At 38.4% G+C, this 69608-nt stretch overlaps 1 pseudogene; it reads right to left on the bottom strand.

The window, feature by feature from the left end:
- Positions 1 to 10051: 10051 nt before the first annotated feature.
- LOC125164363 (dual specificity protein phosphatase 5-like) lies at positions 10052 to 32002 on the bottom strand (annotated as a pseudogene).
- Positions 32003 to 69608: the final 37606 nt, after the last annotated feature.

Here is a 69608-nt window from a genome sequence, read left to right as displayed (position 1 = left end):
ACTACTCATTCAATTATGTGAGCTTTTGCTGTGTCAGACTAGAATCTGAGTCCTGAAACCAGTGAGAAAACTTAAAACCTATAGTAGTTTTCCTAGTTACTTAGGAGGTTTGGAATAATGGGTTGCCATAAAGAACCCTTTAGTTTATTGGTAACTGAGACAGTACAGGACTAACCAACAGATTATGACGTGTTCAGGGCACCAGCAATGCAAGGGCACCTTCTCTTCTAAAAATAACCAAGTTAATTTCGACATTTTTGGCCAGAACTTCACATTCAAAAATGTAGAAAAGAATTCTTAATTTTTTAAATTTATTTTTTATCTTTAAAAAAATTTTTATTGAAGTATAGTTGACACACACTGTTACATTAGTTTCAGGTATACAACACAGTGATTTGACAAGTTTATACATTATGCTGTGCTCACCAGAAAAGAATTTGTAATTTTGGCAGCATGGAAGTTTTGTGCCATAATGAAATTTTGAATTACCAGTGGAGTGGGATGGGAGGACTCCATAATCTTTTCAATGTTTAGAATCTCCAAAGGACACTGGCTGTAAGAAGTCACACACTGGGGGCGCCTGGGTGGCGCAGTCGGTTAAGCGTCCGACTTCAGCCAGGTCACGATCTCGCGGTCCGTGAGTTCGAGCCCCGCGTCAGGCTCTGGGCTGATGGCTCAGAGCCTGGAGCCTGTTTCCGATTCTGTGTCTCCTTCTCTCTCTGCCCCTCCCCCGTTCATGCTCTGTCTCTCTCTGTCCCAAAAATAAATAAACGTTGAAAAAAAAAAAAATTTAAAAAGAAGTCACACACTGTATGTACAAAGTCAAATAAAAATTCTCTAACACCTCATATGTAAATCAGATAATCTAATTTTTGCAGGTGAAATTGAGATAATGTTTTAGCAGCTGGGCATATGGCAGCTTTACCTACCAAAGAAATATCTATTGGAATGAAGTCTAAATGTGCCTCCAAGTTTGCTATCTTGCTTCATATACCCAAGTAAGTCACTCAAGTCCTCTAAAAAAACCCCCCGAAGCACTGAACAATCATTTCTAGCTTCATTTAAGCAGTGCATTCTATCTAGATGGGTTCATGAGGATAAATTACAGTCCTCTTTTCTTCCTTATAGTCTTCATGTTTATTCTGGACACAGAAAATTCTCTTTGCCGTTCATCCCACTTCAATAAAAACATTTTATTTATACATAATAAATACATTTATACATAATAAATAAATTTATACAAAATAAAAACATTTTATTTACACATTTAAATATTTTTCTTCACAATTTTATAGATACCTGATATCATAGTGACAATTGAGAAAAATAAAGTTTGCTACTTTTTTGTCATTATTTTTTAGAGAAGAATACTTTTCTCATACATACTTGTAAATTTAGTTGATGATTACTATTTGGAACAAAATTTTAGGAATAAAAATAAATGAAGCTTGTAGTATTTCACTTCTTAAATTATTAAACCATATAAGACTACAAAATTGGTGGCAATAGTAGAGTTAGATACTGTGTAATATGTGCTAATATTTTGTTACTTTTGCTTCAAAAATTTCTTTTTGAAGTAATAAAACTTAACAAATAGGGGCACCTGGGTGGCTCAGTCAGTCAAGCATCTCTTGATTTTGGTTCAGGCCATTATCTCACAGTTTGTGAGTTCGAATGCCAGTTGGGCTCTGCACTGACAGCACAGGAGTCTGCTTGGGATTCTCTCTCTCTCTCCCTCTCTCTCCCTGTCCCTCCCCCGCTTGCGAGCATGCACACACACTCTCTCTGTCTCAAAATAAATAAGTGTTGAAAAACCCTAACAGATAAAGATAAAGGCCTGCTTTTCTTATTCCCTTCCCTGAACCCAAAAGGTAATCACCATCCTGCAGTTGGTCTATTTTTTTATGCTCTTAATACATGTGTTTGTATCCATAAACAAAATATAATATTGTTTCATGGTTTGTAAAAATTTCTGTACATGTGTCTTGAAATGTTTTGAGATTTGGGTTTTTTTTTTGAGATTTAAATATGTTGATGCATGTGGAAATATTCATAGGTTTTAAGACTCTATAGCATTCTGCTGTATAAATATACTTCAATTTTTTAATCTATTGATCTTTCAGTGAATATTTTCTTGAGATAAAGGATGCTAGCTGAAATATCCTCATATAGATTTCCAGTGAAGTCTTGAAAGAGGGACTCCAGATCAATTCTTAGAAGTAGAATTGCTAGTTTGTATAATATGTGCATTTTCAATTTCACTAGATATTTACTAAAATTTAGTAGCAAATTTTATAGAGTGCATTGAGGGTGCTTGCGTCCCCTCATGCTCCTTATTTACATTATTAGACTTTTAATGTTCTGCTAATCTTTTGTATATAAAATATTTTTCTGTTTGCTGATTGAGAAAGATAATTTTTTTTTTACATATTTATTGATCATTCTTGTGTGAATTCTATTCCTATCCGTTGCCCATTTGAAAAAACTGGATAGCCCTTTTTAAGTTGATTTGTATGATTCTAAGAAATTTACTCTAGGGATATTGGATTTTAAATACATTGTATGTATCTTCTCTTAGTGTGTGATTTGTCATTTAATTTTGGTGTGTGATATCCTTGTTGCCTAAACACCTAATTTTAATTTTTTTGAAGTTTTTTTTTTTATTTTTAAAAATTTTTTTTTTTCAACGTTTATTTATTTTTGGGACAGAGAGAGACAGAGCATGAACGGGGGAGGGGCAGAGAGAGAGGGAGACACAGAATCGGAAACAGGCTCCAGGCTCTGAGCCATCAGCCCAGAGCCCGACGCGGGGCTCGAACTCACGGACCGCGAGATCATGACCTGGCTGAAGTCGGACGCTTAACCGACTGCGCCACCCAGGCGCCCCTTTTGAAGTTTTAAAAGTCTTATTTTTCATACTTATGCCTCTAATCAGCATAGATTTAAATATGTGGTTTTGTGAGGTGAGGCCTAATTTATTGTTCCTAATTTATTGAGGCCTAATTTACTGTTCCATATGGAGAGCTAATTAGAATACTACACTATTTCCTCCACAGATTTGTAATCTTTCTCTGTCTACATAAAGTTCTCATAGACACGACTTGTTGATCTGCTCCATTAATGTATTTATCTGCCATAGTGGTTTATATTATCACAGAGGATCATCTTGCTCTTTTCGCTTCTTCAAAATCTTAGATATTCTTTTTTTTTTTTAATGCTTATTTATTTTTGAGAAAGAGAGAGACAGAGTGAGAGTGGGGTAGGGGCAGAGAGACAGAGAGAGAGGGAGACACAGAATCCAAAGCAGGCTCCAGGCTCTTAGCTGTCAGCACAGAGCTGGATGCGGGGCTCCAACTCAGAAACCACGAGATCATGACCTGAGCTGAAGTTGGATGCCCAACCGACTGAGCCACCCAGGTGACCCCCAAATTTTAGATATTCTTGTTTTTATTCTTGCTTTTCCTCTTCTATATGTGTTTTAGGATCCTCTACGAGTTCGATGATTTTTCAATGGGGATTTTGATTGGAGTTTGCACTGAATTTGTAGATTAATTTTGGGGGAGGATTGACCTATTTTATTGGGTCTTTATATCCATGAGATGATGTATCCTTTCATTTACTTAGTTTGACTCACTCTCCTCATAATCAAAATGAAGATTAATAATACTTACCTCAGAGGTTTTTTTTTGGGGGGGTTGAGAGTGTTAATTCACAAAGTGTAACTTAGAATAGTGTGCAGCACATAGTAAGCACTCACAATTATTATGAAGTGCTGGGGTTTTAGGAGATAATTAAATAATTCTTTTTCCCTCCCAAATTGCTCTATTGCAGATATAAATGGTGATCAAAATATTACCTTTACTATAGGTGAAATGGGTCAGGGAATGTTGCTTTAGATTAGTGAAGGCTTTTTTTTTTTTTTTAATGTTTATTTATTTTTGAGAGACAGAGTGCAAGTGAGGGAGGGGCGGAGAGAGAGGGAGACACAGAATCCAAAGCAGGGTCCAGGCTCTGAGCTGTCATAAGGATTGAACTCATGGACCATGAAATCATGACCTGAGCTGAAGTCAGATGCTTAACTGACTGAGCCACTCAGGATACCCTGGTGAAGGTATTTTTTACAATGCTATTAGGTGATGTTGAGGCTGCTCTCCTGGTCCAGCAAACCACACTTAAGTAGGACTCTACTCGCTTTCTACTCATTAAAACAAATCATATCTTTGACAGATGTTACCTTTGCTAAGTAATTTAATAGTGATCTGATTCAGCAAAGATTTAGCAACACTGTTGTGGACATTGTACTGAAGAGGAAAAATAAAGACAAGACAGTCACAGCTCTCAGAGTGAAATAACAACTTTGAGAGGCAGTATTACAGAACAGTGGTAATTGCATTTGATTGCTAAAAGAAGCACCAAAGAACAACACTAATCAGCTCAAATACAAAAATTATATATAATGTAATTATATATAGTTAATATTATTACATATGTAATTATAGCAAAGAAAGTCCAGAATTCAACTTCTATAAAATCATCTTTTATTTGAAAGAATATAAAGCAATGAAAAACAGACACAATTATATAGTATTTAGATGAGGCCCATTACATTACATTAAGTACATCATTAGATTTGTTAAACAGTCATTGTTTTATTAGAGGCTTTTGTATTTTAAGCTACATACAGTAGTAACTGGGGTGAAAATAGCACACATTTATTACAGTGTGTGTTTGGGTCAGAGTGCCTTGCAGTTTTTCCAGCTTCAAATACAGGAAGGAATATTTCAAGATTTGGATAACATCCTGGTGCTGGTTTCTGTCACTCAAAATGAAGAAAAGGAAACATGAAATGTCATGTTTTGGGGATATCAGTCTTGCAGTGTGGGTAAATTGTGTTGTAATGAATCATATTGCTAATGGAAGTGTAACCACATATGCTTGATTAAGACTGGAATGAGACCTGGATATCTGGATTCCACTTCATGGAAGGCAAGTCCACCATTCATTCATTCATCCATCTTTTTTTTTTTTTCCTGTAGGTATCCAGGCTAAGGTTGTAATGAAATAGATTTCCTGTTGACTCCAGAGCATGAGAGCAGATTCTCTTTTTGTTTTGTTTTAAATTTTTTAAATGTTTATTTACTTATTTGAGTGAGAGAGAGAGAGGAGAGAAAGTATACATATGTGGGGGAGGGGCAGAGAGCGAGAGCGAGAGCGAGAGAGAGAGAGAGAGAAATAGAGAGAGAGAAATAGAATCCCAAGCAGGCTCCACACTGGCAGTAGAGAGCCTGACATGGGGCTCAAACCCACGAACTGTGAGATCATGACCTGAACCTAAATCAAGAATCTTAACTGACTGAGCCAACCAGGTACCTCTGGTTTTTTTTTTCTTTTTTTATGAGATAAAATATGAATAAGGTTCCCAAGAGACATTATTTCTATAAACAATATTCCTATCTTTCTACTTTCACCTTTTTGGTTTCTCTAGGATCAAAAGATTGGAAGGCCCATAGGTAGGACAGTATTCCTACCTGAAAGAGCTCGGATAACATCAAGTTATTTTTCTATGTGTTTGCTTAGCAATGGAACAATATCCCATTAAGAAGAAAGTCTGGGTAGGGGCGCTTGGGTGGCTCAGGGGGTTGGGCATTGGACTTCAGCTCAGGTCATGATCTCATGGTCCATGAGTTTGAGCCCCGCGTTGGGCTTTGCGCTCATAGCTCAGAACCTGGAGCCTGCTTCAGATTCTGTGTCTCCCTCTCTTTCTGCCCCTTCCCTGCTCATGCTCTGTCTCTCTCTGTATCAAAAATAAATAAAAACATTAAAAAAAGAAGAAGACAGTCTGGGTCAATCCATCCATATGCCCATTTTTAAAATCTGTTTTCTCCTTCATCTAGCCATTTATTCAACAGATGCTTTCCAGATACCAGGCACTGTGATTCAAATATAAAAGTACTCAGTCCTCGAGCTCAAGGAGTTTTCATTCTTGTGGGAGAGACAAATATTCAAAACAACAGTTATAACATGGTAAGATACATGCCATTATGAAGGTGTTATGGAAACTAATGCATAGAAGCCCGTATTTCTTACTGGTATAGTATAATAATAATGTGCCAGGCATTCAGAGTTTCAGATTAGCTAAAGTCTAACTCTGTTGCCTGGATTTAAGTCCCATCCCTTCTCCTTTGTAATTGTGTGGCCACAGACAAGTTAGGTAACTAGTGTGTGACTTGATTTCATCATTTGTGAAGTGCAGATAATAATTATTGCTTCTTGCATAAGGCTGATACCAAGATAAAACAAGTTAATAAATGTAAAGCACTAGAATTAGTAATATTTAGCAGTATTTACGTATATTCTAAAAATTAATTATAATTGTCACTCCTTATTTTGAAAATAGATTTACATTCCATTAGAGCAATAGTCTCTAAAGGTAATCTATTGGTAGGAGGAAGAAAATGCTAGAAATTCTTTTCTATTTATCTTTCTTAACCATTTTCAATTTCTATTTTTGTGTGTCTTATAATATGTATACTGTATTAGTAGAGAAGTACACATATATAGTTTATTAATGAATAAAATATATATATAGATATTGGGGTAAATGTTAATTTCTTTTAACTGATATTCATTCAAAAGCTTAGATATGATCACATTACCGAAATATATGACACTTTTGTGTACAGAAGGGACTTATAATTTGTAATTTACCAAGCACCTTTACATACATCATCTCAAGTGTCAAGAATATACTGAGTATATTAGTAACTATGTATTTTTTCTTTTTTTTTTTTAACTTTAAGTTTCTTAATGTTTATTTATTTTTGAGGGAGAGAAACAGTGTGTGTGGGGGAGGGGCAGAGAGATGGAGACACAGAATCCAAAGCAGGCTCCAGGCTCTGAGCTGTCAGCACAGAGCCCAATGTGGGACTCCCACACACGAACTGAGATCATGACCTGAGCCTTAGTTGGATGCTTAATTGACTGAACCACCCTGGCACCCCAGTAACTATGTGCTTTTCATCAGCTTCTGATTCTTGCCACATCCAAGGGGACAAAAGTGAATGGTAAGGACAGGCATACCAGAGTAAAACACTTGAAAAGTCAATTCTTACACCCTTGATGAGGCATGTGCTAGGCTTTGCAGGGCCTCAGAGAAGCTCTCTTGTATTTGCTAGTCTATTTGCTTATCGCACACACTCAGCTACTGCATGTCAATCTATATGAAACATAAAAATCAATTGGAGTATAAGTTGAACATATCATTGGTTAACATTTTCTCCTGTGTGATGGTTAATGAATGATCTTTTCTGGTATTTACTTTCCTGAGACTTTAAAAATTCTAAGAGGCAAGCATACCAAAACATTTACCATGTAAAGCAATCTGGTCTTCCTGTCCACATGACTCATTTTCAGATTTTTTTTGTGTGTAAAAGAAACTGAAGATGCCACCAAAACAACAGCTGCTTAGCTATAAATTACAAAAACAAGCCTCTCCTACAAAATTATTATTGAAGGTCTTTATTTAAAGCAATTTACAAATTCATGAAGGATTTCACTTACTATATTCACACTTGATATAGCTTTTGAAGGCATTTAGAGAAGGTGTAGGGATTACACTGGATTAACCCCTTTTTCTTTCACTGATAATTTGAATATTAATTTATGTAAACAAAAAGAAAAACTATATTTGATAGAAATTTCATAAGCTCACTGCATATTTAACTACGGTTCCATAAGAGCCTGTTCATTAAAAGGTAAAGTTTCTCTGGTCAAAAGAGAGAGTTATCATCAACTTCTCACTAGAAAGATAAAACAGAGGAGATGGTGGTAATTAGCGGGAAACTTTGGGACATACAAATTATTAGGTTTGGAAATTCTGTTCTTAGTTAAAAAAAACCCATTCCCTTTACTAAAACTCATTTTTCTAAACTGAATTATTTTCTCCTTTGGTTTTGTTTTGTTTTCTTGGTTTTTAAGAGACAAAAATCCAAAGCAATTGTCTCAACATAGAGTCTACTCTGCATTTGATGCTGACTCATGCTTGCCTTGGGCCAGTCATTACCTCCTCCTTCCTCAGTTTCTCCATCTGCAAAACAAGGATAATAACACCTACCTCACAAGCTTGTTGTGTGAGTTCATTAGCTAACGTTGGTGAAGCATTCTAAAGATGGAATGTGCTTATTATTGTTACTTGTGTTATATTTATTTATATAATTTTGCATATACAGTCTGAATTTTTTTTTTTTTTTGATGAGAGTAAACAAACGCCAAGTTTCTCTTCTTTTGATTGTATAGGTGTGCCAGTGTGATTTGGTCTTTTAAGAAAAACAAATTTTATGAACTGCTGGTTAATTTGCTAATGAAGTATGACTTACCATGAATGTTTAATTGACAGACTTTTCTTAGGATATTCATAAAAGTGTTGGGATGCATAAAAAGGACTGTACTGTCTTCTTTTTTAATATCTATTTTTGAGAGAGAGGGGGGGAGGGGCAGAGAGAGAGGAGAGAGAGAGAGAGAGAGAGAGAGAGAATTCGAAGCAGGTTCCAGGCTCTGAGCTGTCAGTGCAGAGCCCGATGCGGGGCTCCAACTCACAGACCTCGAGAGCATGACCTGAGCCAAAGTCAGATGCTTAACAGACAGAGCCACCCAGGTGCCCACACCTGTGCAGAAAGATAGTTGAAGGCTGTGAGGAAGGCAGCCCAGCTTCATATCGCAAGCCTCATGTGGAGTAGTGGCCATAGGAAGCAGTGGCCCTTGGTTTGTTCTTGTGCTTTTGGCTCTCTTTTTTTTTCTTTTTACTTTTTTTGATTTTACACTATAAACAATAACAACAACAATAACCAGTAACCTATTGCTCTTCTTCATATTCATATGGATTTTAGGGAACTACTGTTTTTTTCTCTTGAAGAAATCTATAAAATTCCAGAAGTCAACAGCTTGAAGACAACCTCCAGGCGCAGGGAAGAAAACACATGTTGTAAAAGACGAGACAAGCACATACAAGGACAACTAGCTGGGGCCAATGGCTGTTTCAATGCCACCTGACCTAAACAGTAGGTATTCTTTTTCTCCTCCCATCTCCTGCCACCACCTCAAAGGCCTGATTTGGTCTAAGTTCTGCAGAACTCTTTTCAAATGACACAAGAGACAGTTTGTGGAGAGATGCAATAAGAAAAATTGAAGTATGAATAAGAATCATGCAAAGTCAAAAGTCAGGGAAGAATCCACAGGGGACAGGACACTCAGAAAGGTTGATGTCTCACTACTTCAACTAATTGCCTCCATTGGACTCATGACAGAATCTCAAAAAAAAAAAAAAAATTGAGGTTTCAAATCAGCATATAGACTATGTCCTTACAAACCCTGTTGGGTTATTTTTCTGACTGGATGATGATAAGCTTATGTCCTGAAGGAATGGAGAGAGATTCTGAGATTGCCAATGTTAAAATAAGGTGGAAATTGTGCTTCCTTCAAAATGAATTGGCTTCTTAACTGCTTTTTCTCTTGATCTAGCACCTACTTTCTTCCATTTTGCTATAGGTTATCTATTGCCTTAAGCTTGAAAGGAAAAGGCGAATTAGGAGGTGTACAGACTGTGCAGTCCTGAGAGGTCACCAGATCTGGAAGTACAGTAGTCAGATGCTGTTTTCTTAACGGCTTGAATTTCCTTTAGTTCCAAAAACCTATCCCTAAGGTTGGTCTGAAGTTCATTTGCAATCCCGGTGGCCATTTACTATCACCTACAGTGGGAAAGAGTGAGGTTTTTAGTATTGCACAGGTATGAAATATCTGAGTTTAAAAAATAAAATCACAGAGGCGCCTGAGTGGCTCAGTCGGTTGGGCATCCAACTTCAGCTCAGGTCATGATCTCACAGTCCGTGAGTTCAAGCCCCACGTTGGACTCTGTGCTGACAGCTCTGAGCCTGGAGCATACTTTGGATTCTGTGTCTCCCTCTCCCTGTGCCCCTTCCCTGCTCACACTGTGTCTCTGTCTCTGTCTCTGTCTCTCTCTCAAAAATAAAGATTAAAAAAATAAAAAAAATTAAAATCATAGTTTTTTGGGGTTGGGCTGATTCTCCCAGCCATATTTGTAGGCTGTAGATATGGCCGTGGGGCTTCCACTGAGGTCTGAGACTGTTGAATGGGTGGGCACTGGAGCCAGCAGTGAGGTAGGAAATGTGCGGTAGGAACCCTACGTATCAGGTCTCAGTGCCTGCAAATGGGCTATGAATGAAGAGCTGGTTGCCTCTCATTGGAAGGAGGGAGTCTGGGTGTGTGGAAGGCAGGATCTCAGACTCCTATTGCAGGAGCTGCTAGCCCATGAAGCCAAAGCTGGGGGTGACCACCACACTCCTCCTCTGCCTGATGTAATTGAAGGCATCCTTCCTTCATGCAGAATTGCTTGCTTTTCATGAGGTAAACCATGCAGATGGTGGGTGAATGACAGATCCCAGCCTCACAGTAGACCAGGACCTTGCCTCCCCTTTCCCTGACATAGTCATTGAAGCCCATTTGCTTCTTGAAGTGAGAGCTAAGGTCAGCCACGTGGCTGTCTTACACGGGATCCATTTGTACTGCAGGTGGGTCATGCAGGACTCCAAGGTCCACTGTGAGGCATTTAGCAGAGCTGTGATGTGCAGATTGGCCAAGAACTCCCACTTGGAGGCACTTCCAAGGTGGAGCAGCTGAAGGATTTCAACTGGGATGCTCTGGTCCTGGTCATAAGCTGGCACTGATTTCCCACACTGGCTCTTGAGGGCTTTTTTGGTTTCAAACATCTGTAGTGAAATGAATTTTACACCTATGCAACACTCAGGATATTCCCATTAGAAAGCCTCCCATCCTGGGGCACCTGGGTGGCTCAGTCGGTTAAGCGTCTGACTTTGGCTCAGGTCACCATCTCACAGTTCCTGAGTTCGAGCCCCATGTCGGCCTGTGGGCTGACAGCTTAAAGCCTGGGGCATGTTTTGGATTCAGTGTCTTCCTCTCTTTCTCTACCCCTCTCCCACTCATGCTCCGTCTCTCAAAAATAAATAAAAAATTAAAAAAAAAAAAAAAAAAAAAGAAAGAAAGCCTCCCAAAGGAGGAGGTACACTGGCGGGCCGACGGGAAGCCAGGTGACAAGTGAGGAGAGCAGCACGCCCACATCGTCGCTCTCCTCAAGCAGGTCCTGGTCTAGCACAAGGTTGGGCGCTGCAGCAGCCGCGCATGCGTAAGCCGCCTTCTCAGGCAGCACGCAGTGTCGCGTCTGCGCTGAAGTGTCTGAAGCAGCACCACGCAATGGAGGTTGACCGTGAGCTACTGGCTCTGGGTTTTTGGTTATGCATTTTTGCTGGGTAGAGCCGTTGGATGATCCCAGCTGGAGTCTGCCTTCACACGTGAATGAGATCTTTTCTGTCAGGTGACATGGCTTTACTCTCAGGTGCACAAGTAAGTAGCTGGTGCTCTGGTTCCTGTCAGGGAAGGAATGTTCCAGAAGCTTTCTGGTAGCATTTCGTGGGGATGGGGGTGGGAAATCGTGGAAACAAGCACCTAAGTCTGGGCTGTGGCTATCAGTGTCCGCCCTCCTGTTCTGTGTTCCTTCAAGGGCTGCTTCTACCTGCTCCTGGCTCCTCCAGGCCTGTCATCCCTTAACTCAGACTTTTCTCCTTGATGGTCCAGGATGATAAACTCGAGATGTGTGTGTACCACGTGAACACATCCCTGATAGAAAAGTGTGGCTGCTTTGGAAATACTCTGGAGGCTCCTGCTGGCCCCGCAGCCACTCAAGTCTCAGGACTCCAGTGAGAGATCGGCATTAGTTCTGACCGTGACAAGAGAGCGTTGGAGGGAGGGTGAAATTTGGTTTCTGTTTCTCAAAGCAGTCAGAAGGATGGGTTTATGGGAGTGATGCTTGTCTCACACGATGGCGGCCCCTCTACCGCTATTCTCATCATTCTCCTCACGGAGGGGAGCTGGGCCTTGTTCTGTCTGAATGTCTCAATACTGCTGTGCCCTAGATTGTGTGTTGGCCAGGTAGTGCCACCTTCGAGGTCACTTAGGTGAGGAAGGGGGAGCTGGAATGGGCGTATGTTTGCCCTTGGGCAAACTTGTATTGTTGAACAGGTCTCTGGTTGGGATACAACCTATTCCCCTGTTGTTGACCTTCTTTGTATCATCTGCCTTAGGGCTGCTCCAAAGCTGACCTGGACGTTGGGATGTCAGTTCGTCACCCTTAGCATTCCCAGCCTCTTTGGAATATTCTGTCACCGGCTAGCTTGGGTATAGGACACTAAGGCCTTAGCTACTGGTCAGTGTCAGGTGAGAGCCTGGGAATCCCCAGGTTTGGAGGACATTGCTAGAGAATGACCACTGGTTGAGGGGTGGACCTTTGGTCTCACAGAAAGGTTAAGTTTCTCATTATTTAAGGAGCTTTCTGACTAATGACTGCTTAACTTCTATTATTAGCTATTTAATTATTTAATATTATTTATATTAGCTATTTTAATTTTATTTGTTGAATGAAACTGATGAGGTATGGAAAACATGTCAGCATCATTTACTAAGATTTTTAATTATCATTAATAACATTCTTTAACCATAGTACCAAGGTTGTAGTCCCTTATGTTGGATATGTATCTCCTAGGCAAAACTAGCATAAATAATATATTATTCCACTTATATGAGATACCTAGAATAGTCAGTTTCATAGACATGGAAAATATAATTGTCATTGATAGGGCCTGGGCAAGGAAGGGAGTGGGGAGAGACTGTTTAATTGGAATTAGAGTTTCAGTTTGGGATGATGAAGAGTTCTGGAGATGGAAGCTGGTAGTATTAGCACAATAATGTGAACATACTTCTGTGCCACAGAACTGTACACTTAAAAATGGTTAAGATGGTAAATTTACTTTGTCTATTTAGCAAAAATAAAAATATATATCTTCAAAAAAGCAAAACTGATACTGTTAGGATAGTAGTTACTGTGAGCTGGCAGGTTGGTCAATAGTGACCACAGTGGAGCATGAAGGGAGCTCCTTTAGGTGTGCGGAATGTTCTTAATTTGGGTGGTGGTCCTATTGGTATGTTCAGTTCATGAAAATTCATCAAGCTGTATACTGACATGCACTTGTGTCTGTATACTACAGTGCAAAGTTACCGTGGAAGAAAAAGAAAGCAACGTCAAGTTATGAAGTGCTTTAATTTGTGCTAGAGTAAGCTACTGAGAGCCATGTGTAAGGCAACTCCCACTCACTTAGCTCTATTACAACACTCTGAGGGAGGTGCTGCTTTATGAAAGGATATTGAGGAACAGCAGTTTCCAAGGAAAAAGTAATCATTTACAAGTTTGTAGTAGGAGATCTCAAATATCTCAAATCTTCTGGGTGTACATCTCTAAGGGTACATTTTCTTGCCTACTCAGTTTAAAGTGTTTCAGTCTTTAAAATAGAACTTGTAATTCTTAAATAAGACTCGGTGTTAAATTACATGTGTCTCAACCAGAAGGAAAAAAAAATCTCCAATTTAAACTAAACATAAACTTTCTCACTCATGTAAATTTCAGGGTGAGTTGGGATCATAGGATTATCTGCTAGCTCTGGATAGTTCAAAAGCAATCATGGTAGTCTTTATTATTATTTTTTTTTAATCTAAGTGATTTTAGAAAATTATAATCCTCTTAAAATTTTTTAGAGGGTGAGGATCAAACCAGGAACCCATTTGGAAAGGAAAATCATCCTCAGAGCATATTTCAGAGATATTTGGGAAGATGTACATTTAAAAAAGTACACAGTATACTATTTTGTATTAAAATATCCTATTCTTTTTCATCCCTATTTATTTTAATAGAGGGAGAAACATTCTGATATGTCTTTCCTTCTAGATTCTGGTTTCCTTTGTCTGTCTTTGGTCCTCACCCTTCTATTTCCATATTTCTCTGAGGCATGTTTGTCCTTCCCTGAGTTGTTTTACTGAGCTTTGCAACAGTAGCACATCTACCTTTAGTCTCAGCCACATCCAATTATCTCTGGCTGGCTGGTTAGAACTCACAGCAGCCGTGGGTGGGATCCTTCTGCAGTACAGAGAGGCATGTGCCCTGGCTGGCTGCTCTGGGCCTTGTTCTCTGTCATACCCCATCAGATTTTTGAGACTGCATCTTGCCCTAGGGATTGGATCTGGTTAAAATAAACTGTTCAAAACACTTGCTCATAGAGTCGTTATCTGGGGAGGTTGAGAAAGAAGGCAAGGAAGGAGAATTATTTTGAAAACGATAAAGAAAAGCAGTACAGGAAATGGGTAAGAGACAGGGACAGAGGTTAGTTCTTATCACAGCCAAACTGGTGCATCTTGCTCTGTATCTTCTAAAATATCTTCTCTGACCAGCACTTTGTAGGATGTCTGCTGGTAACTGCTACTTATTTCACAATCCTGAATTCAAGGGTGCCCATCAGAAAAGAATACAGTCTCTATTGAAAAGACTCCCACATGAAGCCCATTGTGCTATCCCCTAATTTTAGTTTGAATTCAGGCATGCTAACATGTTTTAAATGGGGAATCTGTGTGCAACCTCACTCACTGCAGACAGGCTATTCTCCTGCTATGTGGAAACATCCCATTTCTCTTCCCTACTGTGTCTTTGGTCAACAGTTATAAACTTTCTGAGACAGCTGGTTGTATATTAAAGTCTATTTATAACAGTCAACGGACAACTGCTTATTTATGGGGAATCATGGCAATTTTTGCTTAGGAAGGACAATTGGGGCATTTCTTCTGTTGTGGAGCGGGTTCAGCCGCTGGACTCCACAAACATTGCCTCACTTGTCTTCTTACATTCTGTGGACTGAGGTTACCCTGGGTGCTAATGATGAATTCAAACCCAGCACAGAATGCTGGTTCTTCAGTCAAGGTTCTTGGGGACTGGACAATGGAAAACATGAAACAATTATACTTTGTGAGGAATAAGGAAGTACAAAAGTACCCATAGTTGTGAGGAACAGCATACTATACTCAAAATCTGAGTACAGTTCATGAAAATGTAGATACCCCCCCCCCCCAAACCCTTGACACTTTCATGGCTCTACTTAAAATAAGACCATATAATAACTTGTTAGCATTGGAAACAAAAGAAAATAAGATAAAAACTGTGTATTCTGGTGGGTCTTGGGGTGCTTTTTTCAGATTTTTTTTTTTAATAGAATATAATACAAAACTAAAATCTGGTCATGAATGAGTGGTGAAATAAATATGTGAACAGGAAAAAAATCTGTTTGAATTCCTAGAGAATATCTTGCATAATGCTTTTTAAAACCAGCTCTAACTTTAATGTGATGACTTTGTCTCCTCCAATTAAAAAAAATTTTTTTTAAATGTTTATTGTTGAGAGAGAGAGAAAGAGAGAGAGGATGAGCAGGGGAGGGGCAGTGAGCAAGGGAGACACAGAATCCAAAGCAGGCTCCAGGCTCTGAGCTGTCAGCACAGAGCCTGATGTAGGGCTCAAACCCATGAACTGTGAGATCATGACCTGAGCTGAAGTCAGATGCTTAACTGACTGAGCCACCCAGGAGCCCCCCAATTTTTAAAAATAGAAATTTAAAAAATTTTTAAAAATAGACTGAAGAACCAGCATTAAATAGAATAGAATAGATATTTAATTTTAGAATAGCATATATTCAGTTTTTAATATAAGAAAACAGAAAAAAAATTAGAATGGGCTATATCCTCACTGCCCAGGTGACACTTGTTTTATTAAAAATAAACTGTCGTCGGGTGCCTGGGTCGCTCAGTAGGTTGAGAGTCTGACTTGGGCTCAGGCCATGATCTCACAGTCTGTGGGTTCAGACCCCGTGTCGGGCTGTGTGCTGACAGCTCAGAGCCTGGAGCCTGCTTTGGATTCTGTGTCTCCCTCTCTCTCTGCCTCTCCCCTGCTCACACACTCTCTCTCTGTCTCTCTCTCTCTCTCAAAAATAAACATTAAAAAAAAATTTTACAAAGAAACTGTCACTAGTATATGGTTAGAAACTCAATTGGACAGCTTTAAACTGAACGTGAAATTAAAACTAAGCATAATTGTTCATGATTATCAATCAGTCCAGGAAAAAGTTGTGCATGTGTATCTTACACACATGCAGATATATCTGTACCCATGGAGAAGTTTTAAACAAGTGTATTAAAATACTGAAACAGACCTTGTCCACCTTTTTATTGTCTGATTCTGATTTCACTTTATTCCACCTCATCTGTAAAACTGAGTACATCTCACTCATTTTATTGTATCTTTTCCAGAAGGTGATAATAATTATAATAAGCATCATTTTGATGACTTTTTATAGTTAATAATTTATATAACTTATAAATTAGGATTTCAGAATTCTCAGTCAGTAAGTTATCCCTAAATGACTACTTATCCCAGTTTAGATGCTTTTGTTTAATTTAGTAACTTTGTGAACTGTTTAACTCATTTTTATGTGTATATTTATTGATTTTTTTTGAAGACCACTTTGGATAAGAAGCAGCCTTGTGTTGCTGAAACAATTTGTTCTTAATTCTGTACTCTTCTGGGATTCCTTTTGAGAAACAGTAGGGTAAACCATGTCCATTTCATTCAGTAAGGCCTCTTTTTTTAGATTTGGTTCTTGTGCATTTTTCTTTCCATCTCTGCAGCAAAAGGTAAATTAATAATGAGGTGCTCATGAATCAAGCCAAAGTCCTTTCAAGAGGAGACTGTACAGCAATATCATGGTTTCAGTTCTTACATTCTGCTTAAAGTCTCAGATTCTTTTTGGGTGTAAAACTGCAAAAGTAGACGTTGGAATTGGTTTCAGGTAGTTCAGACAAGATCATTAGTCTCATTCTTGATTCTCACGAGAAACAGAGGTGAAGGTTGAGCTACTTAAAGCTTTTTATTGTGGCCACATAATTGTTCAACTCAAATATGGGGAGAGAGAACAGTCATTTCATCTCAAAAGTCCTTTTCTGTGGATTTATCAGTGAAAAGTAGTGCAAGTTTTACATTGACTCATGTCTCTGTGAACTATTTGCAGTGGAGATAAACAACTAACATGGAAAGATAAAGATTTAAATAGTTTAAAAGAAGTATTTTCAGAATTGTATTCCATATGTGAGTATACAACAAGAATAAGGGAGTAGTCAGTAGAAAGAACAGTGGTATATCATTTTAAGCAAAAACCCTAGATATGATATGTCTGTTTGGGGCCATATGTTAATATGTTTTTGCTGGTGAACAAAATCAGTGTGGTTTTCCTTTTAGCAGTTAGAAGGTCTGAGATTTTTAAGAACTGAGCACTCTTTGAACAGTAAGATCCATGTAATAAAAGTCTTCCACAGACTATGTAATGTAACTTTTAGAAAACAGAAGCTGCAACTTTTTGTGGTCATTTGGTCCCCAAGATACAGATGACCCTGTATTCAGAAGAACACACTCAGCAAAATTCCTTTCAGGCAGTTTTGGGGCAGGAGGGGTCTGACAAGTCTTCCTTACTTTATTCTTTTTTTTTTTTTTTTTTTTTTTTTATTTTTGAGAGAGAGGAAATGTGAGTTGGGGATGGGCAGCAAGAGAGGGAAAGAGAGAGAATCCCAAGCAGGCTCCACACTGCTAGTGTGTGGAGCCTGATGTGGGGCTCAGACCCACAGACTATGAGATCATGACCTAAGCTGAAGTCAGTCGCTTAACCAACTGAGCCACCAAGGTGCCCCTCATTTCTTAATTCTTAAAAATCAAAGGATTGGTTCCCAGGAACAATGAATGGTAATTTGTGAGCATCCTTTTTCTTGTTGTTTTTGTTTTTTGTTTGTTGTTGTTGTTGTTTATCCCCCCCCTCCTTTTTTTGTTGAAACCACAGAAAGAGTGGTTTCCCAAACTCACTGAAAGGAATAGATCATGCTTTCACCAAAGCTTTCTAGGAAACTTTGAAAGGGTGAGGGCGGGGGAGGTGGATCATCCAGGAGTGACTTAAGGTCTTTCGTGGCAGAGCAGAGAATGAATGAGAGAGGGAGAAGAGCAAACCTAGGAAAAGAGCTGTAGGTGCTGCTGGATGGAGTAGAAATTCTGGGGAACTGAGAGGATGGAGAAACCACTTGAGAGTCCTTGCAGAAGCAGTGGGTGCTCCCAGCACCATTTAGTGCAATGCTTCTCCATGCTGGTTGAATTGGACTGAGTTGGGCTTGAAGCTGCTCAGATGCAGTACATTAGAATCTCTGTAGGGAGGTTTGCTGTATTTAAAAGCCTGTCCTGGTAATTTTAATGTGCAAACATGAAATCAGCTTCTGATCATGGAAATAACACGTAGGGTTTGAGGGAGTGACTATTCCAGAAAAGATTTTGTAAATTCCAGCATGGAAAGACTCTTAGGTGTTAACCTTGGGTAACACTTGAGGTAATGCCTACTTTGTGGAATTATTGGGAAGATTATCCTTGTGGTTAAGCTCAGAAGTTTGTAATTAAATACACTGGATTCAAGTCTAATTACCAGGTGTGTATTCTTAGGCAAATTGTTTAATTTCCTTAAGCCTCAGTTTCCCTATTTGTAAAATGGGGACAAAAAATACTTGTTGGTAACATTTAGTTCTGTAACCACCCTGAGCATGCTACTTGACATATGGAAAGCGTGCAAAAATTGTAGCTATTCTTTTCCTTCCCTCCACCTCTTATTGTTACTCTTATTATATCTAATGCCTAACAAAATGTATAAAAACCTAAATGTTAAACTTTATTTCCATTTCTAAACTCTATTAGTTAATGCTAAGTATGGGATAGTAAAAGACTATGGAACATTATTTTATTATGATATCCATATATGTGATATGCATATAAGGTATAATGTCTGCTGCCTATTGATTTTTTTTTTCTTTTTCTTGATGTGGACAGAATAGTGTAAGGACTAAATGCTGTTTGTCTGGGTGTGGTTTAAGCCAGATGAAGTGTGACAGCCCTTTCTGGGAAGAAAGAATAATGACATCATCACCACTTAGATAATAACTGACTATGCTAAGCACCTCACATGGACTGCCCAATTCAATCTTTACAGCATCCCTTTGAGGTCATTAATAGAATTGCCTCTGTCTTTTTTCGATAAGGAAATGAAGGTTTACAGAAGTCAAGTCATTTGCCCAAGGTCAGAGAGCCCGCGTGAGATGGAGGAGGAGGAATTTTAACTAACTCAGACATAACTCTGCCTGTAACCTCTTTGCTAAATAGGCCTCACTTGCTATGGGTCACTGTCAGGTTCAAGGTCCTCCAAGGCAACTCTAAGGGAAGGGGGAGTACCAAGAAGCCCTTTTCTCCAAGTTGCTAAATATAAATTTTCCTCATACATTAATTATTGGTACACTTTTTACACTGTTATTTTTGGGCATGGTATGTTATGTTCCTGTGGCTACATTATTTATGTATATATTCACATTTCTGCAAACCTGTATGAAAGAAGAAGGATAAAAAGGCAGTGAGAAGTCCTGAGAAAAATAATATCAATTTTATGTTTTGAGATTTGTTTTCTTAGTATAAAACCGGCACAAAAATCAGAGTATAAGATACCATGTATAATATCATTGCCTATTTTAAAATGGACATTAATACATGGAAATGTACAGAGGAAAACAAATCCTAAATGTTAACACCAAAATGTTGACAGTGGTTATCTTCTATAAAGTGGGCTTGGGTTGACTATCACTTTATTTTGATGATTTTTTGTATTGTTTACAAAATAGGCATTAGTTACTCTCATAATCATGTCCAACATAGAAAACTTGGAAAAGCCAGAGAAGCATAAAGAAGAAAGTAACAATCATCCAATAGTTACCACTCAGCTAAAAATGCTAACATTTTGGCCAGTCATCTTTCTATATGTCTATTAAGTGAATATATATATATATATATATATACATATATATATATATATATATATATATATATATATATATACACACACACTATTTATAATTTGGGGCGCTCAGTTTCTTTCCTTTTTTTTGGATAAATATATTTTAAGCATTTTGTGATACTAAAAACCCTTCTTAGGCATTATTTAAATGGCTACATAATAAATTGTATATATAGTTTACTTGACCATTATATTATACTTTTTCTACTCTTTTATAGCAAGCATCAATGGCAAATTGAGAGAGAGAGAGAGAGAGAGAGAGAGAGAGAGGGAGAGAGAGAGAATCCCAAGTGGGCTCTGTGCTGTCAGTGCTGTTGTCAGCACAGAGCACAGTGCAGGGCCCAAATTCACAAATCGTGAGATCATGACTGAGCCGAAGTTGTATGTTTAACCGCTTAACCTACTGAGCCACCCAGGCTCTCTAGTTTGATACAGTTTTAAGCAAACTTGTGAAATGGTTGAATACTTTGAATACTTACAAAATTCCACAGAAAGAAATTTCTGTCAGAAAGAAATCTTAGTAATGCCCTTTCAGGAAGGATGAGGGAGAGAAACAGGCCTATCAAGATTGGCTCTCCTCAGCAGGCCTCAATATACAGGACAGTGAGGGCACAGCTGGGATGGAGTACTAACTAGTATGAGATTGTCTTGAATGACTTGTCATGCCTCAGGCAAACATGGAACTTTCTCATTATCTGAAGTTTGTTTCAGGCTGTTCCTGGCCAGTGTAGACCTCCAGGTCCAAACCACAACCTGAGCAGATTTGCCAGGAGAGAGGGTGGGGTAATGCTGGCAGGGCAGTGTCCTGGGGCAGCCCTAGAGGGACAAGGGCAAACTGTCACTGGGAAGAGATTTGAGATAGAGAGGGCTGTGAGGGGAGGGAGGAGGGAGGTATAGGGCAGGGTGACAGAGACAGAGATACTTTACTCTGGCCTGAAGATACAATTTATCTACAGTGCTTAGTAGTGCTGGGTATATGTCCACTATGACTGTCTTTCTGGAAATGGTGGTCATTTTGCTTGGTGTGAACCCTCCACAGAAGGATCAGAAATCTAGCATTCTGCATTGGTGGAAATGCACCCACAAGATGTTCGGAGGCTCTGAAATACTTCAGGAACAGGAGAAATGAGGACTCCTTCATCTGCCTCAAATGTTCCTCTTCCCTGCTCATATCCCTCTAGAGCTCCCCCGTTCCCTTCACCCCTGCCCTTCACCGAAGCAATCCTACCGTCCTTAGCTGTCTCAAACCTTCATGAAGACAGGGGACAATAGTGATTAGGAGCTTCTGGAGCTCACTGCTCAGATTCAAAGTCTGCCTCTACCACTTAATAGCTATGAGTTTTGGTAACTTGGGTAGTTTCTCTGCACCTTGGCTCCCTCATCTATAAGAAGGCTATTTAAGGATAGTCTCATCAATTTAGTTATAGTGAGGACTGAACGAGGTAATTCATGTAGCTTCTTAGAACTATGTGTGGCACACAATAAATACCATGCCTTAGTTACTTTAACTTTGTATCAATTTTTCAAACTTAATTTTTTTTTTAAATTTTAAATAGACTTTATTGTTTTAGAGCAGTTTTAGGTTTCCAACAGAATTGAGCAGAAGGTACAGAGATTTCCAGGTATGTATGGCCTCCCTCACTACCACCCTCCCTCTCTGGAGTGGCACATTTGTTATAATTGATGAATCTACAATTGATATATCATTATCACCCAGAGTTCATAATTTACATTAGGGTTCATGCTTGGTATTGCACATTCTGAGGGTTTTAACAAATGTCTAGTATAGTATCATGCAGCCTAGTTTTGCTGCCTTAAAACCCTTGGTGCTCCATCACTTTTAATAACAACTTGCCTAAAATTGTAGATAACGGACATTTCTTAGGTATGTTTTGTTTCTTCTTGTAAACCAAAGCTGAGTTAGTTTATATGATGTGTATAATTGCTTCACAGAGCCAGGTACAGCACAGTGCAAAAGTATACTGAATAATTGATAGGACACTTGGGCAGATGAACAAGATCTGTGGATGGGTATAAAAAACTCAAACTGACATGAGATTTTAATTAAAAAAATTTTTTTTAATGTTTATTTCTGAGAGAGCATGAGCATGAGCATGAGCAGGGGAGGGGCAGAGAGAGAGGGAGACATAGAATCCCAAGCAGACTCCAGGCTTCAAGCTGTCAGCATAGAGCCTGACGTGGGACTTGAACTAACAAGGCATGAGATCATGACCTGAACCAAAGTTGGATGCTTAACCGATTGAGCCACCCAGGAGCCCTGAGATTTTAATTTTTTAAATACTTAATATTTCCCACATTTTCTCCTGTGAACATATTAATTTTATTTTTATTTATTTTTCAAAGTTTATTTATTTTGAGAGAGAAAAAGACTGTGTGAGTGCACACACACAATCGGGGGAGGGGCAGAGAGCAAGACGGAGAGAGAGAATCCCAAGCAGGCTCCACACTGTCAGCGCAGAGCCCTACATGGGGCTTGAACTCATGAACCATGAGGTCATGACCTGAGCTGAGGTCAAGAGTCGGACATTTAACCGACTAAGCCATCCAGGCGCCCCAAACATATTATTTTTATAGTCAGGAAATACATTTTTTTAAAGTTTATTTTATTTTTGAGAGAAAGAAAGAGCGTGAGCAGAGGAGGGGCAGAGAGAGAGGGAGACAGAATCTGGAACAGGCTCTAGGCTCTGAGCTGTCAGCACAGAGCCTAATGCAGGGCTTGAACTCATGACCCATGAGATCATGACCTGAGCTGAAGTCCGATGCTCAACCAACTGAGCCACCCAGACGCCCCTATAGTTAGTAAATAACACAAAAGGTAACGTGTGTGTGTGTGTGTGTGTGTGTGTGTGTGTTTTAAAGGCCTTAAATTTGTTCTTTGTTCATCAGCCCCTCACTAATTCTTAGCCCTGACTCATCTTTGGCAGTGAGCACCAACCATGTTATCTGTGGCGGGAAGTACTGAGTTTTTATTTAGTATTCACTTGTATAATTGTTAAGGGCACAGACTCCAGACCCAAATGCTTGGGTCTGTATCTCAGTTCCTCACATCGTAGCTTGTGAATTTGTACAAGTTATTTACTTCTCTGGACCTGCTTTGCCTCATCTGTAAAATGGGTGAAATGATGGTAACATACTCACTGGGATTTGTGAGGATTATCTGAGTTAGAGCATGTTAAGCACTTAGACAGTGACCAGCTCGTAATATCTGCTTGTAAGTGATAACTCTACAGCTTGTTAGGGTACCCAGGATTATCCCAGAGAAGTTTCTCTTCCAGTTAAGCACTGTCAAGGATACCTTTGTGCCCTGTCCTACACACTGCCACAGCATACAGTGGCCTCAGGAAGTACATTTCTGACAAACGAAGCTGCATTTTCCATTTGAATACAAATTTAACTGTAGGCTTCTGTTACCTTTTGAACTAAATCTCTTAAAATATAATAAAGACGTTAAGTGTAATTATTTTATTAGAGTTACAGATTGCTCCTTCGATCCCCCCTTTGCCCTTTAATGGCAACAGCAAGATGTAATAAAACCAGAATGTGAGTTGAGCCATTGCTGAAATTGTCTAGTCAGAGAAGGTCCAGGCAGGTCTTATCAACCTATATCCCAGCTTATCTTGGCATGGTGTATGAGAATTTCTATAATTGGAGGTTATCACTCTCATAGCCAAAATGTCAGTCACTAGATCCTTCATTGTTAGAGAAATGTCCAATGTTGTGACTTATTCCAATTGCAGTCAAACCTGAAGTTAAGTCCTCTTTGGTTATTATAATGCTTCTCTTAGCCTGGGGTTTCCTCTAAGTTCCTACACTGAGCAATGCTTAATTTGGTCAGGATAAAGCTCAAACCAAAATGGTCCTATTTGCAAATAATGACCGATGTGTTCCTTTACAAAAATGACTTCATTCAACAAACAGTTTTGAGTAGTTGCTGTCTCTAGGCACTAGGATAGGTCCAAGGGTACAGTGTTGAACAGGCCAATGAAGATTTCTCTCTTCATGGAGCTTGCAGTCTGGCCAAGAGTCAAAGACTGACCCTGAATCAATAATGTTCAGTGCCTCAACAGTAAGAGATAAAATAAAAGCCCCATACCCTAAATATTTTTTGTAAAGCCCCTGGGTTATTTCCTGTGATTCTAAGTCATATCTCAACTAAGAAGGTCTAATCAACTCTCTTTTCCTTCCCCTTCTCTTCACCAGTCCCTATTTCTGTATCCTTCTTTGCCACATCCTTCTTTTGACATCCTGTTCAAAATCTGGGGATAGTGCCTTTGATTGGTGGATGTTTTAGTCTGGATTCTCCAGAGAAACAGAATTAGTAGGATATATAGGATTTATTGTAAGAATTACATAATAAGCAATAAGATTTATTATGAGGAATGTGTCATATAGTTGTAGAAGTTGAGAAGTCTCAAGATCTGCAGTTGGCAAGCCTGGAGACCGAAGAATGCTGATGGTATAGTTTCATTCCAAGTCAAAGTCCTAAGAACCAGGAAAGCCAATGGCATAAGTTCCAGTCTGAGTCTAAAGGTGGGAGAAGACAGATATCTCAGCTTGAGGAAGGTTAGGCACAAAGAACATATTTTTTCTACTCTGCCTTTTTTTTTTTTTTTTTTAAGTCTTTCCTTGGATTGGACAAGAGCCACCACATTGGAAAGGGCAATCTGTTTTACTCAGTTCATAGATTGAAATGTTAATCACATCTAGAAACATCCTCACAGGCACACTATCACACACATACCCAGAATATTGTTTAACCAAATATCTGGCAGCCTGTGACTCGGTAAGTTAACACATCAAATAAGCCATTACAGTGAGCCATCAAGTACCCAAATTCTAGCTGCAAGGGAGCCTGGAATAATAAATATCTGGCCTTTTGAGCTGATACAATGAAGGATGGGCTCTGTGTCTTAAAATGAGAGATTCCTCTAACCTGTAAAGGAAGGGTTAGATGCTGGGTCACTAAAAAGAATGGCATCTGTTTCCTAAAATCTAGAATCCAGTTTTCCTGATTCCAAGTCCAGTGCTTTCTTCACTACATCTTGGTTGTTTCTTTTTTTCCCTTATTTATTTTCAGAAAACAGGCTGACACAGTGAGAGAGCATGGAGAATTCCATTCTTGAGTGTGTGTTTAATTATCTCTACACTGGAGCAAATGCCATCAACTGATTTTTTTTTTTTTTCATGGGAATTCAAACCCCACTCTCTTTGGCAGAAAGTCCTAACTATTTTTGGAAGTTGGAAAAAAATTCAGAGAATCTGGTTCACTTTTGGTCATGTACAGTAATGTTATTTTTATGTATCTAGGACAGTGACATGGTCAGTGCTTATTTTTAATTGGCTTTCTGGGGACACAAGGGTGGGGTATGAGGTCAGGAACAAGGCAGGGAAGTCACTCACAATTGGCTGGAATCCTATCCCTTTGGTCTGTACTCTATCACAAATCCTCTTGTCCCTGAGTGCCTGAGATTGCTTCCCCTCAGAGCCTACCAGGCCTCTCTCTGGTCTTCCTACTTCCTTTTGATTCCAACTAGAATGTTCTCCAAGGGTTGGCAGAAAGTGCTTTAGTCCAATAATCAGGACATCCGCATTTGAGTTGTAGCTCTTTCACTTAATCACTGTAAGTGTTGAACAAGTTACTTACTTGGAATCTCAGTTTCTTTATCTGTGAAACAAAGTTACTGGATTAGAAAATGCTTCAACACAGTACTTTTGGCTGAAAATCATAATATCCAAGTAAAAATGACCTTAAAAATAAGCGGCGCATTATGTCAAAATAAAAATTTAGGACTTAAGATTATTTCATGAATTGGTTCAACAGCTCCATGTTATTATCAAGGACACAAGCTCTTTTGTCTTACTCTGCTGTCGTCTTTAGTTTGGTGTGTCTCCTAATGGTTGCATATGGGTGCCATGGTTTGAGGCCTCAAGAGCATTACTTCCTTGTGAGGTTGGTTTTTTTTGTTTTTTTTTAAATCAGGTAGGAAGCCTTTCATAGAAGACTTCAGCAGACTTCTCTTTAGGTTCCATGCCATAGTCCCAAAGGAAGGTAGGAAAGTGACTGTCAGACATTTGAAGCCTCCATAGAATGATGTCAGGCTCTATCAATGAGGGTAAAGACCTGAAAAATCCTTTCAATTTCCAACATTTCTTGATGTTATTCTTCAGTGAATACAAGGATCAGACTCTGACACTGCTACTTGAGTGTTGGATCTTGCATGACTTTGGAAGGACAGTGGCCTCTTCCTCCTATGAAAGGTACATGGAGTGGATCTTGGCAGTACTCTTCAGAAAATTTTTCATGGAGGACATAATGAATTGCCTGTTTGGGGGGCTAATTTCCCTTTGTAAAAATATAGAAACATACAGATACACTCAGTATATGCTTCCCATGAAGTTCATATTTTTTCCTTATTTCCTTCTGTAATGCATCCTCATCATGTGGCAAAGTTGGAAATATCCAATTTACCCGATCATAGATTGGTTCTCTGGAAGCAGACACTGAGACAGGTACTAAAACCTGTAGTTTTCCATAGTATATAATTCTTTTACTGAGACTTGCAATCAATTCCAAATGGCATGTTTTCTTATTACTGATAGTTTAAAAACCATAGTGTCTGCAGATCATATGGCCTTAGTGGCAGGGCTATTTTTACCATAACTTGGACCTGCTTTACAGTCTTTTCTATTCTAGGCCACCCAGAAATCTAGCAACCTTTTTTTTTTAATTTTAGTTTTAATTTTTTTCAATATATGAAATTCATTGTCAAATTGGTTTCCATACAACACCCAGTGCTCATCCCAAAAGTGCCCTCCTCACTACCCATCACCCACTCTCCCCTCCTTCCCACCCCCCATCAACCCTCAGTTTGTTCTCAGTTTTTAAGAGTCTCTTATGCTTTGGCTCTCTCCCACTCTAACCTCTTTTCTTTTTTTTTTTTTTTCTTCCCCTCCCCCATGGGTTTCTGTTAAGTTTCTCAGGATCCACATAAGAGTGAAAACATATGGTATCTGTCTTTCTCTGTATGGCTTATTTCACTTAGCATAACACTCTCCAAGTCCATCTACGTTGCTACAAAAGGCCATATTTCATTCTTTCTCATTGCTATGTAGTACTCCATTGTGTATATAAACCACAATTTCTTTATCCATTCATCAGTTGATGGACATTAAGGCTCTTTCCATAATTTGGCTATTGTTCAGAGTGCTGCTATAAACATTGGGGTACAAGTGCTCTTATGCATCAGTGCTCCTGTATCTCTTGGGTAAATTCCTAGCAGTGCTATTGTTGGGTCATAGGGTAGATCTATTCTTAATTTTTTGAGGAACCTCCACACTGTTTTCCAGAGTGGCTCTAGCAGCCTTTTGTATCACCCAGTATGTGGGCTGGCAAAGTATCCTTGCATGTGGATATGTTGTCTCTAGAACCTCAAGAGGCTCACCAGGTTTGTGCTTCCTTATTAATGGTGTAGTATAGTCCTTTCTCCTAGGAATTTGTCTACATCTTCAAGCAATGGGTTTGGAGCCGAAAACGGGCTCAGGTCCAGAAATTGGGCAAGAACTATGACAATTTATTGGGAGGAGTGCTCTCAACCTGCCAGGTATCTGTCCTTAACTTTCTACTAGTACAAGTTGAATAGTATTTTTGTCTACCATTTATTATTTTGGCAGCATCCTTTGGATGCTGTGCTTTGAGTTAGGCAGTCTAGACTGCCACATCAGTTCTGCTGATCCCTGTAATGACTGTAAACTGCTGGGTTTTGGACTGTGTGTTCTGGAGCCCTATTATTTCCTTTGCTGTCAGTCAGTCCAGTTCTGTAATGGTATCTCTTACCCTGGTCTGCCCTGGCCTACAAAGGGGAGCCAACACTGTGTTTGTTTGTTTATTTATTTATTTACTCTTCTCACTGGTGTATACCTTATGGCTTTACAAATGGTGCATCCTTTGGGTTTCCTATGGAGCATTATCTTCTGATGGTCTTCTGGCCATAAATAGTATATCTATTCCAGTATGGCCACTTCCCTGAGCTCTTAATCCCTTTGTCCACTATCCACCATGATAATTCTGTCATTTCAACTTCACTCAGCATGTCCATCCCTTTTTCCAAACTTCTGGGAGTTATTGGAGTAGTGAGTTTACCATTTCCTAGGATCTTCTCCAAGGTGTTAAATCCTAGATCTGAGAAAAACAACCCCAAGTGCACACACTATTTACTACCCATTTTTATGTTTCAGGCCCTTGATCAAGTACCCTCAGAATCCAGTCCTACATATCTTCTCCCAGACCTGCTGGTACATATAGCTAGTTTTTGGCAGTCTTTTGTGGTATGGTTCCTATAGTCCCTTTCCTCCTTTGTTAGTTTGTCACCAAGGAATATTTGGATGGCACAACTACTTGTTTCCCATAATCCCTAGCCTGTTGTTTGTTATCCTAAATATCAAACACAGTGATATCCCTGGGGGGAGGAAAATTTGCTGATATATACTAAGAGTCCTGGAGCTTCCACTCAGGGGTCATGTCAGTGAAGATAGATTGAGTCATGCCTAGGTAACATAACCCTCCAAATCTCCTTGCTTAATGGAACACAGATTTATTTGTTGCTCATATCAGAGTCTGACTCAGGTCAGGTAGTTTTTTTTTAGCAGCTCATCTTAAAGCTATGACTTAAGGATGCAGTTGGACTTTCCTCATATAACTATGTTATCTGGATACATGATTTCCCAGGTCACCACGAAGTGGGAAGAGAATGCTAGACTATTGAGAGAGATGTTTTTGATGACCATTATAACAAGTGGTTTCAGTACATTCATCTATATTCCACTAATTCCCAACCTATGTGCAGAGAAAGCTGGGCCATATATTCTGTGTGCTCACAAAAAATGGTGTAGTGAGCATATAATACTGTCTTTGTAACAGAAATCAAACCCCAAATTCCCTGTCCCCCTCTCCCAAAAGCGACTTCTTCAAGTCCACATTTGCATATGCTTGTTTTTGATTCAAGCTCCAGACATGACCCTTTGAATGCCCTTAATAATGACTGAGAGATTTGGGGGACCAGGTTCAAACTGTGAGTGTATATGTGGGTGACCATCTCTGAGGGATCCCAAAACTAAGTATAGATTAAAAGAATTATTTGTGTGTTCTCTAAACACCACTGTGGTAGCCAGTTGAGACTGTTTCCTCCATTCTACTTAGGGTAAGACTCTGTGTCTACAAGGTCTAGTGCTAACTCTTCATGTTCCATAAACCCTCACTTAGGTGCCTCCTGAGGACTGTAGCTGAAAAAATTGTTTGTGAGAACATGCGAGACTGCACCTCCTTTGTGGTTTCCCCAAAATAACTGGAGAGGGATGTGTATTTCACAAAGGCAACCAACTACTCCATGGGAACAGATGAAGCAAAAGCAGGATTTGTGTATTATTCTTGACTTTTCTGTGACTTTTTTTTGTATCAGTGGTTTGGTTAAGTGTAGTAACATTTGAACTATATTAAATTTTTTTTTGGTGTCTTGTTTTATCATTTTAAGTCTTTGTACTTTATAGTATTGTAGTTAACTGTTAAGATTTTGGAATCAAAGAGGCATGAGTTGAATCATAGCTCAGGCACTTAATGTCTTTCGGTAAATGATTTACCCTTCCTGAGCCTAGTTTCTTTGTTAGCAAAATGGGGATAATAATACCTACCTAAATGGTTAGGGAGAAAATAAGGTAATATATATACAGTACTTAGAACATTATCTTCAACATAACCGTTTAATAATGACATACACATTATTATTATCTTCCCACCTCTATTTTAGGCTATAATAAGGTAGGGACAAGGCCTTTTTTTAATCACTCACCATGGCTAGCATAATGTCATGAACATTATAGACACTGAATCTTTGTTAAGATAATTTAAAGTAACTTCAGTAATACTTCAGTTTCCATTAGTCAAAATGCCTTGTACAAATTCAGTATGTAATAAGAATTACGTACGTACTAATTTAAATCATGCTTTTTATTCCCTATCAGTAGAATAAGCATTTTGAACGTTATTTGGCAGCATTGTTGGTTTTTTATTGACTCAACTCTTGACTGCTTGCTAAGTCTCCTTTGTGAACTTGGTAGAAAGCATGATGCAAGATAGTGAGCTGAGGTTGGGGCGAATGGAGTGAAACCAATGACAGCCACAGACACGCAGCTGCAATTTGGCCTCATTAGCACAGTGCCCTAATTAAGTGCCAAGTAGTTATTATCAATAATTCAAGTATCCATAATGAGCTAATTGCCTGAGCCAGAGATGGAGGGTCCAGTGACAAAAGTAGAAATAAGCAATAGCAGAAACTATCCCTGTTCTAATAAAATGGTTCACTCAATGTGAATGCTCTCTGTACTGCAGAAAGTTTTTAAATTTCATTTCTACCTATAATTGAATGAAGCCTTAATAACAGTGGGGCTTGCCCCATGCTTCTGTCAGAGTATATTTAGTTCTATAAATCAAAATCCAACAGAAGTTTTTCTTATAGAACAAAGACAAGGAAAACAAGGCAACTGAGGTTACAAATCAATTCAAAGTAGCACATTTAAAAAAGTAAGTATTAAATTATAGAGTACTTTCTATAATATAAATACAGACCTAACAATCAAATTGAAAGAAGTTAAGAGTTCTACTTGCAGACATTAATTATAGGTGAAATGAGTATACTGCTGGGTAGGGTAAAATGGGCAAGTGAATCAGTATTCAAAATTTATTTTAAAAAACCAACCAAGTGGGGCACCTGGGTGGCTTAGGTGGTTAAGTGTCCGACTTTGGCTCAGGTTATGATCTCATGGTTTGTGGGTTTGAGCCCCGCATCGGGGTCTGAGCTGACAGCTCGGAGCTTGGAGCCTGCTTCAGATTCTGTGTCTCCCCCTCTCTCTGGTCCTCCCCTGCTCATACTTTGTCTCTCTCTCAAAAATAAAAAAAAAAAACATTAAAAAATTTAAAAAAGTAAAAAAGCAATGAAACACATGTTAAGAACATATTTTTATAAGTAAAAGCCACCATGGAAAAGCTTTTCTAGTAAACTTTTCTTTCTTGCTAGCTGCTGATATTTACTTAATATTCACTGTCATTATCACTCTCCTAATTAACTCTTCAGATATATCAACAATATGGATAACAAATTGGAATGAAAAAAAAATTTTTTTTTGGTGGGGGTACAGTGCAAGGTTAGTGGTGGGTACAGAGATGGAATATGAGCCTGGATCCTGAAATCCCCCAGAACCACTGGCCTAGAAAACACATCAGGTTAAGAGTATTCAAATCTTAAATTTGTCTACTGATTTAACTAAATTAGCTAAACCTTGGGTACCTCCATTTCTCCATCTGTAAAGTAGAATTACTTAGAGATATTACTAATACCACAGGAATTGCTGGTAGATAAATCATGTAGGGTATGTGGGGAAACTATTACAATGCCTCTTCAGTATTTTCTGTACACAACAAGAAAAGACCTTGTGTATATACCCTTTACCCCAGTTGTTCCTTCTTGTTACCCAAACAGCACCAATAATCTCATCAGCATCAGTGGAATGAGAGATGCCACTTCTGAGTAATAAGAACGAGGGTTTTAAAAATACAAGATAACAAAAAAAATTCATACCAAAAATGAAAAGTGCAAAGTTATATATACTACAAACATGAATTCTTGGAGCCATACCATGAGATATTTATTCAAGATCTAGGGGTCCAATTTTGGAATGTGGGGAGGTAAGGAGCTACTCAGCTCCTCTCTTGAAACTTCCTTGTAAATATGGGACTAGAGCATGGAAATATGTGCTCCAAAGAAGTCTTGCCAAGTAAGCCACAGGGACAAGGAGGGGACCCCCTGTGATATCTGGCATTGCAGTGTCTTCATTGGAAAAACCTAACTCACAGATGCCAGCAATATTTTGCCCAAGTTCCCTTTCACCTGAGGCTATCTGGAATGCAAAATACCAGGCCTCTCTTTCTTCTTGGGGCTTCTGGCATTTCCACTGCCTGCCAGATGTGGTAATTGGGCGATTGGGTGATTAAGCACCGGCTGTGAATCAACTAGGTCAGGGTAGTCATTGGGACTCCTGGGTTCTTCCAGTCTCATTTTCCTAACCTTCTTCTGCAACTACCCCCTCTCCATTCTCATGGCTACTATCAACCACCATATGATGATGTACAAAGTGAAATATTTTCAAATGAAAATGGCATTTCAACACATAACATTTGATCCTCAGTCAAGAGTCTTCATTCTGGTAGGCCTTCTGCTCAGTAACCACACTACAGAATTGCATAGTTATTGTCTCCTAGAGAACACAGTTTACAGATGATGTTTTTATGTGAGCTGTGGTATCCTCCATTGGTTCTCAAGGTGTGAGCCACAGACCACTGGGGTCTCTAAGACTTTTTCTGCAGCCAGCAAGATGAAAACAATGTTTATTATAGTAAGAGCTTACTTTTTATCTGTGTTGACATTTGCACAGATGGCACAAAAGCTGCTAGTGCCTCAACAGAAATAAAGGCAGTAGTACCAAATTGGACTAGTTGTAATGGTATTTATTCTTCACCACTCTGCAGTTGGCACAATTTTTAAATATTCTTTGTGATGAAATGGATGTCTGCTTCATGAAGCCCTTCTGCTATAAATTGAAGTATGTCATCTTGAAAAGAGGAAGTTACATAAGTTTTAAAATTTGGAACCCTGTTTTTACCTAAGGAATGACTGGCAAATAATAGATATTTAAGTTTAGGTATTTGGCAGACATTTTCTTTCTTTGTTAATTAACCAAATTAACAAAAAGGAGGACTGCTACTTTCGGAAAAACAACTGGCAGTATCTTTGCCAGTGTTAAAACCTGAGATTTCAAACAAAAATTAAAATTCTAAAATACTTGTGTCTATCACTGTGAGTTTGATAGTTTCCCAATGTTTAATGGGATTTTTTTATGAGATTTTTTTGGAGATTTTTTATGAGATTAGTGTTACCTTAATAAATATTTTATGCTAGCGTTATTATAATCAACAAACTTCCAAACAAACTTCTGTTGTTTGGAAGATTTTCATAACTAGTGAACTAACCGTTTCCAAATGATAGTGCATGGTTTTACATTATAACATGGGTAAAAGATCCATTAAAATGCAAAAAATCAATGGATTGTAGTGTAACTATGAAAAATTTGTTGTTAGGGTTTTGTTTTAGATTCCACATTGCAACTAATTTTTAAAAACCTATTTATTGTGTTTTGGTATAGCATCAAAAAAGAATATTCACAATTATCTGCAAAGTTTATTAAAATGCTCCTCTCTTTTCAACTGCATATGTGTCTGAGAGTGGATCTTTTTCATATACTTTAACCAAAACAACATATCAGAATAGATTGAATGCAAAAGGAAGACTCAGTTATCTTCTATTAAGGCAGACATTAAAAAGATTGACGAAATTTAAACAGTGCCACTCTCCTCACTAATTTTTGTTTGTTTTGGAAAATATAGTTACTTTTTGTTAAAATACATTAACGTATGGTTTTTAATGAATAAATATTTTAAAATTTTCTCATTTTTTAAGTTTCCAATACAGTAAATATTGATAGATATAACCTACATAAAAAAAGTTATTTAAGGTCTTCATTAGTTTTTAACAGTGTGAAAATCTCCCAAGACTGAAATATTTCAAAGGCACTAGTCTGTTAGAATAATTGGTTGAATTCTGTAGGGTAATAATAAAGTTGGACATATGTCAAGTATACATAATAAATGATATTTGTATTATATTATGATACGTGATGTGTTCTTTGTGTTCTCGTCAGCAACACATAGTTTAGTGCTCTGTGCAAAATTAAAAAGAACCTATGCATTAACCAAATACTTCCATAAATCTTTGCACATGCATCTCAGATAAGTAGTCTCAAATGACTTGTGACTCTGCTTTTCACTAAGTACACCTGTGCCTTTAGCACAACCCAAAAGAAGTAATCGAGGGGGTTCAATCTATGGGGGAAAGAAGTATGTTTCATACTTAATTGGCCATCCTGTAGTTCTGACCCCACTCATGATGCAACCTTTAGCTTTGCCATAACTCCCTATGTTTGTGAGGTGAAAGAAGATAAATAAAAGAAATGTATTTTAGGTCCTTTATAAGTAATCGCCTTGATTGATGTAATAATTGCTTTTCTTCTCTTCCATTCTTTGGTAGTTTGATTTGCAATTATTAATTTTGAAAGAACCATCACTCATTCTTCTGTATCTTTAGGAAGCCTCATTGGTCTCTTGATTTCCTTTCTCAAGTTAAATATATCTTAAATGCCTTCAGGTCCTGAGGAAAATATGCTATGCCAATCTGGAAGAAAAAGATAGCCATTTGGCTTCTGGCAAACAAATTACCTTTGAATTATATTTTATTGAGAAATGTCTGTCTTAAATACTGACTTTGTCAGTAAAAGTCGTGATTTAAGACTGCAAATGGGATTGAAATAGATTGGGCTTTCTGTTTTCTGACTGATATTGTCAGTATCCTCAGCCTTTCCTTCATCTGACCCACCCAGAGTGTGAGCTCTCTGACACTGGCACAGTAAATAGATAATTCTTGAATCAATGTGACCTCCTTTGGGGCTATTAATATTTTGTACGTATATATAGTCTTTCTATCCCTGATGAAATATCAAGCCTAGGAATTAAGAGCCTAGTTTTTGTGGAGGGAAATAAGTCATTTGGGAGGGAATTCAATTGCGTTAGAAATGAAAATGTGCTGATATTTTCCCAAACGCAGCTTTTTATTTTTCAGGCTTGTATTACAACTAGCCATCCTTCAGAATGAAATCTCAGGACACCCCTAGGTTTTAGCTCTGCTGCTAACTACTCTAAGTGGGCAAACTGAACTGAGTGATTTATTAGAGGCATTAGTGATCTTCCACTTAAATATTGCAGACATTCTGCCAAGTATAATGATACCTTTGTCTTGACAGTATTAGCCAGTAGGCCCATATGTTTCTAATGACTCCTCTAAATGAGATTGAGTAAAGACATAGAGGAGGATACTTGTTATAAGCAAGAGACATTCTTTGAATTTACTGTAGTTTTACGAAGCAGTTTGGAATAGCCCTGTTTGATGCCATTTACAATGGGGAGTAGTAGTAACAAAGTTAGCAAGTGAGCATCATGGTGAAGAACAGTATTCTGGAGTCAGAAACTGCCTCTTACTTTGTGACTTTGGACCTGTTAATTTTCTGAGTCTGTTTTCTTAACTGTGAGTTGGAGATGATAATATGTGTCTCATAGGGTTGTTACAAGGATTCAAGGAGATAATCCATGTAAATACAGCATGTAGAATGGGCCTTGGCACAGAGTTAAGGCACCATAAAAGTTAGCGCTATCTATGTATGTATTATTGATGTAACTATTACTCTGGAAGAGTATGATACAGATTCTAAACAACCATTGACCTAGAAAATGTGTCAAAATTTTCTGTTTGGACTGAAGACAATTCATGCCTCTGAAATGATAGACTGGTGAAAGATTAGTGAATCATGTGAATTCTGTAGTATTATGTTATTTAAAACAAGCTCAGCAGTGGGATAATTATGCCTGAAGTCTGCTTATTCTTAATCAACTATACTTATTTAGGGAACCATACTGTTTGAGTCCAAGGAGGAATTTGATGATTTGGTGGTTAACTGGGGGATATAGAGGATTTCTTACTTTTTGGCAATGGGGTGGATCACATTTATACCAATTCTGGGAGCACTATATCTCCTGAAGCTTTTTTTTTTTTTTTTAAATTTATTTATTTTGAGACAGAGAGAGGGGCAGAGAGTGGATCCCAGGCAGGTTCCATGCTCAGTGAGGGACTCGACCCCATGACCCTGGAATCATGACCTGAGCTGAAATCAAAAGTTGGATGCACAACTTCTGAGCCATCCAGATGCCCCTGTATCTCCTGAAGCTTTAATTCAGTTAACTAGAATGGCCCCTTGAGGCCCACCAGACAGACCAGATTCTAAACCATTCTGGCAAGAAATCTTGTCCTAGAGGCTTTTTTAATTTTAGGCAATTAATCAGTGATTTTATAGTAGGTGAAATTATTAGCTCCCAACCTAGGATTATCCTGGAATTTACAAAGTAAAAAGAGACTATTTAAGGACTGTATAATTAAGTGAAATAACTTGCCATCAGTGGAAAATTGTGCTATAGCAATTCCTATTTCACAACTCATTTGGGGAAGAGGCATTAATATGTCTTAAACTAGGCATTTTTTATATTTTTTGATAGCTGAGTCAAAGTTTCTAATTTCGGATTTTCAAAAGAGGTGTAGTCTTTGTGAAATATTATAAATAATGGTTAGGTTTTAATTGTTATTTTGCTTTATGATAGTTTTTATCAAACAAATTATAAGATGATGAATTTTTCATTTAAGAGTACTCAAGACTGGCTTTAGCCCTTTATCATCTAGAAATACACATTTAAGACAATTTCGGATGAAAGATAGTATATGTAGAATGCTGTCATTCTTCAGATCCTTGTTACTCAAAGTGTGTCTGTGGCCTGGCAGCATAGGCATCACCTGGGAGCCTGTTAGAAATGGAGACTCTCAGGCTCTCTCTCTAGACCAACTGAATCAGAATCTGCTTTTTAAATAAGATCTCTGGGTAATTTGTATTCACTTTATATTTGAGGAGCTCTGTTATAGAGCAGGAGAAACTAATCAAATAATGTGAAAGGTGCTTCAGCCTTCAGTATCTTATCCCAGAGTCTCATCATTCTGCTTGACAGGGTCAGAATAATTTTATGAAAACTTTTCTTCAAAACTTACCATAAATTAACAAAATTAAGCTGAGGTATTTCAAAAACACAAAAAAATGCAGAAACTGATAGACTATCTGTAAACCTACCACTGGGTTTAAAGAGATAGCAATTTTGGCATTTTGCCAATTTTGATTCACCTCCTTCTCCCCCTACTGAAGAAACATTTTTATTGAGATGGAAGCTACATAATGTAAAAATTACCACTTTAACTCCTTTTGAGTGTACAATTCAGTAAGATTAAATACACCCATGTTGTACAACACCACCACTATTCATCAGCAGAGCTTTTTCATCATTCCAAACTGAGATCCTGTATCCATTAAACAATAACTCTTAATTCCCCCTTTCACCAGACCTTGGTAACCACTATTCTACTTTATGATTTGGCTCTTCTAGGTAACTTGTATAAGTGAAACCATACAATATTTGTCATTTTGTGTCTGGCTTATTTCACTTAGCATAAAGTTTTCAAGAGTCTGCCTTTAGCCATGACTGTAGCATGCATCAGAATTTCATTCCTTTTTTAAGACTTACATTGCATGTATATATTACATTTTGTTTATTCATTTGTCTGTCAACAGACATGGGGTTGTTTCTGTCTTTTGGCTATTGTGAATAATGCTGCTATTTGTTGGTCTACAAATATCTGTTTAAGTCCCTCCTTTAACTTTTTTTGAGTATATACATAAAAGTGGAATTGCTGGATCAGATAGTAACTTCATGTTTAATTTTTTCAGAAAACATCATATTGTCTTCCACAGTGGCTGCACCATTTTATATTCCCAATAGCATTGCCCAAGAGTTCCAGTTTCTCCACATACTTAATAATACATATTTTTGTTTGTTTGTTTTATATAATAACCATCCTGATGGATGTGGTGTCTCATTGTGGTTTTGATTTGCATTTCTTTAACAATTAGTGATGTTGAACATCTTTTCATGTGATTGTTGCCCATTTGTGTATCTTCTTTGGGAAATTATCTGTTCAAGTCCTTTACCCATTTTTAAGTTTTTTTTTAAAATATATTTATTTTTAAAGTTTTTTTATTTTTTGAAAGAAAGAGAGAGAGAGAGCACACATGCCAGCAGGGGAGGGGCAGAGAGAGGGAGAGAGAGAATCCTAACCAGTCTCTGACTGTTAGCACAGAGCCTGATGTGGGGCTCAATCCCACAAACTGTGAGATCATGACCAGAATGGAGATCCAGAGTGGGATGCTTAACTGACTGAGCCAATCAGGTGCCCTGGGTTGTTTTTTTGTTTTTTTGTTTTTTGTTATTGAGTTGTAGGTGTTCTGTATATATTTTGGATATTAATCCCTTATCAGATATATGACTTGCAAATATTTTCTTCCATTCTATGGGTTGTCTTTTTACTCTGTCAATAGTGTTTGATACACAAAATTTAAATTTTCTAATCTGATTTATCTATTTTTTCTTTTGTTGCCTATGTCTTTGGAGTCATATTTAAGAAATCCTTACCAAATCCAATGCCATGAAGCTTTTCCCTTATATTTTCTTCTGAGAGTTTTAGGATTTTAGTTTTTATGTTTATGTCTTTGGTCCATTTTGAACTAATTTTAATATGTGGTATAAGGTACGAGTCCAACTTTATGAGTCATTCCTTTCCATGTGGATATTCAGTTTTCCCAGCATTATTTGCTGAAAAGACTGTCTTTTCCCCTGTTGGGTGGTTTTGTCACCCTTGTCAAAAATCACTTGACAATGTATGCAAAGGTTTGTTTCTGGGCTCCCTGTTCTACTCTACTGGTCTGTATGCCTGTTTTAATGTGAGTGCTATACTATTTTGATAACTGAAAGAAAACATAAATCTATCTAAAGGTTTAAAAGAATTACAGGTAGAGCAAAGCTCTTTTTTTCTGTCTCTTTCCATCTCTAGAGGTAACCATTTGTGAAGTTGATATGTGTAATTTCCATGAATATTTTCATACATTTATTTATTATATCTTTGTATGGACCCATTTATAACTTATTTTGTATGTTTAAAGTTTTTACTTAAATACTGGTGCTATGATTAGAATGTATGTGCCCCCCCTTCCATTTATATGTTGAAATTCTAATCCCTAGGGTGATTGTATTAGGAAGTGGGGCCTTTAGAGGTAATTAAGTCATGAGGGCTCTCATGAATGAGATTAGAAGAGACCCCGGAGAGATCACCTGCTCCTCTACCAAGTGACAGTACAGCAAGAGGTTTGTAGTCTGTACTGGAAAGAATGCCTTCACCAGAACCTGACCATGATGTTGGGCTTTCCAGCTTCCAGAACTGCAAGAAATTTCTGTTTATAAGCTACCCAGTCTGTGGTAGCAGACCAAACAGACTTAGACAATTAGCGTACTAAATAAACTTTTGTAGTTTGCTTTTCTCTTTCAACAATATATTTTGAGATTTATCCATCTTAAAATATGTACATTCAATTCATTCATTTTATTTGTTGTATAGCATTTTGCTGTATTTACATTGATTGTAAGTACTTAAACCCATTTCTCCGGTGAGGGGCAGTTATTTGTAACTTTTGAAAAATGTCAAACAGCATTGCCACAAACATTTTTGTACATGTGTAAGAATTTTTCTAGGGTAAAGGGATACAGAAGTACTGATGCATAGGGGCACTTGTACCCCAATGTTTATAGCAGCACTCTGAACAATAGCCAAATTATGGAAAGAGCCTAAATGTCCATCAACTGATGAATGGATAAAGAAATTGTGGTTTATATACACAATGGAGTACTACGTGGCAATGAGAAAGAATGAAATATGGCCTTTTTTAGCAACGTGGATGGAACTGGAGAGTGTGATGCTAAGTGAAATAAGCCATACAGAGAAACACATACCATATGTTTTCACTCTTATGTGGATCCTGAGAAACTTAACAGAAACCCATGGGGGAGGGGAAGGGGGGGAGGAAGAGGTTAGAGTGGGAGAGAGCCAAAGCATAAGAGACTCTTAAAAACTGAGAACAAACTGAGGGTTGATGGGGGTGGGAGGGAGGGGAGGGTGGGTGATGGGTAGTGAGGAGGGCACTTTTGGGATGAGCACTGGGTGTTGTATGGAAACCAATTTGACAATAAATTTCATATATTGAAAAAAAAGAATTTTTCTAGGGTAGAAAACTAGAAGTAGAATTTTTGGTGTTATAGAATATGTTGGGAAATGATAACTTTTACCAGTATAACCTAAACATTTAGGACTTAGGTGGATATAAGCCATTAGAGGCTATTTTTTTAACTATCACTAGTTAATTGGTTAGATTATATGTGTTATTTCCAATAAGTTTATTCTAAGGGTTGCTGTTTTTATTGTAAAAATGTGATGATGGATGAGTTTGACCATCTGGTGTCATCACTTGGTCACATGGCTGAAGTCTTTTAGGAAGCAGGTCTTCTAATGGATCACTGCCAGCTTTGACCTTAAAACCTCCCAAATTATTTTGTCACTGTTAGACAACTTGAAACCCTGATACTCTGAAGCTAATCAAGTTGGTTTCAGAAACATACAATTATAAGTACAAAGACATCCTTAATTTTTAAAAATAGTTTCTCATTTTTAATCAGGAATCTGCATTAGAATTGAGAGAGAGTGTTATAAAAGCAGATAATGCAGAGGCTGTTATTAACTGAAATCAGTTAACATTCTAACTTCTCCAAAAATGTGTTTGGCAGAGGGAGTGCATGAAGAAAAAATCTTTTGAAAGTAAAATAGATATTAAAAAGCGAAGTCATTCAGATTGCTAGAATAAATAATGGCTGATCTCATCACCTCTCAGGCTGTTTGTCATCCTAGAAATAGGTAGACCTATCCATTATACAAAAAGCTATCAGGAGATGTCTCCATTTGAACCAGAGAACCAGTATACTAGTAAGGTCCTTGCTTTGAGCCAGAAGGCTTGGGATTGAGTCTTGGTTCTGTCACTTACTATTTTGGTTGGTCTTGAGTAAGTCTCTCAGCTTGTCTGATTTGCAATTTTTTCACCTACCCAAAGGTGATGACAAAACCATACTTACTTGTAAGGATTCTGAGGATTTGATGAGATGATGCATGTAACAGTTGTTGAAGAACTGTAAAACCTGTACATTGTTATAAATGTTAATTGTTCCCTCATAGTCACTGAATGCCCAGGTCCTGAGCAAAAGCAAGAGTGGTACCATTTCTTACATACTGGTTGTGTTTTAATAATAGGTATGTAATGTCATGTTTTACTCTTTCTTCTCTTGATTCTCTCTTTTCTGTGCGATTATGATTTTTGCCCATTTTAGTTTTGCTGACTGATGCAACTCATGGACCTAACTCAAGCAGATTGATAAAAGATAATATTACAAACTAAGGCCATGACCTTGAAAAAACAATCTGTCTGGGTGGTGGGGGTTATTTTATTTTTTATTTTGGCTGAAGTTTAACGAGTTGTTTCAATAAAACATTCAAGAACTTTGAGATAAAGGCAATTAAGAATCCCCGATGGTTCATCCTATGAGCTGTGCTCAGATTATAACTAGTTCTAGCATTTTGTGTCTAGGCACAGATTGTGATCCTGACAAATATAGTGATGTGATGAACAAAAAGCTCTCTTAGGGGCGCCTGGGTGGCTCAGGTCATGATGTCAAGGTTTGTGGGTTCCAGCCCTGCATTGGGCTCTGTGGTGACAGGTCAGATCCTGGGGCCTGCTTCGGATTCTGTGTCTTACTTTCTCTCTGCCCCTCCTCTGCTTGCTCTCTCTCTCTTCCTCTCTCTCAAAAATAAATAAACATTAAAAAAAATTAAACCCCAAAAACCCCAAAAAGCTCTCATAAAATGAACAATACAGGGTGCCTGGATGGCTCAGTCAGTTGAGTGTCCAACTCTTAATTTTGGCTCAGGTCATGATCTTGCGGTTCATGGGTTTGAGCCCCGTGTCAGGCTCTGTGCTGATGGTGTGGAACCTACTTAGGATTCTGTGTCTCCCTCTCTCTGCCTTTCCCCTGTTTGCACTCTTTTTCTCTCTCAAAAATAAATAAATGTTTTTTAAAAAATGAACAAATACATGCATCATATGAAACATGACAAAAGATAAAATGTTCCATTGGGATGTTTTGATATAGCTAGTTTGGAGAAATAAATTTTTCCAGCTATCCTCCCCCAACCTCAGTCACCAGCAAAATTCTTTGATTCAAAACAGGATTTCCTGTATGCTACCATAAGCATCTGTGACTTTTTTTTTTGACAGTTTATCTAAAGTTCCCCATTTGAGACTTTCAGTCTCTTGCCTGCATTTTTCACAAACCCCAGGTGTGGTATGGTGTAGGCTGTGCCTTGCAGAAGGGCATCTGATCAAAGGGAAGAGTGAGAGCTGAAATCAAGCCATGCACCTTCGCATCAGTTTGTGTATGCTCACAAGGGGTGCCTTTTCCTTATTTGCATAAGGTGTTGCATGGCTAGAGGAGACTCTGCCATCTTCCTCAGTGTCTTGTTTCTCTCTGTTCTCCTTCATATCGTGTTTTCTATCCCTTGGCCTTTAAGCTGCTTATCACCACACATCTGCCAGATCTCCTTCTAGTAACCCTGTCAGCCTCTGTGCCTCTCCAGTTGTCCCACAGGCCTCTTTAAAGCATCCTCACTGTCTTGTTTCCAGAAAACCTCTTCTAACTCGAAAACCTTTTATAAGATAGATTCAAGTGTATATTTTATAGTGTCACAAAACCAATTTCACTGGTTTGGTGCATTGATTTTTGTGACTATAAAAAAATTAAAAGGATGAAACCCAGGTTGAGTTGAAATGTAAAATTGTCAAAAGCAAAACAGGAAACAAGTGTTTCTTGGTCAGCCGTTTCCTACTGAGGCTCTCTGTGTAATGTGGTCTATGAAGAGTTCTCTGTTCAGCCTTAAACAGATTGAAGTGATTGTGGGGGGAAATCACACCAAACCCAGGGGCTGTGTGGAAGTGATGTGCAGCGCCAGGCCCCTGAGCCGCTGTAGAAAGGCGGGTTGTGAAGGCCCATGTGTCTGTGTTAAAGGGAAGTCTTTGAAAGCTATCTTTCTAACAGGATAAATGTGAAAGCCACTGGGGAGGGGGGAAAAAAAAAGAAGCACAAAACGGCCACTTGAGCATTGCTTCCTGCCCATGGAGCTCTAACTCTTTGCTGACAGTTATTCTTAGGCCTTCTTTGGCTTCAAAGGTTTCCTCTTTTCTATTTTTGGTAGCAGAATATGGATTTAGATCTGCATAGTCCCTCTCAACTGCTAATCCATGCCCTGAAGAGAGTAGGGCTGCTGTGTTCTGTTAGCTATCAGTTCTCTTTTCAGCACCTCCAAATGATTTTTAATATTAAGGACACAGATTTATGGGAAGGAGTCATTGAGTTTTCAAACTGATTTGTAGTCTCCTAATTTGCACATTCCTTTCTACAGCAGGGGCATCTCAGAGATCATCTCAAGTAATGGGGCCTGACTTCTGTGATGAGTGAAAGAATCCAGGTTGGTAAAACAGATGGCCATCAAATGACCAAAAAGTAAGCAAAGATGATTTGCACTGGAGTAACATGTAACGGATTAAACACAGTTCCATTTTGGAAAGAAATAATTGATGCGTATGTAATCTAAGATTAGCTTAATCTGTATAAACTCCAACAAAAAGCTATAAACTATCCCAGACTGGAATGCTGAAGCTCTGGCCCCTGCAAAGGATAACCCATAGCTGAGAGCAAGCATTTTTAATTTTATAGGTGTTTAATTCCATGCTCTCTGATTCTATTTCTTGAGTCGTTTCTGTTTTGCCCAATCTCGTGACTGCCTAACTTTACTGGCCCACTAATAACAATTACTTTACAAAGGCTGTCTTCTGTCTCCAAATACCTCAACATTTTTCAAAAAGAAATATTAAACGCTCAAGTCCTCCAGTAAAAATATGTGGCTACCCCCTTGGCTGAATGCAGAGCTGGAGATGAGAAATGCCACACCCTCACACCAGCGGCCTCTGCCACGTGCTCTTAATTAGGGTCTCCCTCTGTGGCTTAAAAAAAAAAAAAGTGACAGTTTTATGCTTGAGAAGGATTATTGAGGGAAGGTGTAAACTGAAGCATCAAGGGGTCACCACACCTCCTGGAGGTTACCCACACATTTCTGTCTACCACAGCATCTAGTTTGAACTTCATAATTCTCTAGAAACCATGAACCCTCACTTCAAAAATATTATATGTATGCCATTGATTTTATTTTGTTTTGCAAAGAATAAAATGAACGGAAGCGTACTGGGATTGGAGGAGGGATGGAATTTTGAGAATTAATTCTAGGCACTTTGCAAATGGATAATTGGCAAGGCAAAACCCAAATCTAGGTCATATGTAGGGTTTTCATCCCTGGGAAGGTGTCTTTAAATACATTTTACATAATGGTTTTGAGCAGCAGACAGCATTGTCTGCTAAGTGGAAGTATTGACAGTGAGCTAAAAAGCTACATAATAGAGTTAAAAAGAAAGCCTCCCTTAACTTTCCCCCAGAGCATTTGTACCCTGCTGAATTTTTTCGGGGTTATTTTAAATGTGTCCCAATGTCAGACTTGTTCAGAAAGAGAGCATTGTGTCTCCCAAGAGAATGATGATTTTCTTTCTTTTTCTTTTCTTTCTTTCTTTTTTTTTAAAGTGGAGCAGAATGCTAACTTATAATAGACTAGCTTTTTCCGTATAGAATATGTCCTCCCTCAGAATTCCTAGGCAAATATTCAAACTCCTGGGTTGGTAAAGGTTAAAAGGAACTGGAAAAGTCTATAGTGGTTCTTTCTGAGATGCACTCCAACACTTGGCAGGATGAGGTGTTCATAGCAGGTGCTGGATTTGCTATAAATGGACAATTTATAAACAGATCTGACAACTGGGAAAACAGAGCAGTGGGGAATGCTGGCATTCCAGGGGCCCATGGTTGATTTCCTATCAGATGGTCCTCAGCATGGAATTATTGATAGCTGCTGCTCTGAAAGAAGGCCAGTTGGCTGATGCATAAAAGGGCTGTACCTCAATTCATGCCTGATCTGCTGCTAGATATTTTAAATAGGTCAGTGCAAATTAGCTTCTTCAGGTTGGTACTTCCTTAATTAGCAATTTAATTGCAAAGTCTTCTTCTCCCTCCTCAACATTGACTGAACTTAACTCTCTTGTCTGAAATGTAGGAGGACAGAGACCTGTGAGAAGTATGATCGAAACAAAAGAGGAGCCTGAAGGCAGTGGGGGAGGATTCAGAGCAGCATTTAGTGCCCATGGCCAACACAGAACCTAGCTAAAGCAAGTCTGGTGTGCCACTGAGACTAGCATTTTCGGCTGTGTGTCTTAGGGGAGAAAGGAGCAGGGTCTTTGTGCACTGAGCCCTGGGGGAGAATCCATAATATGCAGCAAATGAATCTCATTTTTCTTTTGCTGTTTGTCAAGGGCTGCCAGTACCCTAGGACATTTCTAAGACCCCTAGGCAAAGTCTACTTTTGGAGTAATCTCATGGTCCATTGTAATGATCACATCCATAGTTTTCATTGTTTTTATTTATTTTTTGGACAGGATTCCCTCCCCCCCCCCCCCAACACCCAGACTAGAAAAGTTTAATGGTTCCTGTATGGATGGTATTGGATAGCATTCCTTCATATGTATCTGCTGTCTTGCATTGGCATAGTTCCGCTCAGAGCTAGTGGAGTGGCCATACCTGTTTGTTGTAGCTATACGAGTAGTTTTTCCAGGAGACAGTTTGGCTAGGTCTCTACTTTTCTCCTGACCACACCCTATTGTTTTTCTCTTCAGAGGAACAGACTGAGAGCCTGATCCTGAAAGGAATTTTGACTTCCATACAAGGACTGAAAACTGGACAGGCCTAAAGATTATGCTATGGAATTGAATGCTCACCCTAGCACAAGGGTTGGCTGGGTGTGAGGGCTCTTGGAGTATAAAGCATTGGGCTTTGCAGGAATCCAGAACAGGGACTGTTTGGTGCCACATAATGGCAAACATAACTGGAGTAGAAAGGGATCTGAGGCATTGAAGCAACTGACACTTTTGTTAGTTGTGGGAAGTCTTGTCTGTGAGTGGAAACTCCTGAGAATCTTGCCTCTGGGAATCTCAGTTTCATCAGCTGTGGTGAGCTCTCTGGTAAATGTGTGACAACTCTTGCTGTAGCATTTATTATTTACATAGAACCATACTGGGTACAGGAGGTACAAGAAAGTATAGGTATAGTACTGCCAGCTAAAAGTTTATGATGTGGTTAGAAAGACACACTATATTCTTGTGAAAAAATAGTAAGTCTGGGAGTAGCAGGGTAAGTAAAATTCATGGACTACAAGGGAAAGCTCTAGAAGTGCCCACGAAGGTGTGGTGGCTGGAGGGTGAGAGAAGCCTTGACGAGAAAGAGGGCTGGAACTGGGGCTTGAGAAGAGCAGGAGAATTTCAGTAACAGGAAATGTGCAAAGGAGACTATTCCAGGTGGGGAAATGTCATGCTGATAGCCCTGACGAAGAGATGGCCTCTGTGTTTGGGAGGAGAGAAAAGAAGAATGTCTTGGCAGGTAAGGCTGAGGAATTACACAGATTAGAGGTCACACAGAGTTTGGAGTTCATCTTGCTGGACATTTCTGATTAGGGAAGGGAGATGAGGAAAGCAGTATATCAGGAAAGTGAAGACAGAAGAGAGTGGCAGTCACTGCAAGAGGACCTCACAGGGTACAATCTCGCAGTAACCAAAGCTTAGGTCTGTGGAATTTAGTGGACTGTGTGGTGTGTTCTGTTAAGCCACCCTGTGTAAACAGAGCCCTCCTTCCTTGATGTCTCTCTTCCTCCTTTACAGCCCCTGCTTGCCATGTGGCTAAAGTAGGGTCACATAAGCTTCTGCCTATGGAGTTTCCCTGCAAACACAGAGCCAAAGTGAAACAAAGGCAGATTCATTTTTTTAAAGTTCACTGCTTTGACTCCTATTTGCTCACTCTGGGATTCCCATTAGTGTTGTCCTGGTTGATTTGAGGCCTTTTCTGGACATTTGGATAATTGCTTATTTTCATAACTCAGAAGGTCATCTCTGAGCTCTGGAAACATCTGCTCAACTTGATGGTTAAGGCAGAGTGGGGGTGTGTTTTGCCTTGGTTAAGGAGGGCTCACCTACTAACACTCCTGGGAGGACACGAGTGTGGACTCTCTTTCCTCATACTTTTCCATCCGTTTTTTTTTAACATCTCAATGTGTGGCCTGCAAACACCTTAGGTATCACCTGGAAAGCTCCACACCAGACCTACTGGATCAAGATCTGCTGGTTTTGCCACATATTGTGGGATTCATATGCCCATTAGTTTGAGAAGAGCTGCTTTTAACCTTGCTGGATGGAAGGATCACCTTTGGAGCTTTTAAAACATTCCCTAGCATATTGTATAGACAAGATAAATTAAGTCAGAATCTCTAGGGGTGGAGCCCTAGCACTGTTTTGGTTTTTGTTTTTGTTAAGTTTCTAGGAGCACCTGGGTAGCTCAGTTAAATGTCCGACTTTGGGTCAGGTCATGATCTTGTGGTTTGTGAGTTCAAGTGCCACATTGGGCTCTGTGCTGACAGCTCAGAGCTTGGAGCCTGCTTTTGATTCTGTGTCTCCCTTTCACTTTCTGCCCCACCCCTGTTCACCCTCTGTCTCTCTGTCTCTCCCTCTCTCAAAAATATATAAACATTAAAAAAAAAATGTTTCCAGATGATTCTGTGTGCTGCCTGAGTTGAAAACCACTGGATTATGGTCTGGGTTAGCCATTCTGTTTCCAAGGCACCAAATTCCCCTCATGTTGTAAAACAAAACATGACTAACCTTTTAGCCACAGATGTAGACAAGTCAAAATAATGTTAATTAAGCATTTATCCAGAAGCTGGTTAGAAATCCTGGCCAAGACCATATGTAACCATTGGATTCACTTGTAAGTGTTAAGAAGACAGATTGTTAAAATTCCTAGTTGTAAGTATTTTTTTCTGGCTTTGGAGGGTGGCTCCAGGTAGAACTGGGAAGATGGTTGACCTTGCCCCTAATCTTTTTGATGTCCAAGTAGAGGTACCCAGGCCTGTACCCTGAAGAGTCATGTTCCTTGTATTTTAGAGCAGAAATGCACTGAGGAATTCATAGTATTGATTGTCACACAAATGCTCACTTTTAGGAAAGACAAAGGGTTTAAAAGCAGTGTCCACCAATCCTTAGGCTAGGGTAGATGTCGGATTTTGGTAACTATTTTATAGTTATTTTAACACATTTTTTTCCCCATTAGGGCCTTTTAAGTCAATACCAGAGTGCTGAGAAACTTCACCCATGAATTTAAGTGAGTCTCAAGATAGTCTCTGATTTCTCTTAGTCCTCCAACTCTGCTATAATACCAGGAAATTTCTATGAACAGATTCCAGTCTTGAGCCAATCTCGGTCAAGTCTTCGAGGGTATTCGCAACTAGGGTTCTTCTTGCCTTGCACCTGACTTACCCTGCCCTTGCTATGGCCATGAGCCTAAGCACTGCTGTATGAGCATAGCCTTTCTTCCCATTCCTGATTTTTTGTCCTCTTAGAACTAGGTTTGAAGTGCAGCCTACTTAGCTGGAGTGTACACATGCTCCTTAACGCTTTCTAGTGACTTTTTTCCTGGACTGGATCCTGCTTTGAACTAAGGTATTCTAGATTTAGTGTGTTGATACTTGTCTGTCTGGGGTTTCCTGGTGCTCTGTCCACTCAGCATCTCAGACTGCCATACATATTTCTCTGCACTGAGCTTGAGATCACCTGGTCCTTTTGCACACTGTGGTTTAGACTGCTGGCCACTCTCTTTAAGGGCTCACATCTTACTTGGTCATGTTCCCTAAGCATTGGCTCCCTCACTTTTTTGGTTTTCTTTCTTTTCCCTTTGGTTTGGCATTAGGGTCTCAGCACAACTCCCTACTTCTACCCTCGCTCAAGGTACTGTAGTAGCAGTACCCACTCAAATATGACTATGGAGACAGTGTTGCCAGGACCATCACCATTCTCAATAACAATAGTAACATTATTTTTTTTTTTTTAATTTTTTTTTTCAACGTTTATTTATTTTTGGGACAGAGAGAGACAGAGCATGAACGGGGGAGGGGCAGAGAGAGAGGGAGACACAGAATCGGAAACAGGCTCCAGGCTCTGAGCCATCAGCCCAGAGCCCGATGCGGGGCTCGAACTCCCGGACCGCGAGATCGTGACCTGGCTGAAGTCGGACGCTTAACCGACTGCGCCACCCAGGCGCCCCAGTAACATTATTTTTTGATGATGAGGAAATGGATTTGGAGATGAACTAGACAGTGGTTGTGAGAAGACCTAACTGTCTCACTTACAGCTTGAAACATCTAAGACTTTAGTTCTGTATCATAACTTTTCAAGTCAAGATGACCCGCAGAAAAAAATCTGAATAACTAAATGGAAATTCAGCACTGATGCTAACCTGAAGTGACATTTATGTTGGCTTGCTCATTGGTTCATGTATTTGTATTTGTGTGTATTGTATGTATATAGAGCATATATATAACATGTATATAATACACATATAAATTATATATATAAGTAAGTACATATGTACGTAAATTATATATGTTTACTGAAAACACAACAGGGGTGTTTGTGAAGTGGGCACCAACTCCAGAAATAAAATGTTGTTTTACTGAAGGTAAAAGACTATCTGCTAAGTGCCCTGTGAGTTTCCTAGGCTGCCAGTCCTGGCGGCTCTTTCAGGAACAGCAGATCACTTGCTTCTCTCTGGAATAAGATTCATGAGGAAGATCAGAGGATTTTCGAAATTGTTGCTGTCTGTAAAAGAATTTATAATTTGCACCTTCCTGTGCCCAGGTTGCTCCCAGGCACCCTCACTCTGGTTCTTGAAGTTGGTATGCTTTCTGTTCAGACAAGTAGCTTCTTGGGCTATTAATTATATAATTAAAAGTCTAAACCTTTTCATTTTAAATGATAATAAAATGTCTAAAGGTATGTTGCTTGTAAACCTATATTATTTTTTGTCTTTCCATTTTATTGCCTTTTATTGAGGGCTGCTAACTGGCCAAGCCAAGCTAATTACTGCCCTGTTGTTTGTGGAAGACTAGGTGACACCAAGACCATTAATGACTCAATAAATTGGGGCTACAGAAAAGCCTGACTACTTTCTTCTTGCTCCTTCTCTTGTTAGTCACATTGTTCTGCTTTGGCCAAATCTGAGAGGATGGGCACTGTGAAGTCAGCTGTTGATATGGCTGAGAGCACTGGTGGATAAAAAAAAAATATCAGAGTGAGCAGAGACTCCAGGGACTAGGAGAATGAGAGGGTCAGGGGGACCACCAAAATGTGAAAAAGGAAAGGGGAAAGATTCCAAACTGAGAATTCCACCCGATATTAGAAAGATGTCCACCTTCTGATTAAGATCCATGACTTTCTCTAGCACTGAATCAATATTAAGTTGATTCTTAACATGAATTAGATTCCATTGACTCACCTGAATTAGAATGAAACTCGAGGCAGTTCTAGGGTGTCTATGCAAAGGTAAATGTTAAAGGATCAGAGTAGGTGGCCAAGTCTCTCTTCTTCCTATCTTCTCATTAAATCTAACAGTGAAAAAAAAAATCTAACAAAATCTTTTTGTAAAGTGAAAAAAAAAATCTAACAAAATCTTTTATCCTGGAATCTTGCTGTTACTAAACTTTATAAAATAAAGCCTGATAGTCATTTTTTGGAGGAATAATATATTGCCTATCCCATAATGGTACTTAATAAATTATGGAATAAATGAATTGTTACATCCTTGATAAAGCTACTTGTCTTACAAATTATACTGGATATACCTTTATTTTGTTTTTAGATTTATTTTTAAAATAAGGTATATTAACTGCTGTTAATATTTTTTACATTTTCTTGTAGACTTTTCTATCAAGATTTTTTTTAAAAATTTGTTTATTTTTTGGCACAGAGGGGTTTGGGCAGGCAGAATGTGGATATAATACACACAGTTATTTTAAAATTTTAATTCAATAAAATTAATTTGGATTAGGAGGCTTCTGCCATCATTTGGAGTCACTGGGGATTCTTTAGCACATTGTAAGTATTTTATTCTAAGAATTTAGAATAATAGAGTTAGAGCTCAAGCAGAAAGAATACTCCTTGTTGATGAAGAAATGAGATGTAGAAAGATTCAGTAACCAGTTAGCTGGGCAAAAACTGTCCTCTAGGACCCTCAGCCCATGTGTCCTCTTTCCTTCAAATAAATATCCTAATAGCATAGCTACAGTGAGGTGAGGGAGGTAACCAGAGAAAATTAAAGATGGCCTGGAACTCCTGCAAAATATCTTACTGTGAAGTAAGCTGATTGATTAGAGTAAGAGCAAAATGGTTAAAAGTGTGTGCTTCAGAGTTACAGTTTTGGGCCCAAATTCTGGCTCTACTGGTTACTAGTTCTGTGGCCTTGGGCAGTTTTCTTTAATAACTTTTTACTCACCCCATATTTATTGACTACCAACTATGTTCCAGGTACTCTCTGTGCTATGGATATAGCAGTGAACAAAGCAAAGTCTATTCCCAGTGAGGCTTAAATTCTAGAAGGGCATATAGACAATTGAAAATGTAAATGTATTGGTTGGAAATACGTGACAGGGAGAAAAATAAATCTGAGAGGGAGAGGGAGTGCCACAGAAAGATTGCTGTTTTACAAAAGGAGTGCTTCCCTGATAAGATGACACTTGAGTGGAAATCCAAAGGAAGCCCTTAGTTTTTCCCAGCCATAGTTTCCTCATCTACAAAGGGGTAATGATAGTATCTGCTAGTCTCAGATAATGATATTCTCACAAGGTAGCATTGAAAATTCAATGAGAGAATGCACTAAAGCAAAATGCTCCACTGATGATAGCTATAGTTATTATAATTTGTTTCCTTCTTTGTCAAATGGAAAAAATTAGGTCGATCTGTAAGGACCTCTGCAGGAATAACACTCCTGTGATGAGCAGTCTGACTTGTATAATGACACATGCTTTTGATGGAATCTTGGACCTAATTTTTACTCCCTGTTTATACTTAGCTATATCTGCCAAAACTGCCAACCCATTTGACATCAGGTGGAGATCTTATGCACAACTGAGAACAGCTAAGCCATGTTGAAGGGATGAGAACTCAAGGTTGAAATCCCTATGCAATACAACTTTTCACTGTCACCTTTGAACCAAGATGCTCTCTAGTGGGCGGGCGAAAGTAAATGAGAGACTTCTGTTCAGATTCATAAGGATATTTCTGTGGATATAAGACTTGCCCTTGCTTGAAGGGATAGTATTAAAACTCATTAAAGTTTGAGTACAGTGGTACTTAATATGGCAGAACTGTAAAAAACAGCTAAGAGCTTTGCCTTGTTGGCATTTCTACAGTTAATGCATCTTACTTAAAAAGCAGGGATTTTGCATATCCATGGTCCTGCAAGGTTCTGAAGTCTGTGTTCATAGACACAGGTCTGAGAAATGACTTTGACTACGTTTGCAAATTGAATAAAGTACTTAAATCTGTATGCAAATGTTTCATGTACCAGGAAATATGTTTTTTCTTTTTTTAAGTGATGGGAAATAATCTTCTAAAACAAGCATTTAGAGAATTGCTCCCATGATTTCTGAATGCGTTTCTTTCTTTTGATAAGAACTGCTTTCTCTAAATCCTGTGCGTTGGGGATTTGCTTAGAAACATGGATCTAAACCTCACTGAAAGACATTGATATCCACGAATGTTTTGACTTGCCCATTGACATGATAGATCTGTTTTGTTTTGTTTTTTAGCGGGTTTGATTCAAAGTGAAGAGTGGTTCTCTGTGAGGCTTTGTCAGATAGGCCAGACTCTTGTATGCTTCTGAGTCCTCTTGATACTCTGGAGAGGAGCTGGCAGATCATTCCAAGAGTCAAATTTTACCCTAGTGCTTTAGCTTAGTGTTGCATAACTTCCTTCTAATTGCAGATCTATAAATGGATTTGTATTTATGGGAGAATTTGACCTTTCCATTTTAAAGACATTTCCCATTTTATTTTATTTTTTTAAGTTTATTTATTTTTGAGAGAGAGAGCGAGAGAGCACGTGTGGGAGGGACAGAGTGGGAGAGAGAAAGCATGAGAGAATCCCAAGCAGGCTCCACACTGTCAGCGAGGAGATCCATGTAGGGCTCGAACTCATGAATCATGAGATCATGATCTGAGATGAGGCTTAACCAACTGAACCACCCAGACACTCTGGCATTTCCCATTTTAAAAGTATGTGTTGGCCAGGATTCCTTTTATACTCGTGACAAAGGTGCATTGATAGTGGTCTGAAAAACTTTATTGGAATGAGGGAGGCTGAACCCGTTTGTCAGCAGTGAGTATACATAGGCTCATGTATTGCTGTTTCACAGCAATGTCTGATTGTTTAAGGCTGTGAATTTCTTCTGTTGTGCTTTCTTGGGCCTCTTTACCATGAGCCCTCCTGGAGTATCACCGAATCTTTAGTAGCTACAAAATATTTGAAACTAAAGGTTTTCAATGTGTATTTGTGAGAATTTTTCCCAGAAGGAGAGCCAGATTTCAATAGGTTTGGGCTACCCACCCCTTTTTTAAACAAAAACTTCAAGAAGCTAAGGGAAAAACAAGATAGGTGCTGTGTTTTCAGTAGTAAGAGAAATACCCAGCATACCTAACCCACATCAGGTAACAAGAATCTCCAAAGACATAAGAAATATATGTATTTTTTTTGGTTGTTTGATCTTTGCAATTGGTCCATTTTATCGCTTGATGTGCAAGTAAACACAGCTTTCACAGTAAAGGCCTCTGATATATTACCTTTCTTACATTAGCATGTGTGGCAATGGCAGGTGCATATGACACTTTCTCACTTAATGTACACCTCATTGTCATCTACTGGCCTTAGTCATGGATTTGACACATCCAGGATTTACCAGTTCACAATAATGCCATATTCACATTAATGCATAATGCTATGCTACCAGCATAGCCATTATTACTTAAAAGAGGCATGTGGCTAAGGACAGATATCCCCAGTTATGTGATTGTGAGGCCCATCATACTTCAACAGTTTTCATTAACATATATCTTTTAGTGTCTGTTGATTGAGAAATTACAAAATGTAAATACAAAAAAAAGCTATTGAGAATTGAGGTACGTGGTATTTTTTTAAATGCATTTAAATATAACTTTATTAATTTTTAGTTATATAATTAACATATGTCTATATTTTCATTGAATAAATTAGATACAACCCACAAAACTGTACCTTCTTTCTCATTTCTTGACCTGAGCCCCAATTCCAGGCCTCTCCCTGGAGGAAACTGCTATTAGCTCTATAGTTTGTATTCATCCATGCCTTTTCTCTGCTATCTTATTAATATATAAAAATCTCTATATTTGGTGCTGCTTTTTATGTATGGTACATGTGTTCTCTAACACACACTGTACCGTACTGTATGTATTATGCTGCAACTCAACCCTATGTCTTGGAAGTTATTTCATGTCAGTTCACAAAGAACCCCACTTATTCTTTTTAACCCATGTGTACTACCATTGTTTTTTTTTTTAATTTTTTAAAATGTTTATTCATCTTTGAGAGACAGAGAGAGACAGAACATGAGTGGGGAAGGGGCAGAGAGAGGGAGACACAGAATTGGAAGCAGGCTCCAGGCTCAGAGCTGTCAGCACAGAACCTGACGCGGGGCTTGAACTCATGAACTGTGAGATCATGATCTGAGCTGAAGTCGGACGCTCAACTGACTGAGCCACCCAGGCGTCCCAATACCATTGTTTATTTATCCATTCCCCAGCTGTTGATCATTTCTATCTTTCCTCACATTTTGTTACTATGAAAACTGTTGCAAAAAAAATCCTTGTGTATATATGCCACCTTAGGACTGTGTAGTCCGCGGTTCTTTGGGGGTAGGTACCAAGAAATGGACTTGCTGGGAGTTTTCCTTTTAAATGAAGTTATATTTATTAATCACAAAATCTAGGTATATTTGAAGTGTAGTAGAATATATATGTTAGGCACTGTTTTTTCAGCCTGAAAACAATGCCTAGACCCAAAAGGATTGAAGGACCCCTGTTGAGGAATCTCTAGCAGAGTGGAAAGAATATAAGTCTAGCTGTAGTAGATTTTGATTCATGCACTGGTTATGTGACTTAATAGGTCTGAGTATCTTTTTATTCCCTCATCTGTAAAACTGTGAAAATAAATTCTGTTTACCTCAGTGTCATGATGAGCAAATGAGAAAATTACATAAAAGTTCTTTGGATTTTTGGTCCCAGGATCATGACAGTCTATTGTAGCAGCCCTACATGCAAGAAACACATAAGAATAATTTTAAAAAACCTCATAAAATATTAAAAATAGAAAGTTGTACTCAAAAGGAAGAAAGTGAAATCTCCAAGTCCCAGAAACAAAGAGGGAACACAAACCCAGAATGGTAAGCTAATGAACAGATGTCTCCATGGCCCAGAAGAGAATTAGACTTTGATATATGCCTCAAATGCCTCGGTAGATGGTGGGGTTTTAATGCCCAAAGATCTGTCCTTGGCTTACTCAAGGCTCCTGAGATCCTAGCTTAAGGCTAGGACAATGTCTGCTCTTTCAATAAAAGGTGAACTTTAAAAACTCTCCACTGGGCCAGCAAAGCTCTGAAAAAGCTCATGAGTACCTGGGTTCTGGTGGAAAAAATAACATCACCATGAGTGTGCTGTGCATGGGTATAGAATCCAAATTTACTTTACCTGCATCTTGAGGAATGTGAAACTGAATTAATATGGAAACTGATTGTGGAGTAATGTAATCTCTGGGGTTTCCTTTATAGAAGAACTCATTCTCTAAGTACATTTCTTCAGTTCACAGCATACAAAATTCACACACACTTAGACAGACACACAGACACCCCCCCCCCCCCCCCACCGCCTCGTGTGAAGATTTATATCCCCGGAACTTAAAGCAATATGAAATTTAGGATACTATAAAAGAAGTATGTTTAAAAGAGTGAAAGATTGAGCATGTGACTTTGGCTCAGGTCATGATCTTTTAGTTCGTGAGTTCGAGCCCCAGGTTGGGCTCTGTGCTGACAGCTTAGTGCTTGGAGCCTGCTTCTGATTCTATGTCTCCCTCCCTCTCTCTGCCCTTGCCCTGTTTGTTCTCTCTCTCTCTCTCTGTCAGAAATAAATAAACACTAAAAAAATGTAAAAGAATGAAAGAAATGGGAAGTGGGGGCTGGGTAACATGGGTGAAGGGCGGTGGAACATACAGACTTCCAGTTATGGAATGAATAAGTCATGGGGATAAATGTACAGCATAGGGAATATAGTCAATGGTATTGTAATACCATTGTATGGTAACAGATGGTAGCTACACTTACTGTGGTGAACATAGCATACGCATAGACTTGTCAAATCACTATTTCATACATCTGCAACTAATGTAACATTGTGTTTCAATGTTATATTTCAATATATATTGAAATGTTATATTTCAATAAAAAAAAGTTATCAAAAAATCTATGGCGTAAGAAAGCAATAAAATAATGAAAAATAAAATAAGGGGAAAATCATAAAAATGGAATGAACGCTAATAGAGAGCAGGTTCTTTTGAAAAATATCACATAAAACTTTAGAAGGGAAAACTATAGTTATTGAAATTGAAATTGTGCTTTGTAAATAACATACATGAAATAAAGTTGGATTTATTATTTTAAGATGTAATTATTAGTGATTAAATAGTGAAACTAAAGCAATGGTCCATATTAGGCTATTACTAGTATGCTATAAATACTTGTAAGATTTCCTGTTCACCTAATTATTTATGTATTTTTTTATTGAAGTATAGTTAACATACAGTGTTCTGTTAGTTTCGGGTGTACAACATAGTGATTAAACAATTATGCACATTATGAAATGCTCACTGCATTAAGTATAGTTACCGTCTGGCACCATACAAAGTTATTACAATATTAGTGCCTATATTCCTATGCTGTACATTTCATCACTACTTACTTATTTTATAACTAGAATTTTGTACCTCTTAATCTCCTTCACCTATTTTGCCATTCCCCCACTCCCTGTGCTCTGGTTTGTTCTCTATATTTATGTCTCTTTCTGTTTGCTTGTTCATTTTTTTTTTAATTCCACATATAAATGAAATCATAGGGTATTTGACAGGTAAATATAAACTAGTTCTGAAGGCAAAAGGGAAGTGCCTGTAAAAGTTGAACTCTAACCTCAGAAACATCTTGTGTCTCATCAGAACAATGAAGAAAATCTTGTTTTGCTTCTGAGATTTGGCATGGCTATTACCAGGGAACTAGATCCCGCTTCTCTTCAGCAGTAAAGTCGTCCACTGAGCTTAGATTGCCAAGAACCTCTAACTGATGGTGGTGCTAATGAAGTACTTGCTTATATTCCACACCGAGCAGACTGTTAGGCACAAGAAGAAGCCCAAAAAATTTTTGCTTTATATTAGTCCAAGGACTCTTCTGAGGTATCCCTTGTTGTTGGCTTTGCTGCTGGTAATTCACCCTCCTCCTGTTTCACTGCTGAAGGCTCTAGACCTTTCCTGCTTGGTTGTCACATGTTTTCTTGTGCTTTTAAAATAGGATTCTCCTGGAGTCCCTGGGTGGCTCAGTTGGTTAAGCATCTGACTTTGGCTCAGGACATGATCTCACAGTTTGTGAGTTCAAGCCCCAGGTACAGCTTTGTGCTGACAGCTCAGAGCCTTGAGCCAGTTTCAGATTCTGTGTCTCCCTCTCTGTGCCCCTCCCCCGCTCATGCTCTGTCTCTCTCTCTCTCTCTCCTGCAAAAATAAATAAACATTAAGAAGAATTTTTTTTTAAACAAGATTCTCCCAGGAATGCTTATGTATTCTGTGTCTCCCTCGCTCTGCCCCTTCCCCACTCATGTTCTGTCTCTCTCTCCTGCAAAAATAAATAAACATTAAAAAAAATTTTTTTTAAACAAGAGTCTCCAAGGAATGCTTATATTTTTGTTTCCACAACGTTTGTAATGCCACATTCTGAACTGAGCAGTCACATGAAATTTGCTAAGTATGAGAGGATATTATCAATTCTTGCCTGAACTTTCTAATCCATCTCCTTTACTTAGGAATGGTTTTGTGGTTGCTGTCTTTGTTGCTAATATTATTCGTCCCTGAGAATAACAACAAATGCTAAGAGATTTAGTAAAATGAAAAGATTAACTTCTAAATTACTGTGGGAAAGATTGCTTTTTCACAGATCATATAGAAAGTGTCTCTAACTTTGATTTATTGGAAAGCTTTAGGTTAAAACATTGAAATAGGTTAAAACATTGAAAAAACTGATATAACCGACTAAAGAGAAAAGAAAGAAGAAATTTATAATTGAATGATCTGCAAAAAGGAAATAAAATCCTGTTCATGTAAGAACAGTTGAAAGTAAGCCAAGCACCATCCTATTTGAAAATGATAGAATTCATGCTTAAATTGCAATTTATTTTCAGCATTGAAGACTGTTAGACTAGAATAGGGTCTTGGAACCAAATTCAGAGCTTGACAGTGCAGGCTGGAAAGGGAGGCGTGGCTCTCTGGTTGGAAACATTAAACTGTAAATAATTTCTTCTGAGTCTCTTTTGTTTTGGTAGAAACTGAAACATGCCATGGTGGTGTGTACATGATGCCAGAACATCTAAATGAAAATTAGAATACAGATGCATGCCTTACATCCATATGTAGGAATAGTCTTCAGAGTGGCAGCCTCATTCCAGTCAGGGATCAGGAAATGGCACTCAGGGTACAGAGGGCTATTTTTCCCTCCCCGTTGACACTCTTTGGGACTTCCATTGGCCTTCCCTATCTTTTGTTGGCTTTGCTTCTGCTAAAAACTGCACCCTCTTCCTGCTTCCCTTTGTTCTTATTTCTCAAGTAACTTCCCTGAGTCTCAGTTTTCTCATTTGTAAAATTGTCCAGTGCCTGAACCCTGGTAAGAATTTAAGAAATGCTCATTCCTTGTTTAATACACCCTATTCCCACACAAGTGGTGGAAATGAAAATAGCAAAAAGGAGGAAAAGAAGACTGGAAGCTGATTCTTTTGTAGGTGTTCTCCCTTTGCTATTCACATATAGGAATCCTTACCTCTACCTAATCCTCTAAATCTGCCTCCTCACTCTGGTGGTGGGGGTGGGGGTGGGAAGAGGCAGGGGCAGTGATCAAGGGAGTCATTAGCATGGAATGTTACTCTGAAATGTAGATGTCTGTTTTTCTATTAGGCTTCTGCGTACTCTGATGCCACCCTATTCCCTATATTATCTTTCACTATAGAATATAAAAATTATGGGGTAAATTTAGGAGAGAGCTTTTAACTTTCTTCGTAGCCCTAGCAACACATACTCTTAGAGAACCTCAAAAAGGATTTTGAACTTGCTATAGGAAAAGGAAGGCTTGAGAGAATTTGGGAAGTGGGCAAAACTTGAGGGGTGTCAAAAGATGGTGATGGTAGAAAGTTGAAGCAGGTGCACAGTGCAGAGTGTCTGAAACCTGACACACACTGAGAAAGAGTGGAGCCCTCTTTCCCTGGAGCCCTTGAGCCTTCCTGTCACCACTCTGCTTCTTTGAGTGCCCCAAAGTTGCCCTTTGGAATCTTTACTCCTGCGTCTGGGTAGCGGAGGTGAAAGGTGAGAACAAAAGGCACTGATCCCACAACTGTAGCCTGAATTCATCCTCCCCCAGTATCACTGTGATAGTGTTACCTGGTGCTCCTGGCAGGGCCTGCTGTGCCTCAGGTCCTTGTCAGCCATTTACCACTTAGAGCTTGTCTTTTTGGGAGAATATTTTCTGAGAGCTCCAGACAACCAGTTTGAAACCAGATGTTGGGAAGAATAGCTATTAAAACAAAGTTAAGTCCTACTGATAATCCAGTCAGTTATCCAAATTTTTCTGAACAACTAGATGGTGTGATGCTAATAAAATGCCACCTAATGGGATAAAAGGTTTCAGATACTTGCAAATGAATAGCCGATAGCTGGGGATACAGTGCCATCACAAGTCACAACACAACTAAGCCAGCCATTGTAACACTTAAAATCAGAAGAAACAAACAGTTCATAGGAGATAAACTTTATTTGACTGTAAAATACAGAGCTGTTGTGAGAAATACTGATGGCTTAGGTATCTTTAGTATTATACTGTCAATAAATCTTTCCTGATGTTGTTAAGTGTTTTCAACTTAACTGGCTGCACTTAAAGTGTCTGATCTTGAAAAACAATGGAGAAGTGCATTAAAAGTGAGTGCAATCAAATACAAATGGTTCAAAGTTACATTAAAAAGGGGGAAATCTATATATTATTCCACTTAATGTACTGCATTCAGAATGTCAAAGCCTGAAAAAGAATAATAATTATGTAGTCATTAAAAAAAATGTGTTTTCAGAGAGTATTTAATGGCTTGAGAATAGGCTGCCCATTATAATTTGAAAAAAATACAAACTGTATTTTGGAATGATCCCAGTTTTGTAAATTAACTGAATATATGTACAAACATATATATGTATATACATACATATACAAACACGAAGAAAAATTAAAAGATTTGGAATTAATAAAGAAAAAGCTTATGATCATCCAGGTGATAGGTTTAGATGTGATTTTTTTTTGTATCTTTGTATTTTTCTGTATATCCTATAGTAGACAACTTTTAACTTACTTTCATAGAATTTTTTTTTTAAGAAAACATTAGAGGAGAAAACGAAATTAAAATGAATATAATCTAACTCTAAGGGAAAACATACATTGCAATGGAGAAAAATACTTAGAATTAAGGAAAGAGCCTCCTGAACAGTGGGTAGGGGAAAAGAAAAAGGAAGATTGTAACTGGGTCAAGTACATGTACAACTTCTCTCCAAAGCTTAGGCAATTCTCTCTCTATGACTCTCCAGAGCTGATTTCTTCTAATCTTCAGGCAAGTTTCTAAACTAATTGCAGGAAAGATCACATTTGTTCTTGGTGAAGTGGTCTGACTGGTATTGCATTTGTAAACAGTATTTGTTTCAGAGTTGCTGACTGTACACGTTGCTTTATGGGCCACTTTTTGGGCAGCTGGTGTTGTGTGGTGCTGCCATAGGCTTTCCAGGTTTTCCCAGTACACCAGTGGGCATGTTGGAAAACCCTGGTCTGATTCCGTCATGATCCATGCTGTCACGCTATGATGCTCTTGCCTCCCTGCAGCCTGAAGTGGCCTGCAGAATTGACAGTTGTTTCCCACTAACCTGTGGTCATGTTCCCTTTTTTGTTGTTCTGAGATGTTCTCTTATTCAGCTTATTCAGCACCTCAGCTTTCATCCTGAGAGTTGGATGATAGCCAAGTAGTGACACTGCTCTGAGGTTGCCCCAAATGCTGATCCCCAAAGAGAAATGTGCACATCTCCTGTGTGGGCATGCCAGCCACACCCGCTGAAGTTGGCCTTTTATGTAAAGGCAGAGTTTGCAAAAAAGAGCATGAGATTGAGACAAGGACAACTTCAAGGTTGGGTTTAGGGTACTGTGTTTGTTATTTTGGCTTGTTTCTGAGCCAAGATTAAAAAAAAAATCGGGGCTTACAAAGTAACTGATAAAGTGGCTATAATTATTTTGGTGAAATAATTATAACCATAGATTCTGTGCTCTAGGTGTGAAAGTAACAAATTTTTGTTGCAAATACGATTTTCGAAAGAGATAACGCTCAGCCTGTGTAGTGAACACTCAATAAATGTTAACTCCTTATGGTTAGCTGTAGCACTTAGGGCTGTAAGTTGGCAGCACAGGACCATGTTTCCTCTGTGTTAAAAAACAATTTTAATTACAGCAGTGGTGTTTTTGTTTCTAGATTAAAAATCTGTGTCAACTCCAAATGTTATTCACATTTTTAGGTCCTTACAAAGCACATTTTCTCTTGGAGGAATGGGGCATGGGGAAAGGATGGTGATGCATTACATGTCTCATCATTATAGCTTACTTTTTATGCTGTCCTCCTACCCCTGTCCCCCGCCACCATTATGGAATGACCCAGCTATGCACCTACCTCTCTATTAAGAGATAGGCTTAATTCAGATCTCTTCTGGATGGAGAGGGGTGTGGCAAATGACCTGGTGAGATGGGTGTTTTATTTCAACAACAATCCTCTTTCCCACTCAGTGGGTTATTTATTCAACTTTTTTTTTTTTTTTTTTATATCTGGAGACTTGGCTGTGATCCACTGTAGACAGGATCTGAGCACTGGGAAGATTTGGAGGATGCCTATCTCTTTTGGAAAAAAGACATTCATTCCATTCTGTGTTGGGTGGGTGGGGGATTAACATGATTAAGTTTGGTAAATTCCTTCATTATTGTGGTTGTTATCTAGCAATTGAAAAGCAAAACTCAAAGAACCATATATCCTTGGCAAAGCTGCTTCTCAGAGCCTCTCCTTCAGAGCATGAGGAATCTGCTCAGGGAGCCTCTTCCAACCCATTAGAGGTAGAGAAACGAAGAGACTCTCCCTTTTTAGGTCTCCCATTATTATATCATGCTCTTTCTTGAAATCAGTCCTCTTTCATCCTTTCCTCTTACAATGCTGTTCTCCAGTGAATGGAAGTAGAGACTTCCTTGTTACTCTTTTCTTCAACCTCCTTCCTTCTGTTTCTTTCTTCTATACTTTGTTTTCTATTTTCTTTTGAAGGAAAACACTTTTCATTTATTCATTGCCCCCCCCCTTTTTTTTGAATATCCATTCTGTGATAGTACTTTATTTCTTATAGAACAAAAGCATTCTATCTCCTTTAAACCCCTTTAGTCTTGTATCTTAGAATAAGCTCACCTATTGCTGGAAAAGGCATGTGCAAGAGGCCAGTGAACATTCCACAGTATAAAGTTTCTTTTGGGAAGGTCTTCCCATCACATTCTCTGCAAATTCTTTGGAATAGCATACCATCCAGGAGGAAAATCCACCTAAATGTCACTATTATTATAATTATCAAAGTATTTTTATTTTCACCAAAAAAGCTTATATTTGCCCATAACAGTATTTGTGTGATCACTTACATTTTTTTTAGAACACCCATCTTTTCAGTAAAACATGTTCTCCTTGGCATGAACTTTTTGTTCTCCATTAAATAAGGTGGTTTTGTTATTTCTAGTTCAGAGGAGAGCATTTTTCCATTGAGCAGAACCCTGGGTCCCATGGCTATAAGAGAGGCAGTCTTTATGGTGTCTCCCTTCTTTATAGGAAAGGCAGAAATTTGAGGTTTGGTAAAAGTAGTGGGAAATGTGGAAAGGAGGTGAGGGGTGAAAGGATATTGTTTTCTAAATATAAAATGTATATTAACTGCCCGGGACATAGAAAGAGATGATTGTGTTCACAAAGAAAAGCATAGCAAAACCAGAGGATCAGGTAGTTATAGGTGGTAATAGACTTCTGAGTCAGAGCACAAGGTAGCAGGCTGAGGAATCAAGATGCTTCTTTTGGGCGGTAGATTCAAAGTAATCTTGTAACTTGGTGGAGCCTGAGCCTACTTAATTGCTTCTGCAGATCCTCACAGTCCAATCCTATTTGCCATTTAGTCTTAATTCGTGGGTCCTGAGTGGTGGTTCTTGTACTTGAGTATGTGTAAGAATTGCCTGTGGGGTTTATGAAACATGCAGCTTCAGGGGCTCCACCTTTGGAGTCTTACTTCAGCAGGGCTGGAGGAAGGCCCGGGAAGTTGTATTTATGGCAAACCCTCTGGTTAGTCCAGATTCAGGGGTCCATAGAATGAATTTTGAGAAATGATGATTTAGTGGTGCTTGGGATCCATGTAGTTTTGATGGGGGAAGAAATATATGAGGAACAACTGGGAAGGGGTTGGAATGGGTTGCCATAATCCCATAGAAAAAATCACTTAAAAATTAATTTGCTGATTTATCATCTCACTAAAGCAAGATTATACACATCTTATCATTGTATTCAACAAATGTTAGATAAGTCCCCAAGGGTCTTATCCTAATTATTATTGAAATAGTTTTTAGTAATGGTTGGCTGATTGCTTCCTGGGAATTTTTAGAATAGTGATGACTCTGAAAACTTTGTTACAGCAATAGCATTCAAAATTTGCTTGGAGGCTTTGAAATGAATAGATCTGTAGAGAGACACCTATCTCACTTTAATGAACATTTACTACATTTTCACCATGTCCTGGGCCAGTATCCAGGTTAATACCTGGTCCAGGACATAATACCGTCATGTCTGGTGGTAGGAGATGGAAAGAAAACGTCCCTGCTAATTAGCAATGGGATGTAACTAGCTCTATAATAGATGAATTTGTAAAGAGCATGGGAAGCAAGATGAAGAAGCTAGTTTTAGAGATAATTCTTCATCAAAAACTTTCACAAGGAGAAAATTGGGACTCAGAATTAGAAAATTAGAAAATTAGAAAATTGGGACTCATGAAATGTTCATTTCATGAAAGGCCTTCAGAGTTTACATTATGCTTTCTGTCCCATGTACATGGACTACATAAATGATACTCTAGGTTGTGTGTGTGTGTTTTGTATCCCCATGAAAGAAAACTGTAAATATCACTTTAATACATTGTTTTCCTTAATCATTTATCTTACATAGTCCTTTGGACCTTCCAAAATATCATGGTCACTGGGATTGTCATATCCATCTTGTTTTAACTTGGATTGTTTATATACATGTGTTGATCAGCACACACATGTTTCCCTAAAACATGATTTTCCAGCTACTGGGGACCAGCTCTGTAGAGCTATGGAGTTAGTGTCAGAGTTTAGATGTCAGATTTCACTTTCTGAAACTTCAATCCTTAATGAAAATAAATGCATTTAGAGAAAGGATTTGGTAATACTTTGACCTGTGTCATGTTTCAAACCTAAGTACCAAAAGCAAAATAACAAAAACAAACAAACAGAATGAACAAAAGAAAGAAATGTCTACACTTCCCATTTCTTATAAGTCTAGAAACAGGCCAGGAAAAGTCTTTTGAACTGCATATTTCTACAGATAGAGCCCCAGGTGATTTCTGACTAGGAAGCTACCTGAATAAATTTACACTAGAGAGGGACAGAAGGCTTCCATTAGTGGCAAAATTGGAGCAGTTACCAATTGTGAAATCTCTTTTCTGGCAAGCTTTAATCTGGGGCTGACAGGGGGAATAAAAGGCTTTAATGTTTTACAGCAGAGCCATTGGCCATATTGTTTTTAAAACACAGACCAGTTGACAAAATTTAGACAAGGTAAAATAGGCAACATCATGATTTTGCTTAATTTAAGTGTTAATGTTTAATTTGTGGCTTAATGACAGTGCAGAAATGTGATAAATATTGATAATTTACCTCCCCAGGAGCCTCTTTATTTAAGCTCAACAGAGACCAGCTAGCTTTGCCTCTATACTTTCAAAAGCAAAAAGGGGAAATGCTAATTTCCTAAATATTTTCTGAGAGATTCCCAACTTCGTTTTGCAGCTAGGCCAATCATGAACTATTTAGAGAACATCTCATAGAACAGCAGATAGAATAAAACATCAGAATATTCCATCTATAATTTAGCAATTATGGAATGGGCCCAGGAGTTAGGAGGCCTGGGTTCAAATTCCTGCAGTATGAGGGTGGGTAAGGCTTCAACACAAAGCTTTTAGAATTAGATCTGGCTTTAACTAATACTTGTTACTTTCACCTGTATAAACTTGAAGTTACTTAGCTTTTGAAACTGCAGATTTCTTACTTATAGACTGGCAGGTAGAGAATATTTGGAAAGTATTTTTTTGTGAGTGAATGCTTACATGGTTAAGAGAATTAAAGGAATGAATTCACATGTAGCATTTAGGACATTGTTCAAAAGGTTAGTTATTTTTCCTGTTTGTAGCCACTGGTTTTGTACAAACCACCTGTTCTGTCTTTACCTCTTTTTCTTGTATCTGAATCCTATATTTCATGGATTTTTTGGTGAGAATGAGTGGAAAAAATTTTATGAAAGTGCCTGTCTCACAGTAACCCCTCAATACAGAAAAAAAAAAAGAGAGAGAAATGGAATCTGCCCTTGGGTGTCTGGGGTGCTCAGAGATTCTAATCATGGAATTTTGAATTACTCTTTGTGCAGTCCTTCAGTTGTCACTACTTGAAAATGGACAATGCACAGCATGAAACACTTTAAGATGCAACACAAGGATATGACCAAGAAAAGGAAGATCAAACGTATTTGAAGAGAATAGGTGAAACCACTTAGAGTGAGTAGATCAGGAAGGAGGCCTCAAAGCCTCTGGTTTAGTTACTTGGCAGGGCCTAACAAAAGTAGCCTTCACTCTAAAGATGCCAAGTAAACAGGACTTCAAGGGCAAAGAAAATATCATTTGTTCTTTTGATAGATCTTTCTTTCTTTCTTTCTTTCTTTCTTTCTTTCTTTCTTTCTTTCTTTCTTTCCTTCCTTCCTTCCTTCCTTCACACCCAGCATGGAGCCCAACACAGGGGTTGAACTCAAGACCCTGAGATCAAGACCTGAACTGAGATCAAAAGTCAGATGCTTAACTGACTAAGCCACCCAGGCACCCTCTGATGGTTCCTATAGTTTTATTGGGGGCACTAGTTGAGCATATTGTAGGCAAAAAATGAATGCTTGTTGATGACACATAGTATTGTTTGCATACCCAAGTGACTCTTCTTTTCCTTGGGGATAGAAACCTGGTTTTGTTCATGCAACTAAAGTCCCAGCCTCAGAAAATGGCTCATGCTTGGTCTAAGTCAATCATAGTAATTCTGTTCTTTCTCAGTGATTGGTCTAGAAGTGGTCATGTGATCCAGTTCTGGACATTAAGACATAAGATATTTCTTGACCATTTCTGGGAAATATTTTTCTTCTGAAAAGATGAATATTTATCCAAAGAAAGGTCTTCCCCCCATCCCTTTTTAGTTTTGCCCTCATCCCCTTACCTTACTGTTGTCAGAAGAACTTGTAGTTGAGTGGCCATCCTGTAACTCATGAGAAACTTTGCCAATACAATGGGAATGGCAAAGCAGAGGGTGGGAGGAGGCTGAGTCTTTTATGACATCTTTGATTTTAATTTTTGTTTTAAATCTTTATTTACTTTTGAGAGACAGAGAGACAGAGTGTGAGTGGGGGAGGAGCAGAGAGAGAGGGAGACACAGAATCCGAAGCAGGTTCCAGGCTCTGACCTGTCAGCACAGAGCCAGATGTGGGGCTCAAACTCACGAACCACAAGTTCATGACCTGAGCTGAAATTGGACGCTCTACTGACTGAGCCACCCAGGTGCCCCTTTGATTTTAATTTTTTTAAGCTTTCTTTATTTTGAGATAGAGAGAGGAGTGGGGGAGGGGCAGAGAGAGAGGGAGAGAGAGAGAGAATCCCAAGTAGGCTCTGCAGTATCAGTGCAGAGCCCAATATGGGGCTTGAACTCACAAACCGTGAGATCTTGACCTGAGCCAAAGTCATATGGTTAACTGACTGAACCACCCAGACTCGACCTTTATGACATCTTTGAGCTATGAACCAACCCTAGGGCCAACAAATGTTGTATTAAGTAAGCAACATATGTTCTCATGGTCTAAGCCACTGTTAATCAAGTTAATTACCAGCTAACCTTGGTAATAACAATAAGAATAATAATATTCAGACTTCTTACTGAGTCCTGAGATCTTTTCAGGTGCTTCATATGTATTGGTTTATTTAATCCTCACAATAGCTGTAAAAGATAGTTATTAGTATTATCCCTATTTTACATGTGAGGAAACAGAGGCACAAATGCTAACTTGCCCAATGTTACAAAGATGATAAATTACAGTGGTAGCATTTACATATTGACATCTGGTTCTGCAACTGTATTAAACTACCTCACTATAACTGAATTATTTATAATAATATGTAAAATTGTTAAATTAATTTGCTTTATTTTTGGCCAGAGAGCACTAAGAAAATACCTGAATAGTAATTTAATATAATATTAAAACTGTAATGGCCAAGAGCCTATGTAATGGCTATTTCAAATGTTTACTAAGGGAATTAAAAAATTTTCCCTACATTTCCAAAACTATGTAGGCATAAAACCAAGGTACCAGGAAGCATGGTTGAATAGTGAGCAATAATTTCAAATGGCCCAAAGGTTAAAATCATATAAATATAAATTATTATAGAACTAAAGATTGGATTTAATTTGATAACCATGCAGTCGCAAGTCCTGGGATGAGAAATGGAGGATCTAAGATTGCTTCAGCAAATAATAGTCCTAAGTGAAATTATACAGGCTTGGAAAAGACTATTTATCCATCTTTCTGATAGGGCTTATACTGAAAACTTACATTCATTTGTTACACTTATTTACAAGGTTGATTTTTCATGAATCAAACAAGATTATAGTAAGGTATTTCAATAATAAACCTAATAGATGAGAATGAGGAGTTTCCCCTTCTGCTTCCTTTTTTTAATTCATAGTAAAGGATAAGAAAAACTCACAGGAACTAGGAAGGGAAGAACTGCAATAGTATGTATGGCATTTATATACTCTTTTGCTGTCTTTGCATTCATGCTCAAAAGTGGTTCTAAAGAGAAGAGGACAGATTAATTGAAGTATTGGTTCAGATGTTTGTAGTGACAGTTTGTAGTTCAGATGTTTGTAGAAAATCCAAATCAAAATGACTTAAAGCATGAAACAGATGAATTATCTTATACTTCAAGAAGACATGATGTAGGGACAACATTGATTGTACCTTGCAGAGTTGTAGTGAAGGAAAAAAAGGATGAGTTCTTGTAAAATCCTTAGAACATGGTACGTGGTTAGCTTTCAGTGATTAGCTACCATGATGGCATTGGCTAGATTTATGTCACATGCTCATGCCTCTACCAATCATTGACAAAGAGAATGCCGTTGTCATGATTATCCTAAATTAACCTGGATTTTCTTCTGAGCTAATGAGCTGAGGATAGGGTCACTTTTCCTGAGAAATGGATAATCAGGGTTCTGTCAACAAAGAGTTAAGAGAATGGCTGCTGGTTGAAAATAATGGTAATACAATTGTGTTTAATGCTATTGGGTGAAGTCCTTTGAAAATGTTTTATTGATTTAGGTATAGTGATTGTCTTGGGTCTATAGGAAACCAATAAAACCAGTAGTAAATTGGAAGAGTCCCTATTGAATTAAGGTTTTGACCTATCCCCAAAAGGTAGAAGTAGCAGAGAGCTCAGAAGGACTGTAAGTTTGTGATCAGAAGAGTAGCTTGTGGGAAAGGGAATATGCCCTTTCATGTTCCAAAATTAGGTTCCTTTGTTTCTCTGGTCTAGATCCACCATGGCAAGTCCAAAATAGGAGAGGGGACAGGAAACTTCTGATTCAAAACCCATACATTTATAATATCAAGGGACTGCTCCTAAATTGGCTTAAGAAATTAGAAAGGGGGATCTCAGCCTCTTTTCCCCATACAATGACATTCTTGAATCACAGCTGGCATTTGACTAAACTTGTTCTCCTGCTTTATTCCAGTTCTTCATGCTGATTCCAATGGCTATTTTTATTATCCCATTATTCAACACCCATTTTCTTTTTATAGTTGCTTAGTTAATAACAAGAAGAGGCAAGAGTCTTCTCCCTAAACACTTTGGTTATAGGGAAGATAAATCTACTTAAAGTAATTCAAGTGGATTGGTTGAGGGTTATTGCTTAAAAATATAAATAAGCTTCATGAGGCCTTAAATACTGCCAGGCCTTAGAAGAACTGTTCTGGGAGAGTGAGACTCAGGCTACTCTCTCTTGGGGGTTCTGTGGTGATTTACCTTATGTTATTGCATATACCTAACGTGGCACCCGATGTTAATTTTGTACTATTTAGCATGACCTCTCAGTTCAAGTACTCTTCCCTGACTTAGTCTCCCATTATCCTAATTCTAAAATCCTGAGACATAAATTTGATTAGTTTCACTTAT

Source organism: Prionailurus viverrinus, chromosome A1 (genome assembly GCF_022837055.1).
Source record: "Prionailurus viverrinus isolate Anna chromosome A1, UM_Priviv_1.0, whole genome shotgun sequence".
NCBI lineage: Eukaryota > Metazoa > Chordata > Mammalia > Carnivora > Felidae > Prionailurus > Prionailurus viverrinus.
This window is presented reverse-complemented; position numbering and strand designations above follow the sequence as displayed.